The sequence below is a fragment of the Triturus cristatus genome, chromosome 5_1 (genome assembly GCF_964204655.1).
Source record: "Triturus cristatus chromosome 5_1, aTriCri1.1, whole genome shotgun sequence".
NCBI lineage: Eukaryota > Metazoa > Chordata > Amphibia > Caudata > Salamandridae > Triturus > Triturus cristatus.
In genome coordinates, this window is record NC_140587.1 from 763,073,776 (window position 1) to 763,145,864 (window position 72,089).

At 42.6% G+C, this 72,089-nt stretch overlaps 1 protein-coding gene across 1 annotated transcript; it reads right to left on the reverse strand.

Annotated features, from left to right (window-relative positions):
• Positions 1-12,262: 12,262 nt before the first annotated feature.
• On the reverse strand, positions 12,263-51,709 carry LOC146831440 (histamine H3 receptor-like). Its single transcript, XM_085603910.1, has 4 exons — positions 51,448-51,709; positions 35,814-35,983; positions 13,165-13,838; positions 12,263-12,338 (listed from the first exon to the last, which is right to left on the reverse strand). The coding sequence occupies exons 1-4, from the start codon at positions 51,707-51,709 to the stop codon at positions 12,263-12,265; spliced, it is 1,182 nt and encodes a 393-aa protein (XP_085460036.1).
• Between the last annotated feature and the right edge of the window lie 20,380 nt (positions 51,710-72,089).

Sequence of the window (72,089 nt, forward strand, 5' to 3'; positions counted from 1 at the left end):
AATAAATAGTGAGGTTACCCCTCCTTTCCACATTTCTTGTGGCCCCAAACAGGGATGTTCATTGTCAACCATCCTATCCAAAACACAATGGAACCCCTAGCAGCCAGATTGCGATGACACCATTCTGATAGAGGCTTAGCCTTCACTGCTCGTAAAGTATTGGCCATCACATACACAGATGATGTTAAATTATATGTCCGGGATCGTCAGAGTGACAATTCCTCCATCATTTGGGAATTCATCCAGTTTTAAAGCTATGTGGGAATCTTTATTAATTGGTCCAAATAATTAACCTCTCTCTTACCTCAGCAGTAGGTTTGTTTGAAACTGAATACCGACAACAATGGGCAGCTAAGTGTTAGGTATCTCGAAATATGTGTCAGTAGGAACATTGATGAGCTCTGGAAGGCAAACTATAGAAAACTAATGACATAACTGGAGGAGTGAATTCTAGTTTGGAGCAGATTGGAAATGTCCATGGAGGGGAAGGCCACCATTGCCAAGATTGTAGTCCTTCCCAAGTTCATTTGTTCATTATTATTCCTATTCCTCTCACCGCTCACTTTCTCAGATGGCTCCAGACAATCCTTACAGATTTAGCCTGGGCCAACAGACATGCCAGAGCTGCATTGCGTGGGAAGTGCTTACTTTCCCCTTTGAACGGAGGGACTTCTGTGTCCCAGATATGGATTTGTACTACTAACGTGCCCAGGTGCATTTTGCACACTTCTGATTGCACCACTCCATGTTTCAGTAAAAAATGCTGTCAAGTCAGGTGGTGTGACCCCCTGTCCCTTAGGTAACACCCTATACCTGCCTGTTAGATGGCCCCGGGGAGAGCCCAAATGGATTGCGTTTTTTTTCACCAAACATATCGCATGTCAGAAACACCATCTCCCTGCCACAAATCATCATGGTGTTTGGCTTTAGTTAAAAAAGCTACAGTTCCACACATTTGGGGACCTCTCCCTAGAGGGGCAATTTCTTATAGCACAACATATTGTATGTGACTCGCACTTCACCACTCTCTCTGACTTTATATATCAAAGACTCCAAGCTGCCTTCCGTAAGTTCCTGGAAATCCTTCAACTCCTAGATTTGAGATTGTTGCTCCTTGAGCACGCTTGATTTGCCCACCAGGAAGTGCAATTGCTGTACTACTTCCTATGCAACGCTTGGAAGTTTTTATTATGCACAGCTCGATTTTAATTTAGTTTTGCTACATTCCTTTATCATGTAGACACTGACCTGTGAGTATTACTTTATTTTGCAAAGCACTTTTCTGGTGCCACGGATCAATCCTACCCAGGGACTCACCTCCCTAGTCATCATCCTCTTTGCAAGTAAAACCAGTATGTCCATAATATTTGCCTCCCTAACCTTTCCAGCCTCTTGAGAATTCCCATAATGCTAACTCTGTAACTTTATAATTAGTTCCCCAGGTCATCCCCCAATCCTGATGAGACCATACTATATTTCCACTGGGTCGAAATGCTATTGACATCTCCACAGAGAGACCATTTTGTTTAAATAACACTACGTGAACCTTCCTTAGGGGCTGATTATGAGTTTGGTGGTCTGAGGATTCCCCCCGCCCTATTATGAGTTGGGCGGTGGGACTGCCACAGTCCCCCACAGCTGCCAGGGAACTGCCATTTCCTGGCATTGTTGTGGCGGATTAGAGGTATCAATGTGCTTGGAGGGACCACCACAGTCCCTTCAAGAATATTATGAGTTTCCTCTCCACTAGGGTTTTCATGGCGGTTCCTCCTCCATGAAAACCCAGGCAGAAAAGAAACAAAGGGGTAGAGCCCACTGTGCCTCTGCACTCTGGGGATGCACACAGGGGGGACAAAAAATGAGAACCCCTGTGTGCATGCACACCAGTTCCTGCATGGCATGGACTTTGAGTCCATGCCGGGCAGGATCTGTTTTTGGCGTTCCCATTGCAGTGCCTGTTTTTGAACTCACCACTCTGGGAATGCCCAAAAAAGCCCACCAAACACAAGTTACACTTGTAATCTGGCTGGCGGACTCACCATGGGTGGATCAGTGACTAAATATCGAGGGACAGAATATAGACTGCCCAAAATATTAACTCCAAAATATCGAGGGCCAGAATATAGAATGCCTATCTACAAACAAGTAAGTACTAAAATATCGAATTTTTTAAATGTAATAAAAATACTATAAAAGTAATTAAATAATAAACACAATTAAATAAAACATAGTTAAAATAAGGTAAAAAAGCTTAAAATGTAAAAATAATAAACGTAATATAAACATTTCATACTTAATAATATTATAAAATAATTATTAATTTTAATTATAAAATATTTAGAACATTATTAAACATATATATATATATATATATATATAAACATATTATCTAAATATAAAAATAAATAATATATAATAATTTGTATGTTAATTAATAATGAGTGCAACAGTAGGGAAAGCGTTGGTTAGCGTAGGGGTAAAAATTACTATTCCCACTCCAGAAAGTGCAACAGTAGGGAAAGCGTTGGATAGCGTAGGGGTAAAAATTACTATTCCCACTCCAGAGAGTGCAACAGTAGGGAAAGCGTTGGATAGCGTAGGGGTAAAAATTACTATTCCCACTCCAGAGAGTGCAACAGTAGGGAAAGCGCTGAATAGCGTGGGGGTAAAATTTACTATTCTCACTCCAGTGAGTGCAACAGTAGGGAAAGTATTGGATAGCGTAGGGGTAAAAATTACTATTCCCACCCCAGAGAGTGCACCAGTAGAGAAAACGTTGGATAGCGGGAGGGTAAAAAATACTATTCCCACTCCAGAGAGTGCAACAGTAGGGAAAGTGTTGGATAGCGGGAGGGTCAAAATTACGATTCCCACTCCAGAGAGTGCAACATTAGGGAAAGCGTTGGATAGCGTAGAGGTAAAAATTACTATTCCCACTCCAGAGAGTGCAACAGTAGGGAAAGTAATGATTTAATATTTAAATAAAAATTAATTAATTATCAATACCAATTTAAAATTAATTAAAATGAATTACCAATTAATACAAATCAATTACCATTTAATAATTAATTAACAGTTAATTAAATACCAATACATATTAATAAAAATACATATTTACTTAATTACAATTAACATACTTCCCACCCTATTCCCCAATAACACAAATCCCACTCCAAATAATGAATTAAAACAATTAACATAATTATCAATTTATTTATTAATTAACAATACTTACCAATTAATAAAAATTAATTACCAATGAATAATTACTTAACAATTAATTAATTAACAATACATACAAATAAAAATACATATTTACTTAATTACAATTAAATTACTTCCCACCCTATTCCCCTATAAACCCACAACCCGCTACAGAACTAAAACGCGAAATTAAATTAAAAATAATTATTAATTCATCAAAACTAATACTTAATTTACTATAATTAAATTACTTCCCACCCTATTCCCCTATAAACCCATAACCCGCTACATACATTACAAAAATAATATATATTTTTAACACATATACTAACATACATAGCACTAAAAAAAAAATCGATATTATGAAAAACGATATTTTAAATTCGATATTATAGCAATCAATATTTCTTACCTTAATTTCGATATTCTGACCTATTATATTTTGGTAATTCGATATTCTGTCCACTATTCTGGGCAGTCGATATTTCTGAATCCATATTTAGGGTGTTCACCCATGGGTTTGGTGATGCGGCGGTGGGGCGGATCTAGCACCGTACCACCAAAATCATAATTGGCCCTTGGTGTTACTGTATTCTCCAGAAACTAATATTGGCTTATGGCTGTCAGTTATTACTAATGTATCTGTACTACATGCACTTTTTCCACAACCTTTGCCTGGCTATTGTATTTCACTTGGGGTATTGCGCACTGATCACTGAATTTGGCAACTATGCTTATTGAATTTCATTTTCTCACATCAATCAGTTCAATTGAAACTAATTAAATATAATATTTTCATGCTGGTTTTCCCAAGATTACTCTGTAGATTAAATCATGACAGTTATTTAGCTGTCTCATTGTATACTTTATGTATGAGTTCCATGTGAATGCTTGTTTATACTTTGCCGACATGTGACATGTTAGGGCAAATCATAAATGACCGAAGTCTTCAGTCACGCTAAACTTGGGTTCCTAGAGCTGAGTGTGAATATGGGAGTTACTTGTGTCCTCCGACATCTTTCAGTAAAACCCAGTTTGAGGCAGGCACTGTACCCACAATGCAAAATGATGAGACAGAAGTCCAGATGAAACAGGATGCTTCAGCAACCAGGCAGGGGATACACTTGAATTGTGACTTGGTCTGGTGTCATACATTTTTTTCCACATGTTCCTCAACAGGCCTTCCTAGGAGGGTTTAATAATGTTGCACCAACAGGAGGAACAGCAACCCCCATCCTGAAGGTCCAGCTGAATGCAGAGGATTCATCTCTGCCAATTCAGATCAACCTGTTAATTAAAGTGATCAATTGTGTGGCTCCTGGAAGGAATTTCACACTCAATTACAGACTAAATAAAGGGCGGGCACCTACTGAAGTGCTAATACAAATTACCCTCCAGAAGATTCATTTGAAGGTAAAGGTACCTTTCTAAAACTTACTTGTCCTTAATATTTATATTAAAAAATCCAACTTCACTGATTAATTTGATTTTTAATATCTATTAAGATTAGCGTTTCATTATTTTTAGTGACTCACAAACCTGATGTAGCAATTTTCTATACTCTAGCTTTCTGTATAGAACAACCAGTACTGCCACAGTAAAAATACTTTTTAGGGTCTTCCACTGTAGAGACATGGCAACATTATTTCTACATGCTTCACTTTAAAATACCATGCTTCTTTTCTTGTGGGCTACAAGTCCTACAATGTGGTGAGTTATTAATATTTAAAAGTGATTATTGTTTAAAAGGGAGGTGTTTGCCTGTCAAAAAGGATTATTTTGACAGTTGTTGCATGTCAGGTTTCCTTACTCCAGCAGCCAGGCTACAATGGTAAGTCTGAAATCATGTTTTGTAGTCGCAATAGGTGCTGCAGTCCTCAGGTGAAATTTAACTCCTAGGACCTGGGAGCACACTAACATAGTAGGATTCTAGATCAGTTCCAAGCACACACTTGGGCAGTAGCTGTGCAAATCTGATCCAAGGTCATGGGCACCGGTTCTCACAAACAGACACATTCAGCAGTATACTCAAGAATATATCAACACACCCATGGAGAGTATGGCACAGTTATGAACTGCGTGTCCAACTCAAATCCAAGGACACACTCAGGCACTTGCTGTCTGAACTCTGGTAAAAGGTTAGGGACAGTATCACTCACATATACACACACTCAGTTGCCCTCAGTGATATGCACTTATCCACTGAAGGAATGACACACAAACATTGTGCATGTTCAAAATCCAAGCAGTCACTCAGGCACTGTCTGTCCAACTCTAGTCTAGCTCACATACAGCACAACTAATTCAGACACATACACAGGGCTACCCTAAGCTCCATGTCCATCAAGGAAATGGCATACTTAGGTAGCATGGGTCCAACTGAGGACCAAGCACACAATCATGTACTGGTAACAAAATATGGCGTAATCTAATGGGCATCACCAGTTACTCACACACAAATTCAGAAGTAGCCCAAAAATGTGCCCCTTTTCATTTATGGAATGGCAATGGCATACTATGACGAGTGTGCTATTCCAATAATGGATAGATGAATGAGTACCTGACTGGGCTAATCTCCGAGCACACATTCTCAAGCTGTAGCTCTTCAACTTTGGACAAATCTCAGAGACATTGGCATTCACTCAGATGCACGGTCAAGGGTACCTCCGAGGATGTCCACACACCCATGGAAACTACGTCACTCCTACAAAATGGATATCCAACTCAGATTGAAGAACACAGTAAGGAACGTGGTGTCCTACCCATGAGCAACATGAGGTTCAGATCCACACTGAGACATACCCTGAGAGGTTAGTCACAGAAGTATGAACACACCCATGATGTTTTCCTTTGGGATATGAAAACACCCGTCATAGGAATGGTACCCTGAAATAGTGTGCATCTGATTCAGGTCCATGTACATACCGTTAAGGGATTTGCACATTTATCTATTGCGCACGTTGGTATTGCATGTCGAACTGAGAATCTAAGCTACACTGTGGGTGTCCAGCTGTAGTCCAAGCTCACAAACATCAGCACTGACACACACACACTCAGGTCTACCCTCAGAGACAAGCACATATCCTTTGAGGGAATTTCACAGTGAGCAGTGGTGTCCAACAGTGTTTTAAGAGCACACTCACTGGCTGTCAAACTCTGATCGAGCCAGTGCATTACACCCCTTACTCACAGCCTTATTCACAAAGGTAAACTTACTTGCTTATCTATTTTTGGTGTTAGTTTATTATTTTTTTCTATTCATAAACTCTGAGTGTAGTTTTGCATGTAATATCTTTATTAAATGCAGAGACTATCCTATCTTTTTATGTGCTGAGTTCTTCGCTGTCATAATAATACTACACATGAAACTACACTCAGAGTTTGTGAATAGCAACAAACAGTATACCTACACCAAAACTGTAAGTTTACCATTGTGAATAAGATCGCTCAGACTCACATTCAGGGCAACTCTCAGGGACATGCGCCTATACAGTCAGTAAATTCCAAACGTAGGTAGTATGTGTCCAATTTAGGAAAAAATGTGTCCAGCGGTGGTCCAAACACATGGGCATTATCATTCACTCAGACACATGCACTTAGCGGTACTCTCAGGGATATGCAGTTATCCTTCCCATGTTTAGTATAGGAACACATATGCAGTAAGTCTTAAAGACAGGCCCAGCCTGGTGTACACTGACAATAATTTAGACCTTAGCTCAAGTGTATCATTATGGATATTAACATATCGCAAATCAACCATTCAGAGTATTTTCACTTACTATAGTATTTAAGGGAATCATCATTATTTAGCTAGTTTACAAAAAATGTGGTTGGTTAAAAATAAAATTAGCCGAATTTAGAAATAAATAAATAGTACATTACTCAATTGTCAACTGGAATGTCCAGGATAGCAGTGTAACTTTTAAAAACATGTTCAATTTATGTTTACTAAACTCTAGATCAAATGTGTTCCCTGCTTTTTAGTGCCCTTTACTAGTTATCTGAAACCTACAGCATCCCAGGATTCTAGGAGATCTTTGGTGTTGGTTGCAGCCACAGCCCATGCCGGTAAGAGTAGTGCGGCCGGGTGGAGAGGATTTGGAAGGGCGATGAAGAGGAGAAATTAAATAAACAATTCATTTTCCCTCCAAATCATCTGTAGAAGTTCCCTCCACGCGGCCCCACCCCCCGCTGCCCTTACCTGCATGGGCCGTGACTGGTAGGTTGATTTGAGATAATCAATTCTGATGTTAAAGTTCCCTAGCATAATTTTACGGTTGGAGAATTGAATATGTGACATCAGAAAGTCGGGTAAATTTGGACAGAAATATACAGCAGGGCCAGGAAGTTGAAAAACAAAATCCATTTAAGACAAAGTAGGTCCTATCTTATTTGCCCAGGTGATAGAGGCAGTATGACTGGAGACAGTTGCTTTCGGGGAGCAGACGAATGCAGACAGATTTGTCTTAGGTGCACCTTAGTGCACAAGTGGAGCATCTGTGCTGCAGCTATGCCTAAATTGCCAAGGCTCGGTCTGCATATTGTCGTGTAATGAAACACTAGGCGACACACTACCCAAAATGGCAGATCTATTGTCGTCCATGATAGAAGGAAAGGAAGATGGAAGGCTGAATAATTAGAGTTAAAAAGTGTTCTCTCTGCTAACGAAGAGCAAGAAAAGACTAAAATATGCTCTAGTAGTGAATGGCCAAAACTAAAATCAACAGTAAAGTGTCTTAGTGCCAACAAAACTAAAAAGCAGTTAATAAGCTGGATGTGATATAACTGCAGGCACACCTTACAAAGATGCAGAGTTGATCACCCTGAGATGGCCATGGAAAATGAAATATGACGATATAGCATAAAGAAACATTTTACGTTTTTGGCTTGAACATTTGCAAAATATGCACTTTGACCTTCTATTTCCCTTTAAACAAGTATCACCACCTACCCCCAAGTATCTGTGAACTACAATGCAAAGTATCTTTAATCTATTACATACATATTTCTTCAGAGTGCTTTCATTTATTCCTTGATCTTAATATTTTTCCTTTTGAAAAAATGTACATTTTCCTCAAACAAAGGTTTTATAGGGGTTGCAAAGAATCAGTATATCCAACAACCGAAAGTTCCGTACAGGAATTCAAACAGTAATCTTTCATATATGGCAAAATGTAAGGGTCTGCATATAAATCATATGCATTGAGCAACACTATGATGTTGTCTCCATTTCAAGATCAATGATTGCAGCAGAAACTGCAATTAGCTCATGCCTTTTGGCGATTATTGTATAATATAAGAGGGATCACTATTAAATCAGTACTGGATTAACCTTTAAACCTTTAGGTTGAAAAATATTATAGTATTGTAAGAGATCATGTTCCCACTATACAGCTGCTAAATTGATGCAACCTGTAAAATCCTTCAAAGGTTTGCTAATTGGAGATTCAGGGCTTAGTCCTTAGTATTCACACCTGTCCAGATTTCCTGGTTTCAGTTGTTCTTCCTTTCTTTCTTTCTGACACGTTGGGCTACTTCACCATATCCTTTTTCTCTTGCTTAGAATATTGCTATAATGTAAAACCAATATGCTGCTTATTTAAGACAATCCAATATCATCAAACTAATTCAGTGGAAATGCAGATCTGGAGATGTGGACTGTCACTATACCACAGGCATCTGTTACTGGGGATGTGGGGGGGGGTGGAAATCCTCCCCATTACATCCGTTTAGGGAACAATGAGGGAGGATAATTAATTCCCATTAATGCTTAGTGACAATTCCACTGATCTTGGCCGATGAAGTTGCTGGGTGAAAAACACTAGACCTGCAGAGTTCACAGAAAATTTGTAATTCCAATGGAGCCGGTTGCTCTTATTACAGGTGTTATTACAATTGAAAGGCCACTCGTAATAATGGCATCATTCTTTTACAAGTCTATATTAGTGGTGTCAGGACAATACATTGAACAGTATTAATATTGATATTGTAGCAAATTAGTCCAACATGTCCTAAAAAAATCACTGACCAGAGATGAAGAGAAAGATATTCATAATGGACCTCAACATGTTATCACAAGCACTTATCATTAAAGCAGTCTTCTATTTAATCCTTATTGAATATATCAGCTGATTTAATATTTGTGTTATGCGGCTTCCATTTAGCTTTCATTTTAGTTTCTTTTTCTTAACTAGGCCTCATATTTGGATGGTGGTTTGCACATGTTTTCTTTCTGTGCACAAATTCAGAACATGAGGTATTGTTTTATTTTCTGTGCTCATAAGGAGACAACTCTTCTGCTTAGTATATTTAAAGCAATGTCTTGCAGCTTTGATACAGTTTGATTAGCTTGCTGCTTTGTTATTTAAACCGCGTCTGAGCTGAAGTTGGTGAGAGGTTCACGTTCTCTGGAGTCATCATGGAATGCTGCTTAATGCAGTCCCGTTGTTCCCATACTTAATCCTGACTGGAAAGACATCTGTACACTCAGAGGTGCATCCATGGATGCACAGAGTCTGGCTTCCTGACATATAGCAACACGGTACGGGGTTAGGTCATTCCAACAGACCTGGTAGACAGGGTACTCCCAATATGCTCTCTCTAGCATGGAGGCTAATAATATATAGGAGTAACTGTAGCAACATTATAATCAATTGGGAAATGTCCTTTACAACGCAGGCTGAGCCACGTGTGCCATTTACCTGTGGTTAAGGCAGATAGTGGTTTAGTGTCCGCATAGGCAGGAAGAGCAAGAGGAAGGATCAGGACAGGAGCTCCAGACTTGGACACGTAAGTGGGGCTGGGGCCATGTTTGGGGGTAGTTTTTAGGGGTGGGGTCAGTTTTTAGGGTGGGTAAGGGGTAGTTTTTGGTAGTGGGCAGGGATTTATGGCTCAGTGAGGGGGGAGGGTCGGGTTGGTTTTAAGGGTTAGGGTGGGTTTGAGGGTGTAGTTGTTAGGGGTGGGGTGGTTTTAGGGTTTAGGACAGGGGGTCGGTCATTCTTTTTAAAAGAGGGCAGAGTTTTAGGGCTTAGGGTGGGGGGTTCATTCTAATTATAAGGGCTGGGACTGGGTTTGGGGAGTTTAGGGGTGAAGGTCGGTTTTAGAGCTCAGGGCGGGGGGTCAGGGTAGTTTTTTTAAAGGGAGGCATGTTTTTAGGCTTCAGGGAGGGGGAAAGGGTAGTTTTACGGGCAGGGCAGGAGTATGTTTTAGGGCTCAGGGTGGAGGGGCTGCGGTCAGGGTAGTTTTTGGTAGGGGGCAGGGTTTAAGGCTTCAAGACGGGGGAGGGGAAGGGATAGTTTAAAGGGCAGGGCGGGTCGGTTTTAGGGCTCAGGTCAGGTGGAGTTGAGGTAGAGGGGTAAGATTTTAGGGCTTAAGGGGGAGGGGGAGGGGTAGCGGTAATTTACCATGCATATCCATTCAGCAAACATGCCATTACAATTAAATTCATTGTAAAGGCATGCGTGGTAAACAAATGCGTGTTTAAGATGCATTTGTGGTTGGGACCGGGTTGAAGAGGCACGTGTGGTTCAGCCATGTGTGGTTCTGTCATACAACCTGATCAATTACCATGATTGAATTGTTTGTGTTTTTCACTAATCCAGTAATGCTTATTACAATAATATGTCTCATTTTTCTTACAACGGCCGTTCATGTTTTACTCACTAAGGTTAGAGCTTTTCAATAAATGTTTGAATATGCAGTGTTATATGTTTTCTTTGTGAACACTTTGGACATGTAAAAGTGACACACGAAAGGGTAGATCTGTTATCTCGATTCCTCTGGAAATCAGAAACTATTGTTCTAGGTTATTGACAACATCTATAGCTCTGAAGATTTAGGAGCTTAGATGCAGTATTGTGAGCTAGTTAAACAGACCAACATTTACTAATTATAAAAAGAAGACATTGGGTCTGATTACAAGTTTGGCGGAATAGGCCAATGTGTCTATCTGAGGGAAGACCACCAGTGTTTCCTCTGGCCCAATCACAATGTGTCTTCCAGCCAAAGTGACTGTGGTGGTCAAACCACCACATCTGAGCTGACAGAATGGCACGAATATGAGGCACAAGCTCACCTTTACTCACCTTCACACTTCTTGTTCCACCATGAAGTCAATCCTGCACTTCCTGCCTCTGCTGCTGCTGCTGCTGGTTGAATGCCAGAATTAAAGGTAAGTCACTCTATTACCTGGTACCTGTCCACTTGGCTGTTAATATTATCTCTGAATTTGTGTTGAATCACTCACACAAGCAATAGCATATCGATGTGCAATGCATATGTCTCGATTGTTCATGGTTGCAAAATTTAAAGTAACACACCTGTACAACCACATTGTGTCCCTAACTTTGGTGCTAGCTACCATCACAATTAGGCACACTTGCACACAAATGGAAAAGCAATTCTAAAAGTAAAAGCTCAACAATGGACATCAGGTGTGTTTTATTTGTATTCATCCAATGGCAATGGTGCTTTGCTGAGAGAGTACCTAGGTGGCCTACCACCTTTGTGGAACCATTCTAATCAGCTCAGCTGGAAGCCTCAGCCCTGATGGCGACAGAGTAAGCATTGCCAACATTGCAGTCCGCTACGTAGGAGGCCGGACACACTCTGTTGACGTGGTCGGAGGTTCAGGCTGCATGCATCGTAATAGGGTGGGTGGAAGACCACCGACTCTTCTTGGGACTGCCGGGTGCAGTGGTTTGGCGGCAAGACTGCCGGACTCATAATTGATCTCCTAGGTCCCGATTCACAAAGGTAAAGTGAGACGAAAGTCTATCTTAATGACTTTCGGTATTCACAAAGGACATTTACTACTCGTAAATGCCCTTTGTGAATACCAAAAGTTTAACTTTGCAACTTTTGGCATTTTCCAAGGGCATTTACGAGTAGTAAATGCTCTTTGTGAATATCGAAAGTCCTATAGTTAGACTTTAGTCTCACTTTACCTTTGTGAATTGGGCCCCTAGTGTCTGTATTATGAAGTTTTGTTGTTCTAAATACACGGTCCCATTACAGTCATGAGAACAGTATAACATCGGCAATGCGAAACAAATACTAGTCAACTTTGATAATGAGACACAGAATACATAAAGTGAACAATTAAAGTGTAGCAAGTGGTTGTCTGTTCCTGGAACCTGAAAAGGAAATGTAGCAATATATGTAGACATTGATAAAGTAACTACAGAACACAACGTTACACAAAAACAGAACACAGAGCAAAATAATAATAAAGCACAAACAGTACATGGAACACCACAACAAAACTTTTTAACAATCATAGCAGAATGCTGTCGCAGGAGTAAAACGTTTTAGTTGGAGGACATGGGAAAAGGAACATCTCCAAAATGTGGGCTTTATAAAGGAGGTGTTTCTCTCTCTATCATTGTTTGTTTTTTAGGAAAAAAGCAATAACAAAAATGCTTTTACATACATGCAAAGAATATTTTTAAATCACAGTTTTTCCATTGCACAATTATGCATGTGGCACTATATTCTCAGACATTATCAGAAAGTCACAAACATTTCACGGACTACTCCTGAAAGCCTGTGATCTGCCATCATGCAGGAGTGAAAACAAGGGCAGTCTGTTTTACGAAATGCCCAAATTAAGTCTTGTATCTAGAGATGAAAAAGTGACATACAACTTGCAAATTTCCTTCTGCCATGCAAGAGTGAAATGTGGATATGCTGTTCTACGAATCAGGTCCGTTGTCACACGATAAAGAAGTGCCATTAAGCTTTCAAAATTTCTTCTGCCATTTCTCACTTCATCTGGACTTACTTCCATGATTGCGACTGATGCGAGACACTTCTATTTCTTTCATTCACTCGTTGGCCGATGAATTTCGAGTCAGACAAAGTAGTTTAGAAAATGCTTTTCTAAAACATGGGTGACATAGGGGATATAAGAAAGGGTTAATTAAAGAATTTAACCAGAGAAGCCAATTTGTTATATCATACCAGACCAAAGAAATGCTGGTATGCCCAAAAATTTCACGGATGACCATGAGACCAAAGAACGGAATCCAGCAGATAGTAAAAATGCCCACAATAATGGACAAAGACTTGGCTATGTTTTTATCCGCAGCTAGCCGTGAATTTTTGAGTTTGCTGTGTGATATTGTGAATACGTTTTCTGAAGTCTTATTAGTATGCAATGTAAAACACGTCAATAGTTTTTTCCTGATTGATGATTTAATAAAGTTCTGTTTTAATTGATTTTTGCACTTGTCATATTCTGGAAGTACTGGTGCACTACCATTTGTGTAAGGATCTTTTTCTGCTTGTATAATATTTGATGTTGTTTCCCTGTTTGTGCAGGAACTGTGTGCACAGGCAGCTGCTACAAGCTGAGCTTTGTTCCTGGTGCGAGCTCTTATGTTGCAGTAGATGCTCAAATCAAAATATACAATTGCAGCAAATGGTATGAAGACGTCAACAGCAACAGTACCAAGTCTATAGTATCTAATGTAGAAGAACTCAGGATTACATTCGCCATCCGGGATATTGGTGAAGCCAGCTACGTACTCCCAGCATGTAATCGTCGGTACGTAGAGAAGAAAGGCTAAAGACCACACAGCCACCATCTTAATTATGGCAGGTTTAGTTCTGTTCTGTTCAGCTCGATATAAAGCCTAAAAATCAAAACAGAGGCCACTATTAATTACTGAAATTATTCTACATGGAAAGTATTTGAAAATTATTTTTCATTGCGTATTTGAGTAAATGCATCAGCCATGCACATCAAGCAAGAGCTTGTGTACATGTGTAAACAAATTTTACATTGGGTTCAAATATTAAAATCAAATTTAGGGCCTGATTTAGATCTTGGCAGTCGTACTGCCGTCCCGCTGCAATGGTGGTCCCAAATACTCCATCCAGTCGACGGTCTCCTGGCCATCTTATTCAGATGTATACGCTATACAGGGAAGACCGTGGCAGTCTTCTATTTTGGTGATGGTCCTGCCACCACTGTTTTGGTGGTGGGGTACCGACCGAGCTAATTTGGATGTTCCCGATGGGTTAGCTGTGTCCTGCAGCAAAGTACTGTGTGGGGAGACCGCACCGTGGGTAGACGGGTCCGTACTTTTTTTAATACGTAAAGCACATATATGTTGTGTCTGTGTCCATTGGTAATTGTATGATATGTGTAGAGAACATTATGTGTTCATTCTGCTGTGCACCCCACCAACATACAGACACCATGTAATGTATGCCAGCATAGACCACGGACACCTAACTTTGAGTCCATTAATACGAGGTGCTGGTCCATCACTGTCAAGGTGCAGCAGGATGGGAGGGACCTGGACGAAGGAGAAGATGACAAAACAACATCCTGTACCCAGAAAAGAGGTGAGTTTACACCACTTTTTGTCCCATTCCACTGACTCGAAGTGGGAGGGATTTCAGCTGCAATTTCCTTAGAAAAAACCCACATCCAAATACCGATAGCGGGAATCCTAGCTGGAGACTTGTCGCCACCGCCTGCAGTGCATCCCACTGTCAGGACAGGAAACAAAGTCCTGGCGGAGTCGGCAGGACTGCACTGGTCTTTTTTTCCCCATATGAATCCAGCATCGTAATTGAGCGGGCGGTCTACCAGGTAGCCAGTCCCACAAAGATCTAAATCAGGCCTTTTGTCTAGCAATGCTACCAGTATTACCAGTGTTGTGAAATTGCAAATAAATACTGCTGAGTAAGCCATCGAAAGGAGAGGCCCACTTCTGAAAAAGCAGGGTATACACTAGACAGCACCAGTAAAGGGTTGGGTTTGGTGGTAGATAGTGGCTAGCAATGTAGGCCACACAGCCAATCTTTAATAGAGTTCTAGTTCCATCCAAGATCCAAGTGTCTCCAAAATTAGGAAATAATGGTCTTACTGGTGGGTCTGACCACAATTGAGATACCGCATGTTCACTCACTTGAAACAATGAAGGATACATTTTGAAAGACCTAAGCAAAAGGAATTATTTTTATCAACTTACAAAAGTATAACGTCTGAAATGCACCAGTAATCAAAAAGAGTAGCCCTGCCTCTGTAACCTGAAAACAGGAGGTATCCACCTTGAAAACACATGGAGCATGGACTCCTTCTTCCTGGCCCCCTGTAATGTAAGGCTATTGGTGCCTGAGAATTAAAAGGAGTAAGGATCAACTATTGTTTAACAAATACTGACTAACCTATTTGGTCACACAGTAAAACTCTGTGTTAATAGATGAGATTAAGTATGGATTTATTACAAATTCAAAACCAAGCTGATACAAATCAGTTGCAGAAACATAGTATCAAAATATAGAATCACTAAGGGAGAGCTGAAATGACATACAAAATGTATTCTCAATAACGGAAAGCAAATGAGTAATTTTGTAGCAGCTATACAAAGAATGAGAAACAAATCCTGGTGAGATGATTGAAAGTTTCGATCCTCTTGCCGTTACATGAGGTTGTCTAAGAATATCTGCTAAACCCTATTCTAAACTAGAGATTAAGAAAATCATATTAGTCAGGAAAGCAGAGAACGCTGTCAGCATAGTAGAATCTCTGTATATGTTCCCTAAAGGTAAAGAATATTATATAGCATAAATCCACACAACATAGATGTCAGAAAGAGGTCGGAAACTCTCAGAGTCTTAAGGGAATTTAAACAAGATAAAGTGTTATCCTTAATTATACCCTCAACAGAATCTTGAGAATCATATATCACATGTCTCCTTCATTTCCATCTTGAAACAACAAAACTTGACAACTACCCTCAAGATTTCTTTCCTTTGGTTCACAAATAAGAATGTCCTTGGATTCCTCCTGTCTTCCTATTCTGCTTGGACAGTAGTCCTACCATTGTTAAACCCTCTTATCCTTGTCTGAAGATATTCCTTGCGACCCTCACTATCTCTTTCACACAATGTGCCTTCCTTTAACCATGAGCCATGTTACTGCAGAGGAGAGAAAAATATTGCATCCATAAGCAAACATTCATGTTCAAGTTAAAACATTAACAAATCCCAGTGCTTAAGGCCTTTGGTCAACGTAGTGCAACAATCATCTCAATACACATTTAAATGCAGATACATATACAGTTACAAGATAAATGTTAAGCACAATTCTGATGGATACATTTTCAGTTATAAAATACATGGAGAGAATTATTTAAATAAATACGCTGATATTTAAGAATTAACAATAATATTGAAACCACACAAATGTAGTTCTATGTGCAAAATGCAACTCATTGTTACTGTAAAGAAAATGATAATATGCACACTCATAAAAAATGCTGAGACCACACAGTTGTACTTTCTGTAACTGTTCAAGTGCACTACATCTGATTAATGATGTTACACATCACACAAATACAATGGCAAAGCCAACATTTTGCTGCTCTAGCCCCCCTCTGATGGCAAATAAAACATCACAGATTACAATCTGAAATTATAACACAGACTAAAACCTTGTAGTCTTGAGCATCTTTCGCCTAGAATCCTCTACACATTTTATGTCATAGTGATATGCAATCTGACTCTCCTCTGACTACACATCTGCTCTCTTCCTCTTCTCTCCCTGTATAACATATGCTTACTTGTATCCCTTAAAGATCTTGAATAGGATTATTACACAAAGAGCAATTATCAAAAGGGGTTTCAAGATGGCACTAAAAATTCCACTTTCCAGATTTCTAAACAATTTGCCTACAGCAGACAATCCATTTCCAATGGCTTCCCAAGCTCCTGTCACTTCTAACTCATTCAAATCTTTTGTCAGTCCAGATATGTTCTGAATATATTTCTCCAAATCCTGACTTTCGTCTTGGATACAAATACAGTATTGCTGAACCTTTATCATTCTTCAAGCGTCACCCTCCTTTGCGAGTTAAAGGTCGTATGCAAGTTGGTTTTGTAAAACAATAGACATTATCACAACCATCTAAGTATTTACAAGCAATATGAATTTGCAGTGCTAGTAGGCCATTTATCCAGTATTGTAGACACTTTTTAATCTTTTAGATAATTAAAATCACACCTACAGATGGGATTATGACGCCAAAAATATCTACTACTGCTTCCGCTGCACTAACCCATCATCTAGTTCCAGATTTTGTTTCCCATACCGGATCATTGAAATGTTCCACATGATAAGTCTTCGGGACAACTATACCAAAATAACATGTACCATGCCATCAATAGGCCAATTTAAAATATACATACTGTCTAAAATTAAAGGTCCCTCCAGGAAACACAGGATCCAGTCTCTGCAAGAAAAGGTCATTTTTCATTCTTGCCTCAAAAAGATGTTCACAGTCCCTCTGTCCTAAACATAGCAGGTCTATATAGCTTTGTTCAACATGTACCCACAGCTTTCCTTGATGTTGCCAATCTAAGGTCAAGGCAGGCCTATTGCCCTTCACCTGATGTTCAATTTCTTCACTACTCCACCTGTGGTGTTTCTTAAGATCACTATCAGTTTCAAGTTTGGACTCTAGATCTCTCCTCCTATCTTCCACAAATTCAAAAATGTCTTCTCCACATCAGATATTAAACACATCAACAAAATATTTGCCTGCAATCTCTGCACCTTTGAAATAAGGATCCTTATTCAACTGTTTAAACATAGGGACTTCTGAAAGGACTAAATCGCAGTTTGAAAAGTAATATTGAAAACGACCCTGTCAATACAATAGAATAGACTCAGTAAAAGACTACAAGAAATGCCATATGTCTAAGGGATATGATGGTACATTACACCCTCTGCAACAGACTCAGACAACTGAGTGCACACATAATGATCTCTCACATTCATAGTGTCAATGTATTCATAAAGCAATCCAAAATAAGTGTTTGAAGCATAATCTCCCTGTGTTAGATCTGTGTGTAGTTTCTTAACCCCCAACAACAATAGGCTACTTTGATCTGGATGTGGTGTAGTATGAGCAACAATAGGCTTAACTTCTACTGACTTATATGTAGCTTGTTATATTCCTATGGGCTCGATGATTAATACGACAACTACAGCATTTAGTGTGCCTGCTATAATGTAGCTACGCCTATTAGTATTAGAATTGTCTTCTATTTCTTCATTAGAATCTAAACTGTTGGGTGGAGTGTAGCAGCTGCAGAGTCTTCTCTGTTGGTTTCCACCTGTGCATGTGGCAAAACCTAGTTCAAATGATGTTCAAAAAAATTATGTAAAAAGTCTTTATGACTCTTCTTTCTTCCCTACAAAGTCTATTTAAATGTCTCTAATAATAAATGGTTCAAGTTCACTCACAGTCAGTTCCAGAATGAAGTGTTTCAGTTCATCAACTAGGGAGAGGATGTGGCCTAATGACTAGAGTGGTTGACTTTGAAGCTGGGGAACTGGGTTCGCGTCATGGCAGGGAAACTCAACATCCTGTGATTCTTGGCAAATCCCTTAATCTCCCCATGCCCAACTAAATGAATGTGTCCATCTGTAACACAACTGATGCTCATGTAAACCGCTCTGGTACCTTCGGTTAAGTTTGCGCAATATGTAACTCCGACAGCATTCCCGCTTCCAATGCCCTAACCTATTACAATAGTGGGACAGGTTAGACTTTTTCAATGAAGCTACATCGATTCCAGTACTCAGATCAATAAGCACATCAGACCCCTACCTTGTGACTGAAAACCAGCTCCACGTGCATGGCAGGAGCTCAGTGTGGGTATACTCCCTGCAGAGGTGGTGCATTCCCTACAAAGGGAGTATTTTAACTACCCCTCTGAGCAGCTTTCATTTGAGCTGCCATGAGTTTTTGCAATCAATTTCTTCTGCCTCATGTCAGTCTCATAATTGCAATACTTAGCATACCACAAAATCTCATAAACAGATTTATTCTGCCAACAAATCAACTGCTATTGAATCATCATGCTAATCTCAGGTTTCAATCCTGTCACAAACCTAGACACAAAATGTCCCATGTCCTTAGGCTTAGGGGTGGGTGGCAAACTCTGCTCTGCAAGTGGAGCTCGTAGAGTTTTGCCCACTACACACTCCGCTTGGTGCGCAGAGTTCAGCAAAAACTCAACAACCATGGACAGAGCAGAGTTTACTGACGCGCTCACCTTATTCCTGCAGGAGAGAGTGTCTGTTTTTTCTACCAGTTGGAGTTTATTGGCAGCGAGGGGTCCTCAAACAGGCCATGCTTTATATTAGAGACAGCCCGACAGACAGCGCTTAACGGGGTGGTCAATATTGGAACACAGAGGCAGACTCATGCCCCCTCTGCCAGTACCTGCAAAGGCTGTTACCCCTTAAGCCAGTTGGACGGGATGAGGAGGTCTCTAGATGTCACAACTAACCACCAACTGGAAGTGCTTCAAGGCAGCAGGAGGCATGATCCTCCCACCCATGCCTCACACAAAGAACACATCTGAACTCTGCAGTCCACGGCCTCGTGTCGGAGTCTACTATTTTCAACCAAAACTTGAAACCTAGCTTTGGTCTTCATATAATGTCACATGTGTAAGGAGCCAAAGTACCAGGAGAGAAGTTTAACTTACCAGCGGGGACCAAGAGGTGTTGTAGCTTACCGCTACCTGCCAGGCTCCTGGATTTTGGGACACAGTAGAAGAATCAGGCGATCCTGCACAGGGCCTTCTGAACATCACACCCAATTGCCATCACTAGCCAGCAGTTTCACTATGCGGCACAGTCATAACCCAGTTGGTTGAGCACCAAGCTGCAGAGCTGTGGCAGGTGATGGGTCCAAATCCTGGTGGATGCAAATCAGTGTTTCATCCTTCCAAGATTAATGAACTGAGCATCATACAGCTGACAATGGCTTAAGATATAGCAGCAATACTTGTCTAGGAGTAGAGAGATGGGTAGCTGGTGGCTGGCACCCTGTGTCATAATGTCTGTGCAGGGAGCCTCGCTGGCTCGGAACAAGCTGTCACAGGTACCCCTGGACACAAGGACCACCCCTCATGTCTCTCCATTCCCTCCTCCTGAGGCAATGTGCCTCCTTCTGCTGTTTAATTGGGCTGTATTAATAATAGACAATTATGCTGCTGAAAGATGCAATGACATCTGAACTGTCCAAAAGGATTTCCAGGGATTAAAAAAAAACACTAACCCATTTCTTTAAGTCAGCAAAGACGTTCAGCATGTTCATGCCTCTGCTGCAGGAATTTGTGAGCATACAACAGGTTCAAATATCAAATTCCTGTGGGATGGGCACCGCTTTCCAGACATCTCTTCTTTTTCTATTTCAAGTGCGAGTAACATACCCAATCTTGTTTTTTTGGTTTGTGTTGTGGCTGTTGTTGTTTCCTTATCATGCAACACATTTCAGTACTAAGTACTATTGATAAAGGTAGGACAAAGGACTGGTCTAATTAAGATGTGTAGACGCGCTGTACAAAGGCATGCATCACTGAATGGCACAACTGTTCCATGGAAGGTTTTAAATGAAATTATGAAAGTGCTTTATCCATGCCACTTTGTTTCTGAGTAAATGTGCCCCTTAGTTTCTTTTGTCCGAGATTCCATTCTTCAATTTTTAAAGCAAGTCTTTCTTTCATTTTAATTCCCTGACTCTGCTAATTGTAAACATGCTTGCTTCTTGGTTGCGATGGAGCGGTCTGGGCCTCACAAGGCTGTCATTCAGTTATGCTGGCCGGATGTTTTGGTTTGTATGGCTGAGAGCACATAGTCCTCTCTCAGGGACAGCTACAGAGAAGGGGTTGGCAGGAGTTTTTCTTCTGCCCCACCGCTGTGGGCTGGGTCAGGCTTTCCAAAGTTAGAAGCATGGTCGGACGGGATGGGAAGTATGCTCACTGCTCAGTAACCGATAGGGGAAATGGGGGCACTGGTCAGCTGGATGTAGCATCCCTGGGCCCAGGGGAGGGAGGCTAATTTCCTGTGCAGGAAGAGAAAGCAGGTCCTGGAGCAACAGTACCCATGCAACAGTGACAGTGAGTATACAGGGAGCTGCTTGGCATCCTGTGGAAGTAAGCACACCATAGTGTGTGAGCTTCTACTACGTTTTCAAAGCATTCAGTGAAGCACAATACAACTACTGGTCCACAAGAGATTTGACCATTATTGTAATGCAGGATCAGAGATTTGCCAGCCAGGACTAGGGGACCCGGTAGTGGCATTACACCACATGCGAAGCTCCGTGAAATTTCATGGAGTTTCTATAGAACTCAGTAGATTTCTGTGGAGTAGAACTCCTTGAGCTCTGCCCATCCCTAATTAGGCTCCAACATTTAATTCCACTATACTTTTTGAACACCTGCAACAGCCTCGCATAATATGCATGCATCGTCTCTTTAAGTTCCTCGGTTGTACAATCAATCTTGATCCAGTCAATATCTTGGGTTGACACTTTGGACTTCAGCCACATCATCACCTAGTTGTACTTCCTCATTACTATGGGTGACGGACCATTAGTTAAAAGATCCCTCACTGGTTCTCTCTTGAGCAATTCTGTAGCTATCTTACAGGCTGTCCACAATTCACTTGGAACCTCAATATCAAATAGAGTATTCAAATCATTCCACAAAACTTTCAAAATGTTCACAAACTGCTCAACTTGTTCACACCATTCCACATGTTTCTCTCGTAGCCTAGTGAAATCATTAGTGAATGAAGCAAGATCACTCCTACTCCAAGCTACATGAACATAAAATCCACTAGGTAACTCTTGAAAAGATAAAAATGTGGCTCGCATTCCCGCTCTCTGGAAGGAGGCGGTTCCCCCATTGACCTTTTGGGGTTTTTCCTCTCTGAATCTTAATCATAAATACAGAGTCAATGGCTCTTCTGTAAAACTTTTGTCTGCTCCAAATCTACTTCATGTTTCTGAACTATTTCAGATAATTTATCACGAGCTTGTCTTGCATTCCTAGTAATATTCTTGTTCATAAACAGAAGCACATTTTTTTGATAAGTGTCTATTTGAGCCAGTTCGAGACTTCCACCTATCATCTCATCTAATTCAAGTTTTAATTTAGCTACATCCATCAAATTCCCTTTTAATGATGACTTGATCATTCTTTGACTTGTTTCTGTGCTTCCATTTTCATTTGAGGTGGCCCTCAGACCATTCAGCCATTTGTTTAGCTCCTGAGCATCAAGTCTATGTGAGTTCTCAGACGTTTTTGGTAATGGTCCTTCTTTTAGAGTGCTACTATGCACATTCAGGTGTAGCTCCCAAGTGAGCAAACCCAAATCTGGCAACTTCTGAAATGACCTAAAAAGTCCAACTCCGGTTTCATTTGCTGATGAGTCTATACATGTACTACAAGGGGAGCTCACTTTCATTGGAACCAAGGAAATAAACTTTACAATCAAACTTGTACGAGCCTTCCCTGGGGCTCCCGACTCTGTTGGAACAATCAAGATATGGGTAACACTCTCTGTGGAGCTGGGATTATATATAGGTAATACATGGCCAATGGTGAGCGGAACAATGAGACCATCGGAAACACTCAAAGCTGTGTTAACATTTAGAACTGTGGAGATGCTGGGGCGCAAATCCCCAAACTCCCCTCCACTGAGGTTTGATTCATACTTACTTGTGCTGTAGCAATTCCAGAATGTCTACTAGTATTAGCCCATCCAACTCATGTAGTTTGAGTCTCATTGTATGGAGGCAGACGCGCCAACAACAACACATCTAAAAGACTATCACTAGTGTCGCTGTCACCATTTTCACCTCCCTCAGCTGATTAATTTGCTTCATTTTCTCTTTTTGTTCTCTTGTCTTCGTTCTCAAACTTGTCACCAGGCAACGCCAGATAAAACGTATCTCCCTTTATCATGTCTGTCTTGCACTTCTTCTGTTCTGCGTCCTACCTGGCATCAGCATACATGCATACCACCATTGTAGCTCTTGCCTAAAATCTGTCTTACTCACTGGCATGAGCCGCACGCTTCCAAGCATTCGGTGCTTCAAACTGTGTAGGTCTAGGCTGTGGTTTCATTTAAAACAAAATCCTCTGAAAATTTTCAATGATTCTCACGATAAATGTACCATAGCGTGGAACCTTCTTCCTTAGTCATTTTGTGCCATTGTTTAAGTCAGATACAAGTATGCAGCCCTACGTTTACTGCCAAATAATGATAAACGGTATCTTTGGGTGGTACTTCTCCTTCCCTAACGTGTTATGTCACATCTTCCCTAATTAAATCTTCTATGACCTTAAAACAATTCATTTTTCAAGTAAAATGTCAATAGTCACAATTAGAATGGCTTATTTCATTCCAAACCCCGATAATTAGCTCACAATTCTTATTCCAGATCGAAAACCAATAACAATGGGGCTTTACACCAACGAGGCAATCCCAGCATGGCACAGCGTGTCATCAGTCTCACTCCTTGCAGCGGTTCACCCTCCTTTACAATTTTCACAAACTCACTCTCTTTAGCAATATGCATACAAACAAATACAATGCAATGGCAACAAATAACAATGTTCTGCTTCAGTAGAGAAATCGACAGAATTTATTCACACAAGAAAAAATTCAGAACAACATTTTCTAATCAACTCTGACATACATTAGAATGAAACCTCAACCTGCGGGGAATCACCCTGATCAGTACAGTTTTCATCTACACAAAAGGTTCACAAAACTCATCGTACCTCACTCTTACAGATAAAGATAAATATCCCTATCTAACTGGCATATCAATAATGTCTCATGAAAGATCCCACAAAACTTTATCAGAAAATTACAATACAGTGTCTTCCACACTTTTAATATCATCCCGGGATCCTAGGCCATGTGGTACCCGTTAACAACTTCAATTTCTTCACGTGAAACACCCCAATCACACAACAATCAAAATACTTTGCCAAACATCATACAACTGTTATAGCACTGCAAGTTAAACATAGGCCGTAAATGTGCAACCCTATTAATACACACGTCTCCGCTGTTACCACTCCACTACAAACCACTGAAGCTCTGACGATCCTCCAAATTGAACCATGGGCCCTGAAACTGGGACTGGGAATTTAACTATTCTCATATAAAGTCTCCTAACTCCCTGTCTCAGAACTTAACAATCCTCTGCTACCACATGAGAATGCATAGAACATGGACTCTTTCTTTCTGGCCCCCTTCAATGGAAGGTTATATGTGCTTGGGAAATAAAAGGAGTTAACATCAACTACAATATAACAAATACAGTGTAACCCATTACAAATATGAGTTGATAGAGGAGATTAAGTATGGATTTTAATCAGTCACAGAAACATAGTATAAAATTACAGAATCACTAAGGGATATCCGAAATGGCGTACAAAATGAATTCCTCATTAATAGAAAATAAATGAGGAATGCTGTAACTGCTATACAAAGAATGAGGAACAAAACCTGGTGAGAAGATTGAACGTTTCAATCCTCTTGCTTATACATAAGGTTTGACTAAGATAATCTGCTAAACCCTAATCTAAACTAGACATTAGGAAACTCCAATTAGTCAGGGAAGCAGAGAAAATTCAGCATAGTAGACCCTCTGTAGACCTTCTCTAAAGGGAAAGAATGTTGTATGGCATAAGCCCACTCAACAGAGATGTCACATTGAGGGCTGTACCTCTAAGAGTCTTAAGAGAACCTGAACAAAGCTAAAGTCTAATCCTCAATTATACCTACAACAGAACTGTTGAAAATCATATGTCACATGTCACCTTAATTTCTAGCTTCAAACAACAAAACTTGGCAACAACACTCGAGATTTCTTTCCTTTGGTCCACAAGGTAGAAATTCTTTGGATTCTTTCTGTCTCCCTATTCGGCTCAGACAGTAGTCCTCTCTTCGTTTATTAAACCTTCTTATCCTTGCCAAAAGATACTCCTTTTAAGCCTCACTATGTCAGTTACAGAAAATTTCTCTCTACATAACATGAACTCATGCAACTGCACCTGCAGGGGAGAGAAAAAGTTTGCATCCAAAGCAATTATTCATGTTAAAGTTAAAACATCCCAGTGCTTAAGGCCTTTAGTCTAACCCTGGCCGTAGTTCGCGAAGTAGCACTTCGCGAAGCTACGCAAAGTGCAGTTCGCACTACACGAGCTACGCGTAGCACTTCGCGAACTGCGTAGTACCTTGTTCGCACTGTGCCCGATGTCGTTTTCAATGATTGCACAGTGCGGACAAGCAACCGGCACTGTGCAATCATTGAAAATGGCATCTTGCACAGTGCGAGCTGTAGTTTTCTGCTGCTCGAGTAGATTTTTACTCGAGCGGCAGCTTTCTCAACGCGAACTGGTAGTTTCTCATCGCGAGCGGTCGCGAGTATATGCGACCACTCGCAATGAGAAACCTGACCTCCTCGCATTGGGAATCTCGCCGGGAGGTTTATTTTCCATGCTCGCGATCGCCAACTTGATGTTGCTGATCGCGAACAAGGAAAAAGTCTCGCCGGGATGTCATTTTGCTTGCTCGCGGTCGCCAACTTGACTTTGAGGACCGCGAGCAAGCAAAAAAGGACCGCAGCACTACGCAACACTACGCTACGTGTGTTCGCACTGTGCTACGTGCAGTTCGCGTAGTGCGAAGTAGCACGAACTTCGCAAACTACGCGAGCGTAGCGTAGTGCTTTGCCCAGGCTTACTTTAGTCAACTTAGTGCAGCAAGCATCTCAATATACATTTAAATGCAGATTACAGATACATATATGGTTACAAACTAGATGTAAAGCACTATCCACAATAATACATTTTCAGTTATAAAATTGATGGAGAGTATTGTTTAAATGAATACGCAGATATATAAGAATTAACAATATTATTCAAAGCACACAAATGTAGATATATGTGAGAAATGCTACTCGTTATGGAAAATGTTAATATTCACATTCAAATGTTGAGATTACACAGTAGACACACTTTCTGTAACTGTTCAAATGCTCTACATTTCATTAATAATGTTACACATCACTCAAATACATAAGGCCATACGTAAACATATATGTGGCCTAGTCAAACATGAATGTGTGGAGCCAAAATTATGATGGTCCAACCTCTAAAAGGCTGGGCTGTTTTGGACCATGCAGAGTGTTGTGTTGGTATCATGTGAGGCAGACTTACTGTTGTTGTTTCTCTACATGTGTTCACTCTAACAAACATTTTCAACACATCTTATGTTTCTGAACCCTCACTATGTCTTGGAAATGGTGTATGTTTATCAGTAAAATGGTGCAAATACCTGCATGGTGAGGTGCAGTGTGCATTGTGAGGAAGACCAGATGGTTTTTTTTCCCCCAACTGCACTTACTGCTCTCTGAGTGGCCGAAAATGCTAACTCTTGGCATCCTGGCCTCCCATCACCTGAAAGGGATGGTTGTACGATGGAACCCTGAATGCATTTCATATGCATGCCGTTACAACACAGTTAGTACCCTGACTTGTGAGGTAAATGAACACGTTGCAACGTGGCAGCTGCGGCAGTAACTGCGTTATAAAGGCATATCGTGGTTCAGCCTTTGTTGTAAATGTTCTTACCTCAAAGGGACAGGCATGTCATATTGCAGCAATCAAAAGGTCGGTAGAGACAGGCCTGGAATAGGCATGACTATTATGTTTTTCATCCATCAAGGATATTGTGAGAAAGTGGATTATAAGCTGGGATGTGTTGTAGCTTACCACAAGCAATAATGTCACTATTCTTGTTAGGTCCAGTAAAGGTTTTGGTCATTTAAAACTGAGGTCAACACTCTTTAGATGGACCATAAAACAGACAGGTTTAACTTATGAAATTGTGTAAAGCATTTGGAAGCATTTGGAAGTACTAAAATAAGTCAAAAGCACATCACAATAAAAACTCAAATCCAATTTATAAAATCACAGAATAATTTAATGAACAAACTGACACCCAAAATAAATTCTATTATGGGTAACCGGAGATATGAATATTTGAACGTTTAAATTAAAATAGAGCCCAAAAATGCTAAGCACCAACCACAGTTATGTTATGGTATGTTAATTTAGCTAATAGTGTGCATGAATCGTCCCGGAAGGGGAATCTCAGCGCAGCAGGGACCTCGAGCGAATAAGGCAGCATTAGTATAGAAATAACTCAGTCTGAAGAAGCTTTCTAAATTGAAGGTAATCTGTGCACTTTTGTGTCTGAGTGGGTAGTTTCTTCTAGTAATAGATAGCCGCGTAGCAGAAAGATCTACCCCCAGAGCGTGCTTTCCGAATTCGGGGAATAGTAAGAAATTGTTTGCCTGTGAATCTTAAAGGTCTGCCCGGCTGATAGGAGATAAGCTTCTCTGCCAGGTAACTAGGTCCTTTGCCGGGCTGTGATTTATGCGCAATGCAACAGATCTTAAAAATTATACTTTTGCGCACAAATTCTAATATTCTAATGTTCCCACTCCTTCCACAGAAGAAAAATGGAGGAGGTCCAGCACTAACATTTTTGCCAGCTTCCCATTGCGTTGGGTAGCTCTGCTCATAGGGCCTCTCCTACCTAAACATGCCCATAATAGTAGCATGGATTTTCTGTTTTCTGGGGCCACTGACACAGGCCTCTTTCAAGAAGTAGATAGTGGCGGTAGACTCAATGTGCATCGTGGTTGGCAGTCACTTTATGCTGTGGTGTCTCTATCTCACTCCGAGTCTTGAGCCATTGTGAAGTCGCAGAGGTGGGTGATTTTGATGGCACCCTACTGGGGACAGTGATGCTTTGCGTGAGGATGTCACCCTCTTCTTCATCATCATCACCTCCCATCATGATTAGACTTGTAGCTGAAGTTCCCCGGCTCTCCTCACCACCCCAACCATGTTCAGCAATTTCTTTAAGGTGCGCCTCCCAATTGATTGTGTGGTGTTTTTTTATTCAGGGCAATTGGCCTCCAGTATCAAAATGTGTACCAGGCTTACCTTGACAAACATTTGTGTTGCAAACGATGCACATTGCAATGTGCTCCCCCTCTTTGCTAACTGTAAAAAATTCCAGACTGGGGAGAAGTACTTTTGTACTGTGAACACTGTCCCGGGCACACGTGATGTAGGATAAAACAATGGTTGAAAAGTCTCGTATTGAACCAATATCTATGGTCTACACCAGAGTGTTAATCAAATGAATTTAATGCTGAGAAGACGAAAAACAACCAGCCAACACTTTCGTCACATGAGGAAAGTATCCTGTGACTTCTTGAGGGCTGTATAGCAAAGCCGAGTCACTGACGGTGTCAGAGGGCCGGCGGATGGGTCCTACCCGGCCAGGGGGTCGGCGAGGACCAGGTTGGTCGATGTAGCAGGGTTAGCTCTGGAGGGATCCCAAGGATGAGAGACCCCTGCGGGATAGGGCTGAAAGGAAGGCGGTATGCCAACAAGATGTGCACGGACCTCTGTGTGGAGTATGTCCCGTCTCGAAATGGACGTGTAAGTGCGCAGGAGTAAGAAGCTGCGATGAGAGTATGCAGTGGAGAGTGAATGAGGAATCTGTCCAGTGTCTCACGGGAGGGCGGGGGGAATGGCGTGTATGCCGATCTGAAGAAAGTTAATCTTGAGTGTTCATAGCTGCGGGTAGGAAGACACTGAATCAGGGTTAGTTTCCACATACGGAAACTAACCCTGATTTAGTGTCTTCCCCATAGATGTTGGTACAATACAAGACTTTTCAACCATTGTTTTATCCTACATCATGTGTGCCCGGGACAGTGTTCTCATTATTGGTGTGGGTTCTTTGACTCACGCACTTACAAGGGTTACAGTGTATTTCCCCCGACCTGGCAGCACCGTAGATACTTTGGCTATATAAACACAACGCGAACCAGCTTGAGCGCCAATCTTCGTGTCTTTACTAAAAACCCTATCCCTAGACAGTACATTTTTACTGTGCAACTGCCAATATCTGAAGAAGAACGGGAGGTAGGTGGGCATGTCGTTAATTGCCTCTCTGTTTCTCCTGAGGTAGAGGTGGGTGCAGGTCTCAGCGGGGCTTTGAAAATAGGGGAGCTGGCGGTACTACGTGTGCACATCCCTTGGAGGAGGTTGAATAGCAATGTCAGACTCCTCTGTATCACCATCCACAATGACAGCCTAGGATGCGCTTGCAACTTTGTTTTCTTGCAGTACCTTTTGCTTGTACTTTCTTGCTGAGTTGAGACATCATCCCCCAGCAAACATCAGTGAAATAGGAGTCAGGGAATCCATGGTCATCGCGCTAAATGTGCTCAGTTGATCCAGTAGTGGGGGATGCCCTTACAACTTTGTTTCATTGCAGGACCTTTCCTTTTGCCAGCATTTTCTCACTGGGGTGGGACTTTGATCTCCAGTAAACACCAGTGAAACAGGAGGCCAGGAATCCCTGGTCTTTGGGCTGAAGGTGCTCAACTGACCTCACAGCACAGGACACTTGGATCACGCCCCGTTGTGTGACCGGGTGAAGACCAGACGAAGAGCAGTCTATCTACACCCATCCATGTCCGGGCGTCTTCTTCTGGTGCTATCATCTGAAAGACCCAATTAAGGAACTGTGCAATTAGTAGGTGAAGGTGTGTTCATGGCTAATGCAATCTGTCATTACTCATTAAGGGTCTGCTCTTAATGCCTTCATCGCCGGAGTCAGCTTTATTTTGTTAATGTTGTTAATTATGGGGAAGCGAAAAAATACCCCTTCATTGTCCACCACCACCAGCACGGCTCCCAGTGGGTTTTTGCAGTGTGCCATGGGTGTTATAAGCAAAGAAATCGAATTGGATGAGAGAAGACTATCTCGGTACTTGCCCCCACTATCTCACATTGCTTTGATAAAGTCACTGGTGCCTAGTAATGCAAAGGACCAACGGGAGTCGCAATCAATAGTTGACTTGATTGACTTTTTTAATGACCATTCAAAAATGCCCTCTCAAGCAAAACTTATTATTACATTGGCTCATTCTTCAAGAGCAAGTTTGTATCACCAGCAGTTACTGAGTCAGCAGATATCATTGTGTTTTATAAATGTTAGTGTTTTGACTCTCCAGCCATAATTCTATCGCACCTTTCTTATGAATCCACAATACAGATTTTATCTTACCAGGTTTTGTTTGGGCACTGTGCACTTTTTAGTAGCTTTTCTGCAGCAATGCGGTTGGTCTGACAATCTTATACCGTGTCCATAAAATACTATGGCTTAACAAACTACCTTGCCTTTTGTTTTGTTTTGTGCCCTATATCAGTTTTTGAGAGTAAAATGCTTGTTCTTGTTGTTATAAAGAAGGTTTTAGTTATTTGCTTTCATGGATTCTATTGAAACCTGTTCTGCTGGTTTACATTTTATAAGAGGAGCACTTGCACTCAGAAAATTGTATTGAAAATGTAGTTATATGAGAAGATTTTAGTACTCCATGGTTTTCAAAATTTATATTTGTATATATATTTTAGATATATCATTAAGTGACATGTGATATTATAAAGTTTGCGTGAGTAATGATAAAAAATGACAAGCAGGATTAACATTTGGATTTCTCGCTTTTATGATTTGTTTGCTGAATCAAATTAAGCTTGTGAACTGCATTGAATGCCTTGTTGTCGTCATCCTCCTCATCATTCCCTTCCATATGTCTAAGTCTTTCAGGAACTTTTCTTAACCCTTTCCTTTCCTGTTGTCTCCTGAACTCTGCCGGGGTCTACTTCATGTCCCTATCATCATCATCATCAGAGTGGTACTTGGAGAAGATGGTAGAGTAGTGCCTTTCCTTTTCCTTGCTGGAGATCTGGGAGACAATGATTCTGAAAGAGAAGGTTCCTGCTCCGAAGGAAGCTCAAAATCCTGTTCTGCTCCAACATCAGAAAAACGTACTATTGATGGCTGCGTCTGCTGTCGACTTTTCTCTGTTTCCTAAAATTATTGTGTACTACTTTGTGATAGGGACAAATCCAATTCAACGTCTGTACTCGTTGGCGTTGATATGATCGCAGTGGCTGCCTCACTAACAGACATGGTCCTGGGCTTAGGGTGGCGTGGTACTGTTGATGCAAGAGTTCTGCTCTCAGCTTGCTCCCCGGAGGCAGGTGTAGCAGGCACACATTGTCAAAAAAAGGTTTTGATCAACACTCCACTGGTGGAAAGGTGCTTCTTCTCACTGACCATTTTCTTGGCAGCAACTCTCTTTTGGGCAATCTTAAAGCTCTCAGTTGGCGGTTTCACAAAGCTGCACAAGAGGAAGTGACTGGAGGATTGATGTGTAACTGAACAGGCCTTCTGTTTGGTAGTACTGCAGGTAATGGCTTATGCAACTAAAACAAACAATCAAAAAAATATTTAGGGCATGATTATGACTTTTGGCAGTCCGAGGATGGGCGTCTCTCCACCACCATGCCCCTGCACCACCAAGAGTTGCCAATACCCACCAACTTACACGTTTTTTGTAGTCAGGTGGGTGGCATTGTGGGATTGCCATTACATGTTCCTGCACAGGAAGAAATGCACCATGTTGTAAATGTTTTCTGTGCAGGAACTGGGGCTGCAGAAATACAGGTGAGCACAACATGTGCCCTCTGCATGTACCCCCGTGCACAGGGGAAAAAGGGACCCCATAGGGTCCCACTTCTTTCCTCACTGCCAGCCTTTTCCTGGAAGAAGAACTTCCCTGACAGTGCTGGCAGTGAAGAAAGTCCTAATTTGCTTGGCAGTGCCTCAGGGCACCACCAAGCATATTGCGGCCATCAGACCGCCATGGGACCACCAGGGAATGGCAGTTCCCTGGCAGCTGTGGCGGTTCAATGGTGATCTGACTGCCGAAGTCCTAAGAGGGTGTTCGGACCACCGGTGCACCAGACTTGTAATTAGGATTTTAGTGTGAAACATGGCATTGTGTGCAATTTGAATTAGTACATACAAAGGCAATATTAGTGTTAAAGTCAAACCACACCACCATGCCATAATTCCCCATCAGTATAACACACAATTTATAAAATGATAGAGCTCTTTCCTTTATGTTCATATGTTTTAAAGAAGACACTTGTGGCACTCAGGGAACTAAATGGGTAAATGAAATAGTAATATTTTTTTTTTGTAAATGGAAGTTAGTGTGTGCCTATGTTAGGCAATGTGGTCTGGGGGAATGGAATATAATAATTATCATCATTACACAAATGAATTATGCTAGAGTCTAAAGTGCACCGCAGCCAGGGTGACCATGTGAAATTGAATTATATACCTAAAAAACTGAATGCTGTAGTGAGTCTGTGCGCCTATAGTGAATGGATGGATGGAAGGATGGACAGATGGATGAATGGATGGATGATTGACCAAGGCAAAAGTCAAAATGGGAAAAAATGATTTACAATTAAAAAAATGAAAAAATATATATTTTTAATAAAATAAATAAATAAATACAAATAAAAAAATGAACATTTAACCAATCAAAATAAAAAATAAAAAAAAGAAATTAAATAAAACATTTAAAATATATATTTTTTTACAATAAGTGAAATTATCCTCAAGCATATTAATAAACTGACATCTCTTCCTTCCATGCATGCCTATGGCAAAGGCACGCTGGCTGAAGGCACAAAATGACTGCCAGCCAATGCCTCGTGGATAACAACAGCACTTAGCAAGAAGGCATGGGGAAGAAAGAAGACATGCAGGCCCATGGTAAAAGCACCCTGACTGTCCACACAAAATGGCTGCCAGCCACATGGTCACAACAACAAGCAGGAGTCACAGAAAACAAAGAACAAATGAAGGGCTATGTCAAAAACACACTGGCTGCCTTGTGCCTACACAAAATGTCTGCCAGCCACATGGTCACAGCAACAAGCAGGAGACCTGGAAAACAAAGAACTCATGCAGGCCTTTGGCAATAGCACACTGACTGCCTACACAAAATGGCTGCCAGCCACATGGTCACACCAAACAGCAACAACCAGCAAGGAGGCATGGTTCCAGAAAAGAGCACATGCAGGCATATGGCAAAAGCACACTGGCTGCCTACACAAAATGGCCGCCAGCCACATGGTCAGTCACAACAACAACGATTAGCAAGGAGGCATGGCCATAACAAAGAACACATGCAGGCCTATTACAGAAGCACACTGGCTGCCTACACAAAATGGCCACTGGCCCTATGGTCAACCAGCAAGTAAAGACGCATGGAAAAAATGCTATATTCCAAGAGATGAGGTTGTGATAGTTTGTGTCCCTGAAGTCTGGGGTTGCCTTGGTCTGACTGGTGCATAGTGTTTGGTTGCAAAGAAGGGGCCATCGGATCGTGGTCACGGGCCCTTCCAGTCAATCACAATTATCAAGGAGCCTCAGGGGAGCAAAGGCATTGGAAACAGACGGATGACAGGGCCTGATCTCACTCATGAAATGCCGTGCAGGAAGGTCTCCTGGGATACCACAAATTTTGTGATGGTACTGGAGACAAGGGTCTTTAGAAATAGCCCAAAGTAAGGGCTGTGGTGGTAGTGACAGGGCCAATGGTAGTGTGAGAGCTGGCCTACAGGCTCCAAAGGCTCCAGCAACACAGGAGGTGAGTTTGCAGGTCTCTCGTGGTCTGAGCTGCCCTCCTACCAAGTTTGAGGTCAGAATCCCTCGTGGGGGCTGCAATACCCATACCCCTGTGCACTGCATACTTTTGCAAGTGCATATGCTTGTTGGCATTCCCAAAACAAGTGCACTGGGCTCCGAGTACCCCCAACATCTTGAATCATTTCCTACAAAGAACTACAGCCTCCTTGCACCGAGTGCTCCGTGGGATGCTGCTTTGTGAAACTGCTTGGGTCCTCTTGAGGGTCAAAAGTGCTTCTCTTGGGATTCCCTGGTTTCTCCAGTCTTGCCCTGACTCCCCTTGTGTTTGGTGAGTCTCCTGGACCTTGCTGGTCTGAACTGTAACCTTCTTTGCCCTTTTGCGTGGGTTGGCATTGCCAAGGCTTGTTGGTGTCCCCGCTGGACACCGACCCCTCAGTACTCGACATCCTTTGTGGGACAGCTTGTACCTGCCTTCTGGTTGTACTCGACATCTCCTGGTCCCTGTGGCTCCAAAGTCAAGAACCCCCTCAACGCACCTGAAGCACCCAACCCAATCACTCTACAGAGCTCCTGAGTGATCCAGACTCTGTCTCCTCTGCTTACCGGTTCTCTTCATCCAGAATCTACCTTTGGATTCCATCTGACACTTTTCTTCTACCCAGCAGTGGATCTTATATAGAGATCGACGGCGGTTTCCGAAGCCACTTCAGACCTATGCACCCGGCTTCCCTAGGATAGGTAACTCTGGTACTACAGTATCAACGGGTGGGGTGGCCTTCCAACCTCCTAACTTCCACGGGGTTTTTACGAAGTCCACTTAGAACAGTCCATAAACTTTAAAACTGCAACTACGACTCTCCCATAGAAATGTACGGCGCACGCGGACGTGTTCCCACACTGCAGTTCAATGGAAAATGTTTGCCAATGTCAAACGAGTCACTCTAACCTCATTTAAATGTAAAGCTGACATATTCTATTCAGGGAATCCTCACTCAGTTAATTTTAGTGAATTTGCATTTAAGTAAGTCTGATTTTTCTTCAAACAAACCTCTTACCATAGCCAGGGCCGGCTTTAGCACTGGTGGCGCCCAGTGCGACAATGTTTTTTGGCGCCCCTCCCCAATGATCACCTCCTCCACGGATTCCCTCCCTACCACCCTTTAACAGTCTCCATAACCACTGTCTCTCAGGTATATTTAATAAATTTTATAACATCACTCATAAAAGTGAAGGGTTTCAGAGCACTGTACATAACGCACACATTACACAGAGACTATCAATCATAGGTGTGTAAGTCAGTGTATAGAAAATGTTACATAAGACAGATGACAACAAGGGGTGGATTCACATGCCATCCATACAGGTAGGCAGTATAGTTGAAGAGTACTTGGTCTGGAGAAGCGCAAACTCTGAATTTAAAATGTAACACAATGGATTGGGGCTCTCTTTAATAACAAGAACTGATTTGTACCCAAATTAACCCTTTTTGCAACATTAGAATAATGGAAGTCTAGAAGAAAAAAAAAACATACGCTCTAATCTAGTACTTTGAAGTCTGAAAGCAGTTCTTTGACAGTTAATAGCTCACTGTAAACTGCAACTAACAAAAGGAAGTCTCTGACTAACGCAGTAACCTACTGACCTGTTTACATTACATTCACTTTGTGATCTGCATGGTACATGTTCTGTGCAGCATCATATTAACCCTCTGCACTACCTAACCAAGAATCAAAACTTCCTGGAGTCAAAACTTCTATTAGACAAAACTCCAATCTCACCTGGAAGACCATTAATCACCGGAGTTTTCTTGACATTTTAATTGCTGCCTGAACATTTCTAGAGGCCAGGAACATGGCAGCAGGTGCTTTTAAGCACAATCTGAACTAGAAAACACCAAACAGATGCCCCCGTGCGAAGTCAGCACCCGGTGCGGTGGCACCAGTCGAACCGCCCTAGAGCCGGCCCTGACCATAGCTGCAAGGGAATGTTATCCAAACTCATGCTTGACATCCGCAATATAAAGCAAAATAAGGCCATATTTTCAGAACACCTCAGCAGATACACTGTGGGTTCCAAGATCTATCCAAGTTGACCTGTTGCCATGTTAACAGATAATTCATTCTTGACATCTGTATTTAAAGAGTGCACATTTTTCTTGACTACTTACAGCTTTTGTTACAGCCAGGAAACGGTCATAGCTGACCAAAACGATGCTGTATAATGACGATTGGGAAAAAACATAATCCATGGCTAACCACAGCTTGCAGGCAGTCCTGCCGAGAATCCATTTTCCATTCATAACATAGTTTACCATGTAGAGGGGCAATGAACCAGTACCTGCGAAAATAAGGGCATAGTTAGGAATCCATAATGTACAACGTCTAGCTCATGCTGTTATGAATTCATACAAAATAATGTCCTTAGGCAGTTGTGAAGAAACTATAACCCCAGAACAGCTGAAGACAAACACCAAAACAAGAGCCACATATTGCACCTGAAGTAGGACACTGATCAGATTGACAAAGACTGCTCCAGGAGAACATTTGGTGATGGCTGTGAGCTTTTTATTTACAGTAATCGCCTCATAAAATATTTGCATAAACTTAGGATGGAAGACATGTTGGGATGCCTGTAGCATTAACGAACTGTTTGGTGCAAGTGAAATTCACATAGAGTTTCTCATCACTTCTTTGAGAATGCACTGAGCAGCTTCTTACTTTGTAGTGATTCCCCTTTTAGGCCCACTTTGGTTCTCCCTTAGTTCTGCATATTAGATGTTCTAGGCTGCCATTGCCTGCCCAGCCACACATACTACATTTGTTTTTGTGACATTATTTTTTCAATACCCTGTACGTGCTGGTGGTTATTGAGCGATTCTTCTCAGGATTCAGTCTGGACATTTTATATAGGGTTGCCTAGAATACGTAACAACATTGTTTACTGTTTTCTTTTCTGGAGTCAGCACAGCGCCTAATGTTTTAGACATAACAGAGTAGCACAGCTAAAATGAGTAGTAATGTAGTTTGCAATAGAAATGAACTGTGTAAATAAATGCAAATTAAGATGTGTCTATTGGAAGAGTATGTGGGTTTGTTAATTAGAGTCCTTTAAAAGTTTGGACTTGAGTAGAAATGTACTTCACAAATTAGTATATGTGAAACAGAAGTGTACTTTGTGAATTAGGATGGGTCTCTATATGCTGCAAAGGGGACTGGGTTGAAGGGGCAAGCTGGGGTAAGTAGTAACAGTTATTGTATTGGTGTGTATGTTTCATAAAAAATGCCAATAAAATGATGTATGCAACGAAAACAACTTAGGGGTACATGCATCAATGTAAGGTATTGCGATTCCTTAATAGGGATTTTTAAGGCATCGCTATTCGGAACTCGCAATTCCCTAGGCATGTAGGAATCAATAAAGAAATTGTGATTCCTACACATTCCCTATTAGCGAATTGCAAATTGCGATTCACAAATAGGGAATGCCTTCCCATTCATTCCTATGGGCCTAGAGGCCCATAGGAATACATGGGAAACCACTTGCAATTTGCACTTACCAAAAGGGTAATCCCAAATTGCGCATGCAATTTCAAGTGTGATAGGGGGCCAAAAGGCCACCCTGATTCACCCCCAAAAATGGCATGTGTGCACATGTGGCGCACACACATGCCCTAAGGGCATGTGTGTGCGCATATAGCACTTAGAAAAAAGCAATTTCTAGCATTTCTCTTAGGAATTGCAGTCTCAGATTGCTTCTTGCATTGCATTTAAGGAATCACAAATTGTGATTCCCAAAATGCATTTGCAAAATTTTGCGATTACCTATTGGCGATTGGGTTTGGGCTGGATGCATCCCAAATGGCTAATTACCGGTTGCAAAGGGGCCGATTCGCAGAGTCGGCACCTTTGCGACCGGTAATTAGATTGATGCATGTTCCCCATACTAGCACAGCTGCAGCTTTCCAACACAGTGGTTCTTATATAAACTGTGTCTCGTCCCCTTGGGAATAGAGAGGAGAATTCTTGATAATTTGACATGATAAGGATGTTTCTTTTTTACAGCCTGCTAGTAATGCTAATGACTTTGTTTAGTTTCATCTGCCTAGTGATCACAGTACATTTGCCTCATAATAGACCACAATAGTTTCAATAACTGTATTGTAAACTTTCCATTAGATTTACAAGCCCCTTGGGACAGTTTTACACCACCGTTGCATCACTTTTGTGACGCAGCAGCGGCGTAAACAATGCGCCACTATGCGACATATTTACAACGTGACGCATCTAGTGAGGTGCATCACGTTGTAAAGCCCTGCGCTACATTCTACCTGCATCAGGTATAATGTATGCAGGGTGGACGTTCTGTCGCAAGGAAGTCCCGTAAAAGTGACTCAGTGAAATCTACAAGATTTCACTGAGTCACTTTTACATCCCAGGTGCGTCAAATCCTTACGCCTCCTTGAAGCAGGCATAAGGAGTGACACAGCATATAAGGTTTATGGCACCCCTGAGCAGTGCTGGAGTTTCGTCGCGCTTGTGACACAACTCCAGGACTGCGTCACCCTTACGGCAACAGATGCGTCACTCATCTGTCTATCCATGCGACATGGTGCGGCGCATTGTAAATGCAGCGCATCCATGGTGGCGCAAGGGGGTTTTTGAGTCACGCAAAATAACTGTTGCATCCCTGCTAATATGCAGGGATGTGCCAGCTATTGTAAATCTGCCCCGTAGTGTCTTTCTTTTGTTTACTAAGGGCATACATGAGTGAGAGATGAAAAGTTAATTATCTGTTTCCAAAGTTCCCTTGGGGACTAGAGGGTCATGATCTGGGGACGTTAGGAGTTCAGATGAGGCACTGTGAGCTAGCCAGGATTTGGGTCGACAGATATTGAATTTGTAGAGAGAATCAGTCCCTACAGTTTGACGTCCTGTCATCCCAAGGCACAGTTCTGCTCTACTAGCAGAATCTCTGTGACATGGTGCTACCAACAATTAGTCATGTATTTATTTAATAAGTCTCTTGAAGAGTACTTGCGCGTGTCCATAGTACCCTTACACCTCCTCATGAGACGGCCAAGGTGTTGGGAACTAATTCTCCACAGTATTCTAGCAAGCACCTCATTTTTTATGTTGGTTGTTCAAGCTTGAACCTTTAAAAAGATTATCCATATTAGTGTTTGCACTTTGTTTCTATTACTGAGTTATTAAAGGTAGTGCCACAGGTTATACCTATAGCTGACAATTGCAAACCTGCTGACCATGCACATTTAAATGTACATGGCCTTGGCAATACAGGTGGTGACATAATCATTGTAGTTGAAGCCCATGAAGCCTATTGCTTAGATGCTTTTTATTCTTGTTCAATTTTCCATCTATGGTTGATACTACAGGAACATTTCATTAATATACTAACTTTGCACCACCAGAACAATACAGAGCGTATCAGCACTTAGAAATTTCACTTTCTCATTGGCAACAACAAAATTGGTTCTGAGGCTCCCTAATACACATACTCACTCATGTATGCATGGGTCCCCTAAATTAATGAAGGACAGAGCGGGCCAACGTTAGCTTGTTATACACCATCACCGAATTTACAAAATCTCAATGTTAATGAACTAGTGCAGTTATGCAGTTATTCAACCATCTAGTTAGACCATATAGACACTTAATTCAATATGTTTCATGCACTTGCTGGCACAGCCATCAAGGGCAGCACTAGCAGGGCAACCACAGTTGCCTGAAGTACCTACAATAAGTCCTGCAGTTATTCATTCAATTAAGTAAACAATTCCTGCAAACCGTGAGGATATTCCTTTTTGGATCACCCAAAACATTGATCCGTTTGAAGCGGTGTTTTCCCTTACAGGACCACAAGACAAGCACAGAATGCTAACTATGTGCTTACTCCATAGGATGGTTCCCCAAGTAGGAGACTGTAATACTTGGGGCACAGTCTTTGCTTCAGTCTATACCATCAAACATGGTACTCTGCCTATGTCAGTCTTACCGGAGGTGTTAAAGCAAATACGTAATGAACATGTGGCAGCTGCTGCCCTAAATTGGGGGATGGAATTAATGGGAAATTTCCCCATGGTCTCTTTATTGATCCTTTTGAACATTAAAGATGAAGCATCATTTATGGCTATATGCCTGCAGCTCACGCAGGTTGCACCAGTCAACCAGGAGCATCAGCCACCTGTAATTATTATCTAAGTATATATTTCTATAGGTTACAATATGTTAGGGGCCACACCAGATAAACCACAACTTGGCAAACATGGTTCTGACAAGAACACTGCCAAACAGAACCCAGAATTTGTAAAAAAAAAAAAGGAAAAACCAAAAGAAAAAACTAGGTCTCAAGTAGGTTGTCCGCCATTAAGGCCTTATGATGGACGCTAAAATCTGTGTGATTGTACACAGTTGAAAGCACCTGATAAGTATCAGTTTTATTATACTCATCCTTCTCGTTCCTTTCACAAATTATCTGAAAATACTGGAGAGGAGGAGATTCTGAACACATACATGAAGAGTATATAAATTGAAAAAGGACTCACAACGCTCATCTGACATAAAGATAGAGAAGGAGGAGAAACCTCCATTGTTAGACTTGGCATCCTTGGCGTGGTTTCCCTGTCTTTTTGCCTCTACCTCCTGTATTTTTGATGCTGTGCTGGATTTCATTTTTCCTGGCTTAGATGCTTTGGGCACTTTGCCACTGCTGATCAGTGTCAAAGTGTAAGTGCTCCCTGTGTAAATTGTTATCATGATTGGTTATTCATGATTGGCGTATTTGATTTACTGGTAAGCCCCTAGTAAAGTCCACTGACTGTGCCCAGGGCTTGTAAATCAAATGCCATTAGTGGGCCTGCAGCACTGATTATGCCACCCACGCAAGTAGCCTTTCAGATGTAACTCAGACTTGCCACTGCAGTGTCTGCATGCAGTTGTTTACTGCCATGTCGACCTGCTAAGTACACCCACTTGCCAGGCCAGGCCCTAACCTTCCCTTTTCTTACATGTAAGGCAACCCCAGGAAGGCCCCAGGTACCCCCATAAGCTGGGTGCAGTGTATGTGAAAGGTAGGACATGTAGTGGTGTTTGTGAGACATGTCCTGATAGTGAAATACTGCTAATTTCATTTTTCAATATTGAAAGGCTATCTGTCCCATAGGCTAACATGGGAGTTACTTTGTAACATCTTACAAGTATAACTTTCCAGTGGGACAAAATAGAGAAATGGAGTTTAGGCTCTCTGAACTCAGAATTTAAAAACACATCTCTTTGGGGAGATTGTTTTTAAATTGTGTGTTTGAAAATGGCACTTTTAGAAACTAAACATTTGCTTATGTAAGCATTCTGTGTGCCTCTGCTGGTTTGTGTACTGACTGTCTGAGTTTTGGTGTGACTGGAGCTGGGGATGTGCATTCACTGTAGGCAGCCATCAGGGTGGAGGGTGGTTGAGGTATGCCCTGCCTTTCCTGGGTGACTCAAAGCTGATCTGAATAGACCCTGGGTGCATTTTGAGTGGTAGGAGGAGTTTCCCTTGCACCTGAATAGGCTCTGTCTCCTGTGCACAATTTTGTCTCCATCTCCTGTAGTGATGCTGCACTAGAGAGTCCAGAACTGGTTTGGACTGGGATCAGAGACCCTTGCTACCAAGGGAACAAAGACAAAATGGGGTATAAGTAGTGGACCTGAAACCCCAGAGGATTACTTCTGGACTCAAGAGGAACCGTTGCCAAGGAGAAGAGCTGGGGACCTGTGTGAAGGAGTACTGCCACTTTGCTGTGTGCTGTGTGGGGTTGGCCTGCAGTTGCTGCTTCTGCCAAGGAAAGGACAAAAACTGCAACTTTGCTGAGAAACCTGCTTGAAGAAGAATCTTGAAGGGCTTGTGTGTGCTGGCCTCCTGTTCTGAAGTCTCACGGACACAAAAACTTTACTACCAGCTACCCTGAACTCCACTGCTGGGAGTTCCGACCTGCCAAGAGGTGCCTATTCCAGTTTTGGGCCTCTGGAGGTTGTTCCTGCTGTTGGGAGCTTGAAGAAACCTAAAAGAAGCAAGAAAAACAATCTCTGATGCCATCAGCGACCCCGCCATGACGCCACAACCTGCACAGAGACTGGGGGCACTGCTTGTGAAGTGCACGACGCACCGTCCCGCCTGCACCGCAGCTCCAACGCCATTCAACGACCACAGTTATCGGCTTTCCTGACACCAGTGCTCGCACCAACACTGTCACCGTCAGCTCCTGCATCTCGTTATCCCAAAACCGATAACCGCTAGGGTGACTCCACGCATCTTTGACTTCGCATCACATCATCGGAACTGATGCCACACCACTGATGCAACTGACTTCCCCTGTCCTGGACTATACATCTTGCCTCCTTGCAGACACAACGCCTTCGCCTCCCCCATGGCAGCCAGGGAGCCAGCCTCGACATCAGTACCGATGCCTCATCTCTATATCTCTATGCCTTGTCCAAAGACTTTGTTCCAAGGTACTGCTGTTTGGGGGTCCGTGTGACTCGATGCCCGATGCCGTGCACCTCGCGGTCGGGGCCGGAGCTATCTGTTTTCTACAAGTTCTTTTTTTGAAATACCTGTTATAAAGTTGTATTTTACTATCTGCATGTTCGTTTTTTGTCATTTTGGTCTTGTTTGGTTTCGATAAAGATATCTTATTTTTCTAAACTGAAGTGATGTCTATTGGTGGTATTTTCACTGTATTACTGTGTGTTTTGAGTACAAATAGTTCACATGTTGCCTTTGGGATAAGCCTGTCTGCTCGTGCCAAGCTACCGGGGGGGGGTGAGCAGAGGTTATATAAAGTGTGTATCCCACTTACCCTGACTAGAAACAAGGGTCCCTACCAAAACAAAGGTACATACCTCTGCCATTTAGAGACCCCCATTTCTAACATCCACAATTTAAGCCCCAATCTAAAAAAATAAGGTGGCGTCTGTTACAGCAAAGTATGCCACAAACACTGAGAAATCTACTCCTGAATAGGAGGTGGGTGGTGACTCTCCTTGACAGCATAGCAGAGGTCACTATAGTATGCCAGTAGCTCCATGGGTTTTTGGCAGTGAAAGCAACTGATCAATATGCTACAGTTGAAACCCCAGAGAGGAGCGTAGCTCCTCCAGACAGATTATACCATCATTTTTTGTGCTTGTCCCTGATGAGGTCAAACAATCGTATGCAGCAGAATGGGTCTTGTACAAGCCCGAGTTTTATATCGCAATCTATAAGCTGGGATAAGGATTCTCCTTATCAGGTAATATCCATACGGTCCAGCCCACAAGTGCAACCAAAATACCTCATAAAGCAGGATGGTAAAGCTCCTGTTAAAGAAATATTTTCACAATTAGAATACCAGGGAGTAATTTAACCCTGTGTCTTCCAAATGAACAATTCCCTTTTTCCTGTCTTAAAACCGGATCAATAATATTGCATAGTCTAGGACTATAGACATTTAAATAGTTATACACGCAAACTTCACACACTACGGCACGTATAAATAATATAGTTTTTAACAAATGTAAAAAAAACTCTGGATATTTCCCATTCTTTTTTCTGCCAAAATGCGGCACCTGAAAGCAGGGATTGTAGTGCCTTTTCGGTGCTAGGCTTTTAACGTTGCTTTACTTGCCTCAACATGGGGAATAAGAACCGTTCAGGACTGTTTGCAGCCCACATTGTGTCAGTTCTGCATGATATTGCCCCAGATGCATTGAGCTATGGAGATGATATCTACCTGATGGATGATGAGTTAAACACACATTTGGCTAGAGTGGATCGCATAATATTAGGATTGACTGAATCTGGCTTCAGAAATCTAATATAGCATTTCTAAGTGTACTATTTCTATCATGCAAACTTACCCATGAGGGACAAAAAGCCTTGCACCACACTTCCTAGAAAAATGAGCTCTGCTACAACCACCAAAAACTTTTAAGAAACTGCTATCGTTTTTAGGATTCCTTAATGTTATACCTGAATATGCACAATACATTAAATCATTACATGAATGAATTCACCCTGATTTTTCCAGTTCACATTGGACAACAAAAAGGTCCCTATGTTACAATTCCAAGGGTTGGTGATTGTTTGATTCCCAACCAAGTCCACAGTCTAGCCTTAGTGATAGCTGCACATGAAGGTGTCGCTTCTGCCCATGCAGGTGTGGTGGCTACAATTTAGTTACTACCACAGCCTTATTGTTGCCATGGCTTATATAATCAGGCCAAGAAGTATGTCCTTTGTTGTGACATTTGTTAACAAATTGAAAGTTGTACCTCAGACACACCTTTTGCTTGTACACCAAAGACACACCTGTTGATTTCCAGAAAACCATTCTGCTGCATTTATTTGGACCATTGTGGTCCTCTTAGTTCAGATGGAGCATTTAAATGTATCCTATGTACAGTTGATTCTTTTACTCAATGTGTCTGTGAATGTTGCCAAAACATTTGACTGACGCTTGAACTATTATTAAAGATTTGGAACTCAGGTATGCACTACATTCCACTTGGACCAGGGTCCTTCTTTTGCCTCTAAGACTTAAAGGGATACTATGACTTTCCTGGGTGTAGAGGTGCATTACTCTTTCCCCTATCATCTGAGGGAAATTCGGTAGTGGAGAGGATGTCCCATGACTTAAAGCAAACCTTAACTGCTAGAGTATTAGGTTCAGGGCATAGCTGGATCCATCAACTAAATGGGGTACAAAGAGAGCTTAATAATCTTCCTAAATGATCTTTGGGTGGCCAGACAACATACAATGTATTTTTTGGCATTAATATGTATGTTCCAGATGGTCAGACATGGCTGCAGCTATGCCCTTTAATGTAAATGATCATTCTGCTGTCCTACAGAATTTGCAACACTTCTGTGATGTCAATCAAATGTACGGTTGAAGACGTCTGCCTCTTCCGGAACAATGGAGCAACCAGCACCTTCTGGCTGGATTCCAAAAACTTGTTTGAGAAAAAATTGTGGTGAAAAAAAAATTTGGCCCATTATACTGTGCACTGGTGCCAGTCCTTGGCATTCAAGGTAAAAGAACTGTAATCTTGCCAATGCTTGCTAGTTATAAAGACAATTGTTTTGTCTCTATTGATCACATCAATCTACATCATGTGGCATATTCTAAACAATAGGCTACAAGGACTCCATGGTAGTCCGCTAACTCCTCTCGCTACCAAACAGGAAATTCCTCTACAGCTTGTGAGCAACATTGAAGCTGTTTTTCCTCAGCTGGGGAGGGTTGCAGAGAATTAACTTCAGTTAATTCCTATTGCTAATTCGAATGCCAGTCATACGATGGAAGTGAGTACTGTACTTGCTGCTGGGTCTAATGCAGATGATGTCATTTTTACTGATCCACCTCTTGTGGTAGCTTCCAGTTCTTTTGCTACAGCTGTAACTCCTGTTTTTCAACAAACTGCTTCTGGTTATTATATGGGAACAGATGATTTTTTAACCAACTCTTTTGATAGTTCCACCGTTCTAGAAACACAAGCCTGTGTTTTCATTTCATGGCTGAAAAACACATACCTGGCCCCCCCGGGCTACATGTTTGGATAGCACTTTCCTTGTTTTTTATTTCTTTTGATTGGATTTGTGACTGTTTTTGTTTTGCTAACAAATGGCCATTACCTTCCAGAACACTGTCACAGAACTGGTTGACGAGGTTTAAACGCCTCACTCATTTTCACATACATTAAAAAGAGAACTGTCCTTTGTGAACATCTCATCTGTTCCAGTAACTTTTGGAATGTTTGTTATAAGATCCCTTCTGATATTTCGGACCTACATCAATACTGCAGATTCCTTACCTCTTCAAGGTGTCTATGGGTAAAGTTATTGTACCTGGATTGCATTCTGATGATTGGCATGTTGACACTGTAAACTTCATGCTTTTAGAGCTGGAGTATTATACTGTTTTTGAAAGTAGAGACCTGTATCTAAATTGGGCTGATTAAGATGAAATGTTCTGTTATCATCATTATGGGCATCATCATTTACATCGAACTAGTCTTCAATGCACACATTTTAATTACACACAATGGGAACTTTATCCAACTCCCCCACAAGTGAGCTCAAATACATATATAGATAAATTCACATATTTTTCTAGACATGATTCTTTAGACCTGAAATCATTATATTTTAAACTAGTCCCCACATCAGCAAAGAAATATATGCTCGCGCAAATGGAAATAAGATATACAGATTTGTTTGTCAAACAATTAGCCTTGAAATGCTATGAGTATTGTAAGGATACCATTGAATTGAAATCAATTTGCGGTACCAAACATGGGCAGGTTCAGGGAACAGACACCTTATTCAGAACCTGCTTAATTCCAACACAAATGATTTCTCCAATGACACAGTTCAACAGACTTCTTGTCTGGAACTTGGTAACATTAAAAACATGAATTCACCCAACATTCCTTCTATTGCCATATTTGATAATTAGCAACATTTAACAAATTATACTGAAGAACAGCTCAATAGTATGGTGCAGGAGGGTACATTTAACTCCACACTTAGACTTCTCTCCACCCATCCCTTAACACTAAAAACCCCTTATCACCACTAAACTCCACCCATTCCAGATCCCTAAAAAACCCTCATCACCCCTAAACATCACCCATCATATATACCAAAAAACCCTCAGTAGTCCTAAACTCCACATAGATGTATTGTAATTTCGGTGTTTTCCCTGAAGTTATCTTTCCTTTAAAATGTTTCCTTTTATTTTCAATGTATTTATATTTTCGTAAATTTGACTTTCCTTAAAATTGGTTTTGCATTATTTGGTTTTCTCTAAAGTGGTTTCCCTTTTTTGATTTTCCATTAATTCACATTTATCATTTTTAACATCAGATTAATACTTTCCAGTCAGTAGATCATTGTCAGAGTCTATTTTGTAGCTGAGAATGGCTATTGTTCTATTTTCCTTTCATTCCTGGCAATAAGTAAGATGGGGAGTCTGTAGCGGTAATTTTGATCTGTGTAGATATGTGCATTAAAGAAGACCACAACGTCCTCACACCTGGAATGAGCAGTAGCTGGAACTTTATTTCTCTATGTATTTTCCATATTTATACAGAGGGCACAGAAAATGATGAGTATAAAAATAGAAAACCATATCATGGGCTCTAGGGGCATGAGAGAACTTGATTGATGTAGCATATGCAACCAATTCAGCTTCACAATTAGCTTACTTATTGTGACAAAACTAGCGCAACCATGATATGGAAGATCATAATTAACACTAAAATAGAACAATGTGTATCAATTCTGACTGAGATTTATTAATAATGCTAACCTATGAGGAACAATAGTCCAGGGTTTAAAAGCAGTTAAATATTTGAATGAACAGAGAGCAGAAAATGTATCTATTGGCACAGCTATCTTAGATTTTAAGCTGCCATCCCAGGCATGTGCTGCGTGCACTATACACTTCAAAAATCATGGCAGCTGCATGTTTCACTAACAGTATCTTGCCTAACTTCCTTAATCTTTCCTAAAGTGGAGTTTCTTTCCTTTATTTACATGTTGGATGAATTATGCCTTCTACCATTGCCCTTCTTTTCTAAACAGAATAATTAAGCTTTTAGCAATTGTGGCTGTATACCTTTTATGATAATTTGTTTGAGCACTACCTACCACTTTCTGTGCAAGCGAGCAATTCATTGGCCTTTTCCTCTTTGTATTGTTTCAGACCTTATTTATGCCAAAAGCAATCTAAATTCTCTTGTGATTTTCTGAATAAAATAGCTACGTTTTGGATGCTGGATTACACCAAGCTGGTTTTCTCTGCCTTACATCCAGAAAAGGAAGACACACTTGATTGGCAGACTTTGAATTCTTCTTAGATAATTATACATTATATATTATTACGTAGGCTTCCATGAAACACGTGCCAACTGTGTATCTATGGATAAAGATGGCTGTGGTTGAACATACAAAGATTCTGACTAAAAAAGACATTATGAAAACAAAAGAAAAAAATCAGAAAGATAAAACGAATCTCTTTACCAAGTTTTCCGTATTGGTGCCCCCTAGAGGTTTTCGGTTTGTGTTCTAAAAATTTTGAAAGCAGGAGTAGCTTCTCTTTAGAACTTCATAGTGCTCGGCATAATCTATTTACCATACCAAAAAATAATATTAGCTTTTTTTCTTATAGTGCTTGCAACTGCAAAGTTTAGCATTTCCCTGAAACTCTAAATAACAGATAACAGGTTTTATATTTTTCTTTATCTCACTCTTATTAAACTGAACAAAATGAAAAGGTTCAGTCAGCTTTGACAGAAATATTCATGCCAGGATTTAATGCCTGAAGTATATAATCCTCTCAAAACAAGTGATGAAATGAGCTCCTTTCTCTCTTGGATATTCAGTGAACATGCTGCGCAATTGACAATGCTGTGCAATTGTTGCACCCATATTGTGTTTGCTTCAACAGAAGGAGTGCTATGTCCATTCATTGCATATGTCTTGAAGTACTGGAACCAAGATACACCTAACTGATGAACCCAAATCTGGGCAAAAGTGGTCCGGGATGCTTGCGTCCCGGCTCAGTGAGGACCTGGCCTAGTAGTTCAGGCTGGGCTGTTCCTACTGGAGCAGGGTCAAGACTGATTTGCATATGGCTGCATCGAAACTGAGGTAGCATGGTGAGCAAACAACAATGGACTGGTATGTGGCCTAAAGCAATTGCCAGTGGCTGAGAATGATTCAAGCATTCCATGTATCAGCTTCTTGTTGCTGCCTTGGATTATGAGACATTTTAGTAATTTCTTGCTAGCCACAATTGAGAAAAGAACCACACCCTAATTAGTGGGCTCTCTTTGGAATTCTTGTGGTATGTATCTCTGACAGAGTACTGTAAACAGACAGTTTTGATCTCTGCATCGAATTGGGTCAAGGTATTTTTCACAGTCAGCAGAAATAATTCCTAAAAGGTGTGAGACTACTTTTCTGTGTTCTCTGGCAGTTGGTACTGTGTTTACTACTGGTGCACAGCTTACTCCATTTTTATACTTGACTCTCCAAGGGTAGACAAGACTACCAAACCAGGCAAAGTCCATTAGCTAGGGCATAGTTCCTGGAATTGTGCAGATCAGTGGAGGGACTTGACACCAAATAGCCATGTTCTGTGTATTCTGAGTGAGAGGCTAGAATCTCTGAACACCATTTTAGGCTTGTGTCACAGCACAACTCTAGGGCGGAGTGGAGCTCAGACACCATTGCATTGCAGCTATTTTGGGCAACTAAAACATGGATGTATATTTATACTGTCAATCAGACATGTAAAGCTGACCTGTGGGGCAGAGCCTAAATGACAACATTTATACTATTATATCTATGATGCAACTTTTTATAATAACTATTTTGCATTGAGATAATAGTAACACATAGACACGCTAAAGCTATTTGTAGAAAGAAATTATGTTTATGTACATTTAGGGGCATATTTACAATAAAGTGGAGAAGCGTGTCATAAACCAAAAAACTTTAATGACACGCTTCATCACTTTTGGAATGCAGGGCTACACCATATTTACTAGAATATCGTGCAGCCCTGCATTTCCCCCTGAACTGGCACTAACTATAGCTGCCTAACGCCAACACAGGCACCTTTGCACCATAGTGCAAGGGTGCCTGTGTTGAGGGTAAGATTGTTTATGTGCAGGAAGGTCCCCCTTCCTGCACATAAACAATCTGTAAATGCCGCATGCAGTGGTAGCACTGATTCTGCGAATGCAAGTCATTTCTAAACCTCCTAAAGGAAAACTACCGACCTTAACCCTGAAAGAAAATTAAAGTGGATGAGTTATAGTCAATCTGGTCCTCTTTACAATGTGTACCTCAAACATATTGATGATTACTGTATTCATCAGTCACATGTAGATTAACTTGAAGTATTATATAAAACTATAGGACTCTTCAGCCCAGATTATGAAAGGTGTCACGCAATGCAGCATAGCACCCACAGAGGTTGTGCTGCATTGCATGACAGGGAAAGAGCAGTAGAGTGCCATATTCACAGAGATATGGCACTCTCCTTCCATCTCCCTAGTGCTGGCACTGATTTCAGCTGCTGTGGACCAGGCACACAACTTAGCGCCATAGTGCTTGGGTGCATGCCTGAGTCTACCATAGGTTCTGTACAACGTACCCTTCCTGTACCAAATACTATTGCTAGAAAAGTTTAAAACCTTTTCCTACTTTATATGCAGCAGGCATGCAAAGTAGTAAAAGAAAGGAGACATGAAACATTTCTCCTTTTAACACCTGCTTTCCAGCGGCGTTCATCATTGACGCTAAACCCTGTGTACTAATTAAAGTAGAACGGGATTAGCATCAAGAAGCATGGGTGATTGCCTGGGAATACCCATGTACCACCTGTGTAACCCCCCTTAATGCAAGTAACGCGAATCAGCATTTTGAAATACATTGAGTTAATTTTTGGCACAAACCAATGCTAATGCCAACTAGCGTTGGTTTGTTAATCCCGTAGCTAAACCTTTGTGAATCTGATCCTTCGCTTGAGTTTATAATAATTGCTTAAATGAATGTTAGTATAGGGAATTCAGAGAAGGGAGTTAAAATATTGGGGCCCCGATTTGCTAGTTTCTCATGCAGTGCAGTGCAGCATAAGCAAATGCTGCGCTGTGTGAGAAGGAGAGCAAAAGAGCACCATTTTTACAGAAATATGGCACTCTCCTCCGTTCTCCTGAGCGCTGGTGCTGAAATGTGTTGTTGTGCGCCACAGATGCACCTTTGGATACCCTTCCAGTGCAAACTACTGTGCTGAGACTCACTTTAACCCTTTCCTCACCTTGCTGTACATGCAGCACACATTCAAAGCCAGAAAAGAAAGGAGAAATGAAAGCATGTGATAGCACCTCATTGAAGTGGGCACTATTTTCTGATACTAAACCTTGCTTACTTTTTCAGGTGAACAAGGCTTAGTATCAGTAACATTGGGTGGTTGCATGGGAATGCCCATGCACCACCCATGGTACACTCCCTTTGCGCTAAGTGATGCAAAGCAGTGCACTGCGCTGCTTTGTGCTACTTTCTGGGGTTGTCCAGCACTAACCAAGTATAGCTCCGGAAAGCAAATTAGTATACTTTTGTGATGTAAACACGGTGCTTAAACTTAGTAAATATACCCCTGGGCGGCATATCAGTTTCACTTTTAATGATGAAATGTAGTTATGGAAGGCTAGTCCTGTTCACACATACAGTACCACTCTGGTAGATAAGACTGCAGGGACTGGATCACAAAAAAATGTATTGTCAGTGTTATTATGTGTCATTGGTGATGAGCAGTGTAGTGCTTAGAGAGAAAACCTTTACCACAATATTATGAAAGTTTAATGCAGTCAAGGTACTATATGAAAATAACTTGTATGTATGTTTCAGCAGACTGGTTGTAGTTGAGTGTAACAAACCCAACAACTGAGCCCATTAATACCAAAACAACGCCACAGCACAATAACAAAACAATAGTTGCAGAACTATAAGCCAATATCGACACACATCCCCAAGACAGTGGTTCAGCAAGACAACCATAACACCTACACACAAAAAACAATCCAAATCACACCGGCAAAATGCAACATAATGTCAACAAAAGAACACATAATTGAAGTGCAAATGAATTGTTAAGACAGATACCATACCAAGCCAATCATAAAGGAAATGGGGATAGAATTTAAATTATAGATATAAACCTGGTCAGTGATTATTTTACAATGCTTCTTTACCTATGAAGAAATCACAGATAGACAAGTTGAAAAGGAAATAATTACTCTGAATCCTAAGTCTCTGGTCTACCAGAAAACAGAGAATGACCAGAGCGTTTGAAACGGCGGTCACTGCTATGCAAAGGGACATGATCACAGTTGGCAGCATGAAGTTGTTCTTTGCATACTCCTGTTGGCCTGGGTCTGGTGACAGAGAGACGGAGTTAAACTGCAAATGCTCGTTCCTGAATCCATCAAATTGAGTTCTTGCTAAGGCAAACATAGCGCTGAGTAGAAATATAGGATTTCAAATAGGAATCTGCATAGTCACATCTGATGCTCCTGTAAAAAAATATAATTTGATGAAAGCAAGAAATATTCATTTACGTTTTTTTAATTTCTGAACATGTGGTTCAATTTGTCAACATATGAATCGAGCAACTAAATTAAAAACTCTTATTAGTGTTTATTAAAAACCACATCTGCTTATCATTCGCTATTTATTTTAGAGTCACTTAATTTGGAAGAAACACGTCCCGTGCTCACAGTTTATCTTAATAGCTTCTCTCATTTACTTTTACAAAGTGCATCTATTGAATCTCAGCTTATGCAAGGATTATTGCATGAATCAATTACGTTTTCGGGAGTATCTATTTTGTCATTCAACAATATGAGATTTTAGTTACACTTCATTTAGTGTATTAACAAAATCAGAACTCATGACGACAGATACTAAAACATTTTCTCGAGTAGCATCCCTTACCATTGCCCTTTAGATGCACCCTCTAATGGATAATGTAGCCTTATTCTTCCATGAGATAATACACCAGACAGTAACATGCTATCCAATAGATTCGCATCTCCAAGATCACCTTGCATTTATAGCGTTCAAGTAAACACATTTTCTCTGTGGAGATGTATAATTGAGAACTGAATTAGAATCATCTAAACACATAATAAGCGGCACATAAAAAACATATGTTCATATGATATAAGTGTTTCCTTTTTATAATCACTCAGTAGGAAAATTAGCTTGTGCTTTTCTGAAAAAAAAGCAAATACAAGAGACCTATATATTCAATAGCATTTCAGTGTTGCTTGCTAATTATGTTTCATTTAAAAAATGTCAACCTTAAAAGCGCACAGATATTTCATTATGAGAAAAGGCATAAAGAGCTGGTAAAATTGACGCTACTTTTTAAATTTGTGTCGGAACAAGAGGGACACGTTAATTTGTCCTCTTTAGATTGGACATCCAGACTAATTGTGAGAAATTGAATTATAGCCCGGGAGAGATATAGTCAACAAACTTAATAAAATATTATTGTGAGCCCTGCAATCCTTGGCGTGGTTTTCCCCTAACTATTTTGCCTTCATACCTCATGTTTTTGCTGAATTCGTTTTTGCTGGCTTTAAGACTCTACTCACTTTACAACTGCTAACCAGTGTCCGCGTGCTCCGTCCTTAAAACATGTTGGCTATATGTTAAATGGCTTATATCCATTTGGCATATTTAATTTACTTGTCAGTACCTAGTAAAGTGGCGCAACCTGTGCGAAGGCCTGTAAATTAAATGTTACTAGTGGGCCTCCAAAACCAATTGTGCACCCACTTAAGTCAATCAATCAATCAATCAAAGCATTTATATAGCGCACTACTCACCCAGAGGGTCTCAAGGCGCTAGGGGAGGGGGGTCCGCTACTGCTCGAACAGCCAGGTCTTGAGTTGCTTCCTGAGGGCGAGGTGGTCCTGGGTCAGGCGGAGGTGGGTCGGGAGGGAGTTCCACGTCCTGGCGGCGAGGAAGGAGAAGGACCGTCCCCCTGTGGTGGCTCTTCGGATGCGGGGAACGGTGGCGAGGGCGTGGCCGGTCGATCGAAGCTGGCGTTTGGGAGCGTAGAAGTTGAGGCGGCTGTTGAGGTATCCTGGGCCTTGGTTGTGTAGGGCTTTGTGTGCGTGGGTGAGGAGACGGAAGGTGATTCTCTTGGTGACCGGGAGCCAGTGCAGGTCTCTCAGGTGTCCGGAGATGTGGCTGCGACGGGGGATGTCCAGGATGAGTCGTGCTGAGGCGTTCTGGATCCGCTGAAGTCTTTTCTGGAGTTTGGCGGTGGTTCCGGCGTAGAGGGAGTTGCCGTAGTCCAGATGGCTGGTGACGAGGGCCTGGGTGACCGTCTTCCTGGTCTCGGTGGGGATCCACCAGAAGATCTTTCGTAGCATGCGCAGGATATTGAAGCACGACGAGGAGACGGCGTTGACTTGTCTGGTCATTGAGAGGGTGGAGTCCAGGATGAAGCCCAGGTTGCGTGCGTGGTCTGTTGGTTTGGGTGCGCTGCCTAGGGCGGGGGGCCACCAGGAGTCGTCCCAGGCGGAGGGTGAGGATCCCAGGATGAGGACTTCCGTCTTGTCCGAGTTCAGTTTCAGGCGGCTGTTCTTCATCAATCAATCAATCAAGAAATTTGTATTGTGCACTACTCACCCGGAAGGGTCTCAAGGCGCATGAGGGAGGGGGTCTGCTACTGCTCGAACAGCCAGGTCTTGAGCTGTCTCCTGAAGGCGAGGTGGTCCGGGGTCAGTCGCAGGTGGACGGGCATGGAGTTCCAAGTCTTAGCCGCCAGGTAGGAGAAGGATCTTCCTCCGGCGGTGGTTCTCTGGATGCGAGGGACGACGGCGAGGGCGAGGTTTGCAGATCGTAGCTGGCGGGTGGGCGTGTAGAAGGTCAGGCGGTCGTTGAGGTATCTTGGGCCAAGGTCGTGGAGGGATCCATTCGGCTACCTCTTTCATCCCTTCGTGGAGGTTGGCTCTGGCGGTGGCGGGGTCGTTGGTGAGGGAGAGAATCAGCTGGGTGTCGTCGGCGTAGGAGATGATGTTGAGGTTGTGCTGGCGTGCGATGTCTGCGAGGGGGCTCATGTACACGTTGAAGAGGGTTGGACTGAGCGAGGAGCCTTGAGGAACGCCGCAGATGACTTCGGTGGCTTCAGATCTGAACGGGGGGAGGTGGACTCTCTGTGTCCTTCCGGCGAGGAAGGAGATGATCCACTCCAGTGCCTTTTCCTGAAATCCGACGTTGCTGAGACGCTGCACTAGTGTACGGTGGCAGACAGTGTCGAAGGCCGCGGAGAGGTCTAGGAGGATGAGGGCCGCTGTTTCTCCGTTGTCAAGCAGAGCTCGAATGTCATCGGTGGCTGCGATCAGGGCGGTCTCGGTGCTGTGGTTGGCCTGGAAGCCAGACTGCGAGAGGTCGAGGGATCCGTTCGTCTCGAGGAAGGCGGCCAGCTGCTTGTTGACGGTCTTCTCGATGACTTTTGCAGGAAACGGGAGCAGCGAGATGGAGCAGTAGTTCTTGAGGTCGGTGGGGTCGGCTGATGGCTTCTTTAGTAGAGCGCCGAGTTCGGCGTGCTTCCAGCTCTCCGGGAAGGTAGCGGTGTCGAAGGAGGTGTTGATGATGTCCTGCAGGTGAGGTGCGATGACAGCGTCGGCCTTGTTGAAGACGTGGTGAGGGCAGGGGTCGGTAGGAGATCCGGAGTGGATGGAGTTCATCGTGCGGACGGTGTCTTCGGTGCTGATCGGGGTCCAGGCGCGGAGGGTGGTGGTGGGGGGCGGTGGTTCGGTCGTGGTGTGTGTCGGTTGAGTGCTGAAGCTGTTGTGTATGTCCGCGATCTTGTTGTGGAAGTAGGAGGCGAGGGAGTTGCAGAGGTCTTGTGAAGGGGTGATGTTGTTGTTACCGGCGTTGGGGTTGGAGAGCTCTTTGGCGATGTTGAAGAGTTCCTTGCTGTTGTGTGCGTTGTTGTCCAGTCGTTCCTTGAATGCGGTTTTCTTGGTGGCGTGGATGAGTTGGTGGTGTTTTCGGGTGGCGAGCTTGAGGGCAGTCATGTTGTCCGGTGTTGGGTCTCTGCGCCAGGTTCTCTCGAGGGCTCGGCAGTTCTTCTTGGAGCTCTTGAGTTCGTCGGTGAACCATGGGGCTTTCTTGCTACCGGGTCTGCTAGTCGGGGTCTTCAGAGGGGCGAGGTCATCTGCGCAGTCGCTGATCCACTTCGTGAGGTTTGCCATTGCACCCTGTGTGTGTGAAGTTTTAAACTCCCATTTCGATCAGGCAAAATAGACCTTTTAATATTATTCACACTGGGGATCTAGGGATTGGCCCCACCATGTACATACTAATCCCATTGTTTCATGTAACTCATACCAATGTATGCCTGGTATTATCATACAGAACTGGCTAGAGGGAGGCTATTCAATAGCCCAGAATTGCAACCTATATTGATCAATGTGTGTGAAATCGATTTGCACAAATGGATAATACCCTTTTTGGGATGAGAACCCTCACTCACCTGAAGGTGACATGCTTCATCATTGGGTCCCCTCCTCACACCCGGACTGTGAGGTCCATGGTGTGGGCTATAACTCCCCTAGTAGGGAGGAGCAGAGGTGTTTTGATGAGCGATGGTAATGAAATCAGCGAGGGGCAGAGTGCTAGTGAAAATGTAGTGTTTGTTAAAACTACCTACAGGGGGCCAAAATAACTTTAATCAGTCGGTCCACTGGGGTAGGATTAAACAGAGGATTGGGGTAAACCAAATATACCCCTCTTATTGGTCAACATGTTTCTGCCCACAGGTGGTCCCCAGGCGGGGTTCCAGGGCATTAATCAGGACCCAAGGTGTTAGTCACTCTGTTCGCAGTGATCATAAAATAAAAAAGTGTTTTATACTCGCCAGTCAAGTATCGAGATGGCCAAAAAGGTGGAGGGCTGTGTATGTGATGGGTCCACCATCGTTCTAAATAAAGAGAAGAAAGAAAGAGACACATCGATCAACATTTTAGGATTTACACATCTTCTTCTGAATTTCAAGGATACTTGAATGAGTGTATTTAAATAGTGACTAGTATCTATGTAATGTACTCATGATCTAATAATGCTTAGTAAACACACAGCTACTTATTAGGAGAGTAATCTGTGTATGATTCTTTTTATATATAGGATATCTTACCTTCTCAAAGAGTAAGCTATATCCACCCTCAGGCCACTGGGTACATCCAGGAGCCCCCAACTGAAAAAGAAACCATGACAAACACTTAGAACCAGACAAACCTTCATACAATGTATATGTGTGAAGAGTATCTTCCCACCAAATTGTCATTTTAATAAGTGAATAGTTAGTTCCCACCAAATGAGTGGCTAGCAATATGGCAGGAAATAAAGAAATTGCTGAATTACTTCTTGTCACTTTACACAGGTGAAACAGAAAAGAAAGTGCTTCAAAAATGAAGAGTCAAATAAACTAAACAATAAAAGGAGACTGTACCAAATCAAATAGCAGAGCAAGCAATCTGGTCTGTAAGGTTAAAAGACTGCCATCATGGTCTGCCATAAGCTGCACCATGTGACGCTATAAAAACACAAAAGGTTAAATAGCGTGACTCATGTAATTTCTAAAGAAAGAACAAACTACCCAGCCCATAGTAGAAAAAGAGCCGGTGAGAGGGTACTCCCACAAAGCCTTGCAATGTGTTTACAATATTTTCCAAAGCCTGCGTGTCCCATCTGGTCAGGGTAGTATATAAGGTACCCACTGTGTAGAGGGGACCACAAATATCTGTAGTAGGAAGCTATCGTTATGTCCGGTGAATAGCCAGAGTGAGAAGAAAGTCACTTGGGTGCCCGGATCAGTGACGAAAAGTCCTTCGGGAGGTAGCGTGGCCAGGGTAACTGGTTTTGCAGTGACAGTGAAAAAGGAGGAGAAGAAGCACACAAATTCGTGCTTAACTGTTGTGTGGTGGTGACTTCCTGGCTGGAGTCCTGGCGAGGGTGAAACTAACCGCTACCGGCAGCCATATGTAATCGCACGGAGTGACGTGCATCCCTGTCACGTGGTACATGTCAAGTGTGTCCATATGTGGCTGGGAAATGTAGTCACTGAAAGGTGTGGAAAGTAAACAACAGAGTACCCACATGGACATAATGTCATGAGTCAGTACTGCAGCCGGTAGGAAACAAATTGAAATAAATAAAAAATAGACAAAGTGAGACGGCTAGAAATGTCTCACAAACACGTAAAATGAATCAGACTACCTACAAAGGCATGCTCTGTCCAGAATGGGTACTTCAGCTGTCAGATAATGATCTAAGCATGAAGTCAAGAAATGTCTCTCAAACCCACTACCCCATCACGTGGTAAGCGTAAAGGTGCCCCCATGTGATAAAATAGACCTTTTGCCAGACCCAAACCTTCATTTGGTACCTCCAGACTGTTTCTGGCTCACATGACTGGGTGACACCCAAAAACCCATACCCTATGTGTGTGTGTGTGTGTATATATATATATATATATATATATATATATATATATATATATATATATATATATATATATATATTCCGAGCAAAAATGTCCTTGTGGGGGGAACAGCTTATGCTGGTGCTGGCGATGAGGAAAGGACTTGTCCCCATAATATATATATTTATATATATATATATATATATATTTCTACTAAACTTTGCCCAGAGGTGAAGTCGCACTCCGCATCAGGTAAGTGACACACTTTATTGATTCAAGGCATACAGCTTCTCATCCCGTTTATCGTCTTTGGCCCTACGCGTTTCAAAGCCTCTTCGCTTCTTCGTCAGGGGCCGTGTCAAAGGTCCATTATCACTGCTGCTGCATTTTCCCACGTGTGCCTTTCGAATTTGTGGCTTCCGGTGCGCCCTTTGAGAAAGACTCCATTTTCTGTTGCACCTTGGGAAATGCAGTCCATTGCATGCTCATACCCTCCAGTGGGCTGGAACTCTGGCACATGCTGAAAGACAAATTAACCCTCCATTAAGCTCCCGGATGGGACTCTGTACGCCTAAATTATTGTCCTTTTGCGCCCATATTCAAGTGATAAATTCACTATCAGGGACCCTTTCACTGATGTGTGGGCGGTGCGTCGCTTCCGCGGCCTGTACAACTCCAATATTACTTTATTTTCGTCCCTGGCTTGACAAACACGTTTCGGCCATGACTAGCTCACCAGGTACCTCCAGTAATCCCCACACAGTGTGATTGCTATGAAATGGTTTGAGGCCATGCCCCTTTTTACACCACTCTGCAAACCCGTCTCTTGGCACACTCCTGGTGGGGTGCTGAGGTCCTCTTGTGTCCTGAGGAACTCAGGACACAAGTGGACTTCATCCCCAGAGAAGCAGTGCGCCAGGCAGCGCATTTGCACAGTGGTGTAAAAAGGGGGCGTGGCCTTGGACCACTCTCAGCAATCCAGCTGTGTGGGGCTTAGTGTAGGTCCCTGGTGAGCTAGTTGGCCCACAGGGACCCACAGGAGGCAAGACTTCATCCCCCTATCAAGAGCGTGCTAGGAGGTGCGTTTGCAAAGTGGTGGACAAAGGGGGGCGTGGCCTGTGTCCACATATCAGCAATCCCACTATCTGGGGCATACTGGAGGCATCAGGTAGGCTAGTTGTCCCCTAAGGACCCGCAGCAGCGTAGTGGGCTTTAATCCCCATCCCAGAGCGGGCCAGGGAGCACGTTTTCAGAATGGTGGGGAAAGGGGGCCCTGCCTTCTATGAGAACTTAGCAATCCTGCCGTGTGAGTCTTACTAGATGAAATAGGAGGGGTATTTGGCCCCCAAGCTTGTCCTTGAGGTCCAAATACCCCTCCTGTTACCTCCACTAAGTCCCACACAGTGGGATTGCTTAGAGGTCTTCAGAGGCAACACACCCCCTTTCTTCACCTCTCTGCAAATATGCCTCCTGGCGCTGTACTGGTTGGGGGATGAAGTCCACTTTACTCCTGAGGAACTTTGGGGGCCAAGAAGCCCTACTGGTACCCACTGTAAGTCCTACGTAGCGGAATTCCGGAACTCTGGTTGGAGGCCCAGCCCTCTTTCTCCACCACTCTGCAAACGTGACTACCAGTTAAAGAAGCATTTGTAATTTAATAGGTCTCGCATTTGCAAGAGTTTGAGCTATTGGCATTGTAAATATAAACGTTTTTACTAATGTTTTTAGAGTGGAGTGGATGTACGTTGTGTGTAGTCGAATTATGTGGTATGTTGTGCAGTGAAATTATGTAGCTAGAAAGTATGAGGTATTTAGTGTATAGGAATTATGTAGAGTGGAATTAGGTGTTATGGAGAACAATTATGTGGTATGGTAGTCTGTGTTGTAGAGTGTTAACCTCAGGTTTAGTCTTCCTCGTTTCCATAGAAGCTAAACTATGAACTCAATGAGACAAAAAAAGAAGGAATCACTGAGGAGCACTTCTGGACCTAGTCAGAGGTATGAACACGGCCACTGGAATTATGTTTGGCTGCACCAACTTTCGCCATATTACACATTTTCCGCATTAGCCACATAATCCATCATCTGCTGCCTAAGCCACCAATTACAACAAAAAAAGCCTTGTTTCTAGCTCAAACGGCTCAAACGTTACCAAAAATGCAGCAACCAGTGTTACAACGTGGTGGAAGGTCCTTTGTAAACCTAGAATGGTCACCTGTTACTTATTGCTAAATGTGGGTGTTAAATTGGTAGTAATGGTGGGCAAGCCACTCTTACTTCTTTCTGCACCTCTCTTGCCGCTTTCTGCATTTCTGTTGCTTCTTTCTGCACCATTTTTTCTTTTTCTGCACTTTTCTTGTCTCTTTCTGCACATCTTTTCTACTTTCTGCACCGCTTTTGCCTCTTTCTGCACACCCGTTTCCTCTTTCTGCACCTTACTTGCTTCTTTGTGCACCCCTCTTGCCTCTTTCTGCACCTCTCTTCCTTCTTTCTACACCTCTGTTGCTTCTTTGTGCACTCCTCTTGCTTCTTTCTGCACCTCTCGTGCTTCTTTCTGCACCACTTGTGCTTCTTTCTGCATCCCTCATCCCTCTTTCTGCACCCCTGTTGCCTCTTTCTGCACCTCTGTTCCTTTTTTCTGCATTTCTTTTGTTTCTTTTTGCACCTCTCTTGCTTCCTTCTGCATTCCTCTTGCCACTTTCTCCACCCCTGTTCTCCCTTTTTGCATCTCTGTTGCTTCTTTCTGCACTTTCCTTGCCTCTTTCTCTATCCCCATCCCTCTTTCTGCACCTCTGTTGCATCTTTCTGCACATTTCTTGCTTTTTTCTGCACATCTGTCCCTTCTTTCTGCAACCCTCGTGCCTCATTCTGCACCCCTCTTCCCTCTTTCTGCACTGCGCTTGCCTCTTTCTGCACCTCTGTTCCTTCTTTCTGTACTTCTTTTGTTTCTTTGTGCAACTCTCTTGCTTCTTTCTGCACGCCTCTTGCTTCTTTCTGCACCCCAAGTGCCTCTTTCACACCCCTCTTCCCTTTCTGCACCCCTCTTGCTTCTTTCTGCACCTTTGTTCCTTCTTTCTGTACTTCTTTTGTTTCTTTCTGCACCTCTCTTGTTTCTTTCTCTATCCCTCTTGCCTCTTTCTTCACCCACTTCCACCTTTCTGCATTTCTGTTGCTTTTTTATGCATTTCTCTTGCTTCTTTCTGCACCTCTGTTGCTGCTTTCTGCATTTCTTTTGTTTCTTTCTGCAGCTCTCTTGCTTCTTTTTGCGTCCCTTGCCTCTTTCTCCACCCCTCTTCCCTCTTTCTTTACCCCTGTTACCTCTTCTGCACCCCTGTTCCTTCTTTCTGCACTTATTTTGTTTCTTTCTGTACATCTCTTGCTTCTTTATGCACGCCTTGTGACTTTTTCTGCACCCCTCTTCCATCTTTTTGCACCGCTCTTGCCTCTTTCTGCACCTCTGTTGCTTCTTTCTGTACCACTCATGCTTCTTTCAGCACACTTCGTCCCTCCTCCTGCACCTCTCTTGTGTCTTTCTGCACCTCTGTTCATTCTTTCTGCTCTTCTTTTATTTCTTTCTGCTTTCTGCACATCTCTTGCTTCTTTCTGCACACCTCTTGCCACTTTCTCCACCCCTGTTTCCACTTTTTGCATCTCTGTTCCTTCTTTATGCACTTCTCTTGAATCTTTCTCCACCCTTCATCCCTCTTTCTGAACCTCTGTTGCTTCTTTCTGCAGTTCTCTTGCTTCTTTCTGTACCTGTGTCCCTTCTTGCTATAACCCTTGTGCATCATTCTCCAACCCTCTTCTCTCTTTCTGAACTACTCTTGCATCTTTCTGCACATCTGTTCCTTGTTTCGGCACTTCTTTTGTTTCTTTCTGTACCTACCTTGCTTCTCTCTGCTTCCCTCTTACCTCATTCTCCACCCCTCTTCCATCTTTCTACATCTCTGTTACTTCTTTCTGCACTTCTCTTGCCCCTTTCTGCACCCCTCTTCCCTCTTTCTACACCTCTGTTCCTTCTTTATGCACTTCTCTAGCTTCTTTCTGTACCCCTTGTGCCTCTTTCTGCACCCATTTTCCCTCTGGCTGTACCTTTCTTGCTTCTCTCTGCACCTCTATTCCTTCTTTCTACACTTCTTTTGTTTCTTTCAACATCTCTCTTGTTTTTTTCTACACCCCCTTGCCTCTTTCTCCACCCTTCTTCCTGCCCCCCTGTTTCCTCTTTCTGCACCTCTGTTCCTTCTTTCTGCAATTCTTTTGTTTCTTTCTGCACATCTCTTGCTTTTTCTGCACCCCTCGTGCCTCTTTCTATACTCCTCTTCCCTCTTTTTGCACCTCTGTTTCTTCTTTCTGTACTTCTTTTGTTTCTTTCTGCACCCTTCTGTAGGAAGGTAGCATCTGACTATATGGTTGCTCCCACTTTTTGCCTGGTGTTTTGCTGGTTTATGACTTAGTTGGACTGGGATCCTGCTATTCAGGGCCCCAGTCTATCTGCTGTCTCTGTAAAATGGTTTCCATGTACATTAGGTACATTTCCAATTGGATTCTGAAGTCCCTTAGACTTTAGAACAGGAGGCCAGCACACACAGGCCCTTTGAGATTCTTCTTCAAACAGGTTCACAGCAATATTCCAGTCTTTGTCCTTTCCTTGGCAGAAGCGGCAACTGCAGGCTAACTCCGCACGCAAAAAGGGTAGTACTCCTCCCTACAGCTCTCTAAAGATCTGGGGTTTAAGGTCCACTACCTATACCCCATTTACCCTTATACCCCACATCGTTGTTCTTCCTTGTGCAAGGGTCTCTGAGCCCAGTCCAAACAGTTAAGTCCTCACTGGTGCAGTATGACCACAGGGGATGGAGACACCATTGTGCAAGGGAGACAGGCCCTAATCAGGTGCAAGGCTCCCACTTCTCAAAATGCAGCCAATGTCTATTCACCTCAGCTCTGAGTCATCCAGGAAGGGCCAGCCACACCTCAAGCCCCCCAGTGGCTGTCTACAGAGAATGCACATCCCCAGCTGCTGTCACTCCAAAACCAGATAGTCAATTCACAAACAGGCAGAAGCCCACAGAATTATTAGCATGAAAATGCCTACTTTCTAAAAGTAAAAAGAACTATTGATGGACAGAATGCAGAACAATGTCATACATTCACCCCAGTACAGAGATCTGGGCCTAAATCCATCGTTTTTTTGTTCACCATGCCATTCCAGTTTGGACCAAGCCATATGCAAATCAGTCTTGACCCTGTGCCCAATGGGAACAGTCCAGCCCGAACTACCAGGCCAGGTCCTCTCTGGACTGGAAACAAGCATCCTAGGACTGGTTTCGGAGTTTCACCCCTCTTCAGCCAGGATAACCTGATTCCAGTGGCATGGAGAGCACAGGACTCACGTCTGAGTATACCCGTCCCACTCGGGGTGGCAAATGCAAAAACAACTATTGATGGACAGAATGCAGAACAATGTCATACATTCACCCAAGTACAGAGATCTGGGCCTAAATCCATCCTTTTTTTGCTAAGCATGACATTCCAGTTTGGACCTAGCCATATGCAAATCAGTCTTGACCCTGTGTCCAGTGGGAGCAGTCCAGCCCGAACTGCCAGGCCAGGTCCTCTCTGGACTGGAAACAAGCATCCTAGGACCGGTTTCGGAGTTTCACCCCTCTTCAGCCAGGATAGCTTGATTCCAGTGGCATGGAGAGCACGGGACTCACGTCTGAGCATACCCGTCCCACTCGGGGTGACAAATGCAAAAAGAACTATTGATGGACAGAATGCAGAACAATGTCATACATTCACCCCAGTACAGAGAACTGGGCCTAAATCCATCGTTTTTTTGCTCACCATGTCATTCTAGTTTGGACCCAGCCATATACAAATCAGTCTTGACCCTGTGCCCAATGGGAACAGTCCAGCCCGAACTGCCAGGCCAGGTCCTCTCTGGACTGGAAACAAGCATCCTAGGACCGGTTTCGGAGTTTCACCCCTCTTCAGCCAGGATAGCTTGATTCCAGTGGCATGGAGAGCATGGGACTCACGTCTGAGCATACCCGTCCCAATAGGGGTGACAAATGCAAAAAGAACTATTGAGGGACAGAATGCAGAACAATGTCATACATTCACCCCAGTACAGAGATCTGGGCCTAAATCCATCGTTTTTTTGCTCACCATGTCATTCCAGTTTGGACCTAGCCATATGCAAATCAGTCTTCACCCTGTGCCCAATGGGAACAGTCCAGCCCGAACTGCCAGGCCAGGTCCTCTCTGGGCTGGAAACAAGCATCCTAGGACCGGTTTCGGAGTTTCACCCCTCTTCAGCCAGGATAGCTTGATTTCAGTGGCATGGAGAGCACGGGACTCACGTCTGAGCATACCCGTCCCACTCGGGGTGGCAAATGCAAAAACAACTATTGATGGACAGAATGCAGAACAATGTCATACATTCACCCCAGTACAGAGATCTGGGCCTAAATCCATCATTTTTTTGCTAAGCATGCCATTCCAGTTTGGACCTAGCCATATGCAAATCAGTCTTGACCCTGTGTCCAGTGGGAACAGTCCAGCCCGAACTGCCAGGCCAGGTCCTCTCTGGACTGGAAACAAGCATCCTAGGACCGGTTTCGGAGTTTCACCCCTCTTCAGCCAGGATAGCTTGATTCCAGTGGCATGGAGAGCACGGGACTCACGTCTGAGCATACCCGTCCCACTTGGAGTGACAAATGCAAAAAGAACTATTGATGGACAGAATGCAGAACAATGTCATACATTCACCCCAGTACAGAGAACTGGGCCTAAATCCATCGTTTTTTTGCTCACCATGTCATTCTAGTTTGGCCCCAGCCATATGCAAATCAGTCTTGACCCTGTGCCCAATGGGAACAGTCCAGCCCGAACTGCCAGGCCAGGTCCTCTCTGGACTGGAAACAAGCATCCTAGGACCGGTTTCGGAGTTTCACCCCTCTTCAGCCAGGATAGCTTGATTCCAGTGGCATGGAGAGCACGGGACTCACGTCTGAGCATACCCGTCCCAATAGGGGTGACAAATGCAAAAAGAACTATTGAGGGACAGAATGCAGAACAATGTCATACATTCACCCCAGTACAGAGATCTGGGCCTAAATCCATCGTGTTTTTGCTCACCATGTCATTCCAGTTTGGACCTAGCCATATGCAAATCAGTCTTCACCTTGTGCCCAATGGGAACAATCCAGCCCGAACTGCCAGGCCAGGTCCTCTCTGGGCTGGAAACAAGGATCCTAGGACCGGTTTCAGAGTTTCACCCCTCTTCAGCCAGGATAGCTTGATTTCAGTGGCATGGAGAGCACGGGACTCACGTCTGAGCATACCCGTCCCACTCGGGGTTACAAATGCAAAAAGAACTATTGATGGACAGAATGCAGAACAATGTTATACATTCACCCCAATACAGAGATCTGGGCCTAAATCCATCGTTTTTTTGCTCACCATGCCATTCCAGTTTGGACCCAGCCATATGCAAATCAGTCTTGACCCTGTGCCCAATGGGAACAGTCCAGTCTGAACTGCCAGGCCAGGTCCTCTCTGGACTGGAAACATGCATCCTAGGACCGGTTTCGGAGTTTAACCCCTCTTCAGCCAGGATAGCTTGATTCCAGTGGCATGGAGAGCACGGGACTCACGTCTGAGCATACCCGTCTCACTCGGGGTGACAAATGCAAAAAGAACTATTGATGGACAGAATGCAGAACAATGTCATACATTCACCCCAATACAGAGATCTGGGCCTAAATCCATCGTTTTTTTGCTCACCATGCCATTCCAGTTTGGACCCAGCCATATGCAAATCAGTCTTCACCCTGTGCCCAATGGGAACAGTCCAGCCCGAACTGCCAGGTCAGGTCCTCTCTGGACTGGAAACAAGCATCCTAGGACCGGTTTCGGAGTTTCACCCCTCTTCAGCCAGGACAGCTTGATTCTAGTGGCATGGAGAGCACGGGACTCACGTCTGAGCATACCGTCCCACTCGGGGTGACAAATGCAAAAAGAACTATTGATGGACAGAATGCAGAACAATGTCATACATTCACCCCAGTACAGAGATCTGGGCCTAAATCCATCGTTTTTTTTGCTCACCATGTCATTCCAGTTTGGACCCAGCCATATGCAAATCAGCCTTGACCCTGTGCCTAATGGGAAAAGTCCAGCCCGAACTGCCAGGCCAGGTCCGCTCTGGACTGGAAACAAGCATCCTAGGACCGGTTTCGGAGTTTCACCCCCATTCAGCCAGGATAGCTTGATTCCAGTGGCATGGAGAGCATGGGACTCACGTCTGAGCATACCCGTCCCACTCGGGGTGACAAATGCAAAAAGAACTATTGATGGACAGAATGCAGAACAATGTCATACATTCATCCCAGTACAGAGATCTGGGCCTAAATCCATTGTTTTTTTGCTCACCGTGCCATTCCAGTTTGGACTCAGCCATATGCAAATCAGTCTTCACCCTGTGCCCAATGGGAACAGTCCAGCCCAAACTGCCAGGCCAGGTCCTCTCTGGACTGGAAACAAGCATCCTAGGACCGGTTTCGGAGTTTCACCCCTCTTCAGCCAAGATAGCTTGATTTCAGTGGCATGGAGAGCACGGGACTCACGTCTGAGGGTACCCGTTCCACTCGAGGTGACAAATGCAAAAAGAACCATTGATGGACAGAATGCATAACATTGACATACATTCACCCCAGTACAGAGATCTGGGCCTAAATACATAATTTTTTTGCTCACCATGCCATTCCAGTTTGGACCCAGCCATATGCAAATCAGTCTTGACCCTGTGCCCAATGGGAACAGGCCAGCCCGAACTGCCAGGCCAGGTCCTCTCTGGACTGGAAACAAGCATCCTAGGATCGGTTTCGGAGTTTCAGCTACCTTCAGCCAGGATAGCTTGATTCCAGTGGCATGGAGAGCATGGGACTCACGTCTGAGCATACCCGTCCCACTCGGGGTGACAAATGCAAAATGGTATTTGGCTCCAAACATAAGATTTAGGTCGTTCAAAGGCTCCGATGAGTTCAAGTTTAGAAAAGAAAATCATTTTCAATGGCAATCCATCGTATATGCCACAATTTGAGATCTGAAAAAGGTGAGATATGCATTGTGCAATTTTTTGAATTTCTCTCAATTTCTAGATCAATAATTACTTTTGTAAGTATGAGACCAAACACCCATATTGACTCCAGCCTAGTAGTGGCATTCTCTAGTAAAGCAAGTGAACGAGGATTTAATAATAATAATACCGACATTTGTAGAGCGCGAACAGCTACCTCCAAAAGAGGTGTCCCGGCGCTAAAGACAATAGATGGCGCGCAGCCATTACACACACCAGAAGAACCCTGAAAGCAATTAAACTAGACTGAAGTTTTTAAGCCATGTTTTTACAGCTTTCCTAAATAGTGGTTCTGACTCAATCAGATGCATGCGGTTAGGCAGGGAGTTCCACACCTTAGAAGCACCCACTGTGAAAGATCTGCCGTCATGGCGGGCTTTCCTAGCTCGCGGAATACAAAACAGATTTTGAGAATTGGACCTCAAAGCGCGATTCTGTTTGTAGATGCATAACTGTTGTCTCAAATAACTAGGGCACTTCCCATGGAATAACCGGAATGCTAAGATCAGGGCCTTGAACTCAATTCTTTTTGCCACCGGCTGCCAGTGAAGCTCTTTAATATGGGGAGAGATGTGATGACAAAACGGAACACGTACAATCAGTCTCGCAGCCGCATTCTGTACCATCTGTAGTCTTTTGATAAGGTATGCTGGCAAACCCAGGTATAGGCTGTTAGCATAGTCCTGCCTAGATGTCAAAGTGGCATGGACTATGACCCGGCGGTAATCCTCCGGCAGCAAATGTAGGAATTTCCGCAAGTGTCTCAGCTTGCTGAAACAGGAGGCTGTCACTTGCTGTATCTGCGCAGAAAAAGAGAGATCTGCCTCCCACTTTACTCCCAGATTTTTTACTGTGCATGCTGAAAAAAATCAGTACTAGATTAGCCTTTAAAGATATAGGTACAAAACAACTATATTATGTAGACAGAGAAACTTTTCCCACTAGATGGTTAATTAATTGAAAATACTGTCTCAAATCATTTATACACATTTTATAGTTTTCAGATTATGTTCACAGCTGTTACTGTTGTGCAAATGTCCTGGCTTCAGTCAGTTCTTTATGTTCTCTCTCTCTCGCTCTCTCTCTCTCTCTCTCTTTCTCTCTCTATGAAGGACATAAGAACACATTAGCTGCGAATTAAGAAGAATATGATGCCGATTTAATATAATCAATCCTCTTTTTAAAAAAACTGAAAGAAACAGTGGCGAAAGATGATCAGACATTCAAAACATTTATAAAAGAAGGTAGCACACATTGAATAAGCAGTTCTGATGAAAATGTCATGTTACATCATTATTATTAACAACATTATAAAAGATTAGTCTTCACTCATAGAAAACTCGCTGACAAAAGATGAAAACTTAGTTATTGACATTGGCAACCAACTACATGAAAGAAGAGAAAAACTGGGCCAGATACACATTCAATTTCATGAGTTCTGCCATTTGACTAAAGGCATTTGTGTTTATACATCGATTTATATGTGTTCAATGTTACCCCAGTAGGGCATAATATTATGAATATGTAACGCTTCTATCAGTGCATAATGGGGGTGCAAGGATGGATTGGAAGCATCTGGTAAAAACGCAGTTTCATCGGTATTTACACATTTGTATCTCTGCCCAATGCGTGCCCTGGAAACAGTCAGAGGTTCCCTCTTGTGAATGACAGGAGTAAAACCGTTTCCATGGTAACAATGGAAAGGAAGCTCCCCCACAAATTGTTCTAAAATCACAACTATGGATGTGGAACTGTCTTCACAAAGATTGTATTTAGTATTTCACAATAATTTTCCAGGTTTACTCCCGCAATCCTAGTTTCCATGAACATTGTTTTAAAATAAATTACCGAGATTCATTAATTTGAACATGTGAGGATGACAACATTGGCGTGCTCTTTTATAAATGATTTTAAAATGAAGAAGCATTGTGAAGCCTCTGGTGCTATACGTTCTGCCGTCTGTGATCACCCTCTGAAGTTGAAATTCCTTCCACGCTGGTGATTTTTAACAGATGTTTTAAGTTCCTCTGTTTTTCCTTCTGTCATTGCCTGGCGAGTTCCTTTTCGGACAAAGCAGTTTAGCAAATGCTTTTCTAAAACATGGGTGGCACAAAGGATATAGGAAAGGGTTAATTAATGAATTTAACCAGAGGAAATAATTTGTTATTTCATACCAGACCAAAGGAATGCTATCATGCCCAAAAATTTCTCGAATTACCATGACACCAAAGAAGGGAATCCAGCAGACACAGAAAGTACATACAATGATAGATAAGGACTTGGCTATGTTCTTATCTGCAGCCAGACGTGTGTTTTTGTGGTTGCTCTGTGATATTGTTAATACACCAGCAGCACTTTTCTTAGAATGCAAGCCAGAGCAAATTAATCTTATTTTCCTGATTGATGAATTAATAAAGTTAAGTTTTCTTATGGTTTTGAATTTGTCAGTGTTTGATGAGACTGATGTACTTCCATGCGTGCCAAGATCGTTTTCTGTTTGCTGAAAAGACGATTTTCTTTCCTTTTTTGCAGAGGTAGTTGCTGTCTGCATAGCTTTGTTTCTGGTGCGAGCTCTTATGTTGCAGTAGATGCTCAAGTCAAAATATAGGATAGCAGCAAGTGGAATGAAGACATCTACAGTAACCGAACCGAATCTATAATATCTAATGTAGAAGAACTCAGGATTACACTCGCCATCCGGGATGTTGGTGTAGCCAGCCACGTACTCCCAGCAAATAATCATAGGTCCGTAGAGTAGAAAAGCCAAGGACCACACAGCCACCATCTTTATGAAGGCAGGTTTAGTCCTGCTTTGTTCAGCTCTATAGGAAGCCTTAAAAAACACAAAATTGTGCCCAACGTGAATAAATAAAAACATTGCATGTTTAAGATGCTCTATTCCAATTAATAAAGTAAAAAGTAGCTGTACAGTATAACAATTCTACCATGCAATTCACCAATAAATATATCTAATAACATTTTAATACATCATAAAGTCTAGTGCCTTGTAATTGCTGAGTTAGAAAAAAATTTGCATTTTATATATTTTTGTTTTGAAAGATAAGAGAGAGGAGAAAAAAGTGAAATAGAAGAAAAAGAGGAGAAGATCGTGAGAGAGATTAACAGTACCATACAGAGAAAGATGTAAAATACATTGAAATAGATAGTAAAATATAATGTTAAGAATACAATTAATTTGTTTATAAATATTTAAAAAATTGCAAATGCCATAGCAGCATGGATTATATGTGCAACTTCTTCAAAGGGCATCCCGTGTTACAGACAATTTGTCAGACTCGGTTCCTTTCTGCAGGGTTATCCAAAAATGCGTTGCCTTCACTCTTCCTATTTTCACTGACTTCGTTTTTGTTGGCCATATGACTCTGCAGATTTTATCACTGTTAACCAGTGCTAAAGTGCTTGAGCCCTCTCCCTAAAACATGGTGGAATTAGATTCTACCCATCTGGCATATTAAAATTCACTAGTAAGTCCCTAATACAGTGACACTACATGTACCCAGAGCATGTAAATGAAATGTGACTAGTAGGCCTGCAGCACTGATTGTGCCACCCACTTGAGTAGCTATTTCAACAAATCTCAGGCTTGCCATTGAAACCTCTGTGTGCAGGTTTAAACTTCCATTTCAACAACCTTACATTTTAATATATATATAAATCACCCTTAGGGTAGGCCCTGAACAGCCCAGAGGGCAGAGTGCATTGTATTCAAAATGTTGGACATTTACTTTTAAGTTTTACATGTCCTGGTATTGAAAAACTCTTATGTTCATTTTTTATTACTGCAAGGCCTACCTCTTCCATAGGATAACATTGGAGTTACCTCATTACCATTAATAAGTGATCGTTTCCAAATGGGAACAGGTCAAAAGTTCATGTTTGGTGTCTTTTGAAATGTAATGAAATAGCCTCTCTTATGGAAAAGTATGGTTTACATTACAATTGTGAAAGTGGCACTTTTAGAAAGTTGGCATTTTCCTGCCTTAGCCATGTATTGCCTGCAGTATGTCTCTGGGTCACATGCCTGTGTGTAGCCGACAGTTGGGCTTTGTGTATTCCTCATAGATAGTTGTGCACAATAAAGGGCATAAGTGTGGCTGGACGGGCCATCACTGCCAGGCTGGGAGGGCAGCACTAGGCACAGCTCTACTAAGATTTCAATAGGCTGTGTCCTGTATCTACACAAAGGGCTGCATACCCCTGTAGTTAGTCTGGAGCAGTGGAAACAGAAAACATGTACACCTTTGAACCTGTGGATGCTGCCAGGAAGACAGACTACTGTGCTCCTGAAAGTAGTGTCACTCTGCTGATCTGCTGCTCTTAAAGACTGAAGCCCTGCTGACCTGCTTCCCTCCTGGGGGTAGAAGGATTAGGCCTGAATCTGTTGAACCCAGGACCTCAGAGTGACTCCAAGGGCGAGTTGGCTGGCCACCTGACTAGAGCCTCAGGGACATAAGGCTCCAACAACTTTGAACATAGCACCTTGACTTTGCCATCTGTGAATCCTACCCTGCCAAGTGGTGCCACCTCAGTCCTTGACCCTTGGAAGTGGGCCTGAAGGTGCTCTGCCAGCCTATCTGTAGAGTCATCAGAACTGACGTATCGCCGCAGCTGAGCGGTGCAACTCTGAGCAGAACTGGCACATCTCCTCAGCTGCATGGAATTTCCCTATGCACCTCTTCAGATTGCAGTGCACTGCCCCATCAGAACCACCACTGAGTGATGCATCTCCTATGCAGGTCCTCGCATCACAAGCCTCTCATTGATGGAATCCTCGATGACAATGCAGGAACACGCATTGCAGCCGCGCAGCTCCTCCGAACCGATGCATCACATCAGCTGCGTGACGCATCCTTGACGCTGGGCTGTGCATAGATGGGGTCCTCGATGACAACGCAGGATCTTGCACCGCAAACCTCACAGCTCTTTAGAACTGGCGCATACCCATGGCTGCACAACACATCATCAACAAGGGACTCCGCAATCAGGATTTAAAGTGCACTTGTTCAGCAGGCCTAACTGGGTCCCTGTAGCTGGCCTGCCCTCCATCTCAGTCTGCTTCTACTTGTGACTTTGTCCTGGTCTCTCATGCCAGATATTCACAGTTGTCACTTTGAGCTTTTTGGCACGATTCTCCCCAAACCTTTGTAACTGTTTACTTTCAGTTTAACTAATTTGATTTTTGCCACTTAGGTCTTGTTTTATTTATTAAAATGTACACTATGTTT

Bases quoted from the DNA above. Each gene is read 5' to 3' on its own strand.
- LOC146831440 (XM_085603910.1), bottom strand. From the start codon at position 51,709: ATGTTTGCCTTAGCAAGAACTCAATTTGATGGATTCAGGAACGAGCAT. The intron at 13,839-35,813 runs GTAAGTAGTCAA...TTTGATTTTTAG, and splicing joins TCCTGGCTGTAACAAAAGCT to GCTTTATATCGAGCTGAACA. The intron at 12,339-13,164 runs GTATGATATAAC...TTTCCTTTTCAG, and splicing joins ACCAGCATTTCTTTGGTCTG to GTTCCAGGAACAGACAACCA.